Source organism: Natator depressus, chromosome 2, assembly GCF_965152275.1.
Source record: "Natator depressus isolate rNatDep1 chromosome 2, rNatDep2.hap1, whole genome shotgun sequence".
Classification (NCBI taxonomy): domain Eukaryota; kingdom Metazoa; phylum Chordata; order Testudines; family Cheloniidae; genus Natator; species Natator depressus.
Window position 1 is genome coordinate 238270991 of NC_134235.1, and position 72089 is coordinate 238343079.

The following is a 72089-nucleotide window of genomic DNA, read 5'->3' on the forward strand; positions in this document are numbered from 1 at the left end:
TACTGTAATAATTTGGTATTGAAGCACTAGTGGGAAGCACAGACAGGGAGAGGGATAGACACACTGACAGAGACATGATGATTAGATCAGTGAATGGGAGACATAGAAGATTGAACAAACATATTCACACTGGCCTTTATGGTATAAAGTGAACCCGTGTAGCCCACGATACTTGATTGGGGGTAGCTTTCCGCCAAGAATATTGCATAATAGGAGAGCGAGAGAACCTCCAAACATCTACTACCCCAACGTCTGCATGAGACAATACAGTTCCCTGGTTAACTGAGGGTGTGGCTCCTCATGGTTCCTGTCTAAAACATAATCAATAGTGCAATTAAAATCCTCTCCCAGGACAATAATAGTATCAGGGTCACAGCCAAGCATAGCATGGGCAAGCGTCTGCAGAAAGGAGACACTATTTTGCCCCAGAGTAGGGGTATGCATAGTACAAAGATTAAAACAAATACATGTTTCCACCTGGAGGACCCATTCCTGAAAACTCTTCACAGAGAGGATCTGTGCCCCTGCAACCTGCAAAAAGAGAACAGCTCCCCCAGCAGTGATATTGGAGCCATGGCTCGAGAAAGCTTCCCCTTCCCATTCTTTCAACTAGTTCCCCTGATTGTCAGTGTCTGAGTGATTGTCTTGCAAAAGGATAACATCAGCCGATTTTTTTCTGAGAAATTCAGAGTTGTGCCCTTTTATGTCCATCCTGGCATCCATTAATATTTAGAAACACAAAATTGAGCAGCACCATAGAGACTAGGAGGAGAGAGTCAAGCAGTGGAGAGAAACAATGGAAACTGGAAATACTTTGAAGAAGATGAGCCATGGGGAGGCCTGTGTATCTTGAACAATCCCTGCATGCTTCCTCACCTTGCGCAACAACTGTTTGAAATGGAAATGTTTCCTACAATCAACCGAGGTCTCTCTCAACAGGAGGGCAGCTGGGTGAACAAAGTGCAGTAAATCAGGGAAATAGGCTTCAACCTCAACTGCCCGCTTCCCTTTAGTGCTATTCAAAAAGTCACTAATCTCCTTCACACGGTACCAAACCTTCCTATATAGCTGACTGGCTTGGACATCAGGAACCAGTGAGGAGTTAGGAAAATCACTGTCATCCTCTTCATCTCCCTCAAATTCCACCAGCTCAGAAAAACATTGAGCCACCAATGCAACGTTCTTAGCATTCACAAAGGAGAGATTCAGTGGGAGCAGCTGTTATATCTATTTTCACAAGAGGGATAGGCAGTGCAGCCCCAGGCTGGAAGGGCCCAGCATCATCACTGCAGCATGCAGGATTGTGGGCTTGAGGACTCGTCGTGCCAGGGGAAGACATTGCCCCACTACAGAAATGGAGCTACTATACAACTCAATGCTATCCTCCTGCTGGGCACATAGCTCCCTCCTCAGCCACTGCCAGTGGCTCAGAGCCTCCAAAGTCTTAGCCCATTTAGAACCAGTCCCACACAAATCAGTCTCATTGATCTGTTCTTCACCCCCACCTCTAGAACTTGTCTTTGCTGATTCTGCAGGGAGGTACTCCTCAATCCCCAGGGCTAGTGTCTGTCCAGATTTAAGTGATGGGATCACAACAGTGTTCTTCTGAGGGGCCTGCTCCCTGGACAATGGTGAGGGGGGGAATCTGGCAGAGCGGATGCAGGCTCTCTCTGCTGCTGGTGCCTTGATGTCCCAGCTGCCTCCCCACTATCGTGGGGTCCCACATTCTTACCAGGGACCTCTGAGATAGCAATGCATGGGCAGGAACCCCTCAAGTGACCAGGGTCACCACACAAGAAACATTTAATATTTTCAGAGGTATAACCTGCCCCGTCTATGTGGTGCTTTAACACCAGGTACAAGGGCTGCTCAGGATTATGCCACACAAACCTGGCACTGGAATGACATAACTACCTTCTCCATTTATGGGAGAGATCAGACACGAGCGTCTCATGGTGAAGGCTAGGGAGAAGATGGAAAAAAACCTCCTTTAATCAAACAGCTACAGGAGTAAACACGGGGAAAAACTGAACAAAAGACTCCTTGACCCAGAGTCCCTTCTGTACCAAACAATTCACAAACTGCTCCTGGGTCATAGAATCATAGAATATTAGGATTGGAAGGGACCTCAGGAGGTCATCTAGTCCAACCCCCTGCTGAAAGCAGGACCAATCTCCAACTAAATCATCCCAGCCAGGGCTTTGTCAAGCCTGACATTAAAAACTTAAAAGGAAGGAGATTCCCCCACCTCCCCAGGTAATGCATTCCAGTGCTTCACCACCCTCCCAGTGAAAAAGTTTTTCTAATATCCAACCTAAACCTCCCCCACTGCAACTTGAGACCATTACTCCTCCTTCTGTCATCTGCTACCACTTGGAACAGCCTAGATCCATCCTCTTTGGAACCCCCTTTCAGGTAGTTGAAAGCAGCTATCAAATCCCCCCCCCCACACATTCTTCTCTTCCACAGACTAAACAATCCCAGTTCCCTCAGCCTCTCCTCAGAAGTCATGTGTTCCAGTCCTCTAATCATTTTTGTTGCTCTCCGCTGGAGGCTTTCCAATTTTTTCACATCCTTCTTGTAGTATGGGGCCCAAAACTGGACACAGTACTCCAGATGAGGCCTCACCAATGTCGAATAGAGGGGAACGGTCACATCCCTCGATCTGCTGGCAATGCCCCTACTTATACAGCCCAAAATGCCATTGGCCTTCTTGGCAACAAGGGCACACTGTTGACTCATATCTAGCTTCTCGTCCACTGTAACCTCTAGGTCCTTTTCTGCAGAACTGCTGCCTAGCCATTCGGTCCCTAGTCTGTAGCAGTGCATGGGATTCTTCCGTCCTAAGTGCAGAACTCTGCACTTGTCCTTGTTGAACCTCATCAGATTTCTTTTGGCCCAATCCTCTAATTTGTCTAAGTCCCTCTGTATCCTATCCCTACCCTCCAGCGTATCTACCTCTCCTCCCAGTTTAGGGTCATCTCTCCCAGTTTAGTGTCATCTGCAAACTTGCTGAGGGTGCAATCCATACCATCCTCCAGATCATTAGTGAAGATATTGAACAAAACCGGCCCAAGGACCGACCCTTGGGGCACTCCACTTGATACTGGCTGCCAACCAGACATGGAGCCATTGATCACTATCCGCTGAGCCCGACAATCAGGAAAATCACTTTAGAATTATGCTTTTGAGAGGCAGATTTTATATTAGCACAGCCAATAGTATTATCTACACTCATCAACACATCTTCCAGAGTGCAGGAGACAGAAGGCACACGCCGAAGCCCAGGTTTGTGGGTTGAACCACTAAATCTATCAGAAGTGGACCCTAGGGAGAAATTCCCCCCAGCCCTTCCATGTAAAAGGGGAGGGACCAAAAATACCCCTAACACAATGAAACAGCAAATAACAAAACAAAAACAGACTAACAGAAACCCCGTTAGTGCACATAGCACATGCCAAACACTCTCAGAAACTCCCACAATCAAGAGAAAGAGTCTGGCTAGGTGAGGAGACTTCCACTTGAAATGTGGTGCCACTAACGTGTAGTCATGTTGCTGAATGCTCTACTGGAAGATACTGAAATGCTACAGTGATGAGTACAGAATAAGAATCTGAATAGAATAGAAAGCATTATGAAAAGTGAGAGATATAACAGAAGTCTCTGGGGAATCTAGTTAAACCACAGAGGCATCCAGGGAACTGGTCTAAGGCTCAGGATGGCCATGAGGAAGTCTCAATCCAGATAGCACAGTAAGCATTGGCTGGATTCCAGCCTATAGGAGAAAGACTGAATCACTGGGAAGCCCAGTCCAGAGACTTAGATGGATGAAGACCAAAATAAGAGACACCTGCTCAGTAGAAATAAAGTCTAAATATTTTAGAATCTCTATGTGGGACTGACATCTCCTATCAGAGTGTGGATCCCCTCTGAGAGGTAAGTGGGCCTAGGGGACAAGAACCAGTCTGCACCCAAAGGATAACTGTAATTAGCTATTAATTATTAACATTGTTAATTGTGTTAAATCCCAATGTTATTTACTGTTGCCCTTTGCATCAAATTACTCTATATCCTTGCTAATCCATGTCCTATTTTACCTTTTCCAGGTGGAGATCAAAAGTCCTTTTCACTTTATGATCCCACTCTCTGGGTGTCATTTTAGAGCAACCCACCAAGCATCCAGAGCTGAGATGCTCTAACAGTTGACGCGCTCACAGCACTTGCCTTCAGACTTTGTGATTTGTTTACCTTAGCTACCAACACTACCAAATTTCCAGGTAATGCTGCTCCCCTGGGCTCAGGTTCAAGCCAATATGTGACAAGAGGGGGATCGGTTACAACAACCCGTGGCTTTATTGCTTTTCTACACACGTTCCATTAGACCTATCATTAGTTAACTTTTTTTTGTTGTTGTACGGGAAGTAGGACTTTTCCACTGCTCATCTCCAAATTGTGACTCTGTAGTTCCTGCACTTTTGAACTGACAAAGCAGTTCCATGAAAAACACTGCTGGTTCATAAATCAAAGTTAGGCTGAAGTCATTACATATTCCATGACCATATTCCATGCACAAAAAATTCCAAGGAAATACTGATTTTACAAAATGTGAAAAGGGAAACTTCACTAATGGAAGTATTATTTCTTTACAATCAATTATTCAGTTACATCTGGCTACTGTAAATTGATATTCCAGCCTTTAGATGAACATAGTTAATTCTTATTTTCTAAAACAAAACTCAGGGAACACATAACCTGTCTCAGGTCTTAGATATAGCTCTGGGAATAAACCAATATCTCAACACTGCTCTGAAATAGCTTTGAGCTAGAAAAGCTTTTCAGGTACTAATATGCAAAATAAACATGCAAAATCTAGAATTCCCACAGATTGCAGCTGGTAATTATTTCTCTGTACAGTTTACATGTAATGTTTGGGGCAAGCCCACATAGATCTTTATGTTCCAGATGTGATATGGATAATGTTTGAGTATTGTAAACTCCCTGGAATTTCTTATGCCTTCTCATTTTGAAGTGCTCCTGTTTGCAACATTTCCAGTGCTCATCCCAAAATCATTGATTGAGTGATAATCTGACATTTGCAAGTATTAAATAGATTTGTAGGCAGTAGTTTGAAGGTAATGAATGAACTGCATTTACTGGGCTTGTTGGTACTGTGTCAGTGAGGCAATCCCACAAAATTAAATACTACACAGGATTAAGATACCTAGTTACAATTTAAAATGTTCTTTTTTTCTGTATTTTCTGTGCCTAATAGTTATCAAGGAGCTGGCAAGTAGATGATACTATTTTAGAACTGCATTGTTAATTGAGACTAGAGCTGATCAACTTTTTTTCCCCCCGCAAAACGAAAACTTCTCAGTTTTCAGCAACCTTCGCCTCCCCTCCATCCCCCCCGACCCCCTCTGCCCCCACCAAAAAAGATGGAAATCAATAAATGTTTGGTATTCAGGTTTTTGGTTTTCGGATAAAAAAAATGAAAAAGGAAAGCAGGCACTTTATACACACAAACAAAATAATTTTGTTAATTTTCCATCAATTATTTTTAACTGAAAGCTTTCCACAGCACTAATTGCGGCCTTTTCACATTTTTTTTAAAGTAACAGTAATGGGTAATATATATGCACCTTGACAATTGAGCATTGTCTCAATAGCTGAGATTTTAGGCCTTAGTTTGTGTAATGAAATTTAAGTACTCAATTCTATTGCAATTGAAGTCAATAGGAGATTAGCCATTAACTTCAGCAGGAGCAGAATTGAACCCTAGAGATGACAGACTAGATAAACTGAAGTTGTTGTAAAGGGGTTAATAGGTACTGCATGTGCTCACAATGGGTGCAGCACAGTGTTTATGTTTTGGTTCAGTTGACAGGAGATGGATAGTTTTACCAGATCTATTTTCTTTAACAGATATTCACTTGAGTAACTGTGCATCTAACCCCATTTTGATAATGCTGTTGAATGTTGGCCATTGTCTATGTTTTGCTGTTTTTCTTTTGTTTTGTTTTTTACTGTGGGCAACTGCTATTTCTACAAATGTCAGAAAGTGTCATGTTTTCCCAAAGACACGAGCAACATTGTCAGCTCAAGGGCAGGCATATTGTGAAGGACATTTTAATGCTTTATTGATTTAGAAGCAAACAAAAGAGGAATATGCATATAATTCTTTGCCCTAGTCTCACAAACTGTATCTTCAAGAAAAAAGAACGAGGAGTCCTTGTGGCACCTTAGAGACTAACAAATATATTTGAGCATAAGCTTTCGTGAGTTTTAGCCCACGAAAGCTTATGCTCAAACAAATTTGTTAGTCTCTAAGGTGCCACAAGGACTCCTCGTTCTTTTTGCTGATACAGACGAACATGGCTACCACTCTGAAACCTGTATTTTCAAGGGAAACCTTTCTAGAAAATGACCAGTAAAGCAACTCACCTATTAAATTAATTAGAAAATCAAATTCCTTGTTTACTGACTTCAGATATAATGACTGTTGAAATATCCTCCGATATATTATTGTTGTTGCTTATATGGTAGCACCTAGAGACCCCAGCTGAGATCAGGGCCGCCTTGTGCTAGGCACCATACACATTGTGAGAAACAGCCCCTGGTCTAAAGAACTTACACTCTGTGGGTGGGATTTCCAAAGCCGCTAGGGGTACATCTACACAGGATAAAAAAACCAACCTGTGGCTGGCTAGGGTCAGCTATTGGAGGCTCATGGGGATCAGGCTGAAAAATTGCTGTGTAGATATTTGGAGGGTCCCAGAGCATGGCCTCCAGCCCAAGCTCGAACTGCAATTTTTCAGCCCAGTGGCTGAGGCCCATGAGCCCGAGTCAGCTGACCTGGGCCCGCCCATGCCTGTGTAGACATATCTGCACTGTATGTCTACCTTGCATTTAACAACCTGGGGCTGGCCAGTGTCAGTTGTCTTGGGCTCGTGGGTCTCAGACAAGGGGGCATTTAACTGTGGCGTAGACATTTGGGCTTGGGCTGCAGACAGGCTCAGGGATCCTCCCACCTCACAGGGTCCTAGAGCCCAGACTCCAGCCTGAGCCCGAAGGTCTACACTGTAATTAAACAGCCCCTTAGCCTGAGCCCTATGAGCCTGAATCAGCTGGCATGGGGAAGCCATGGGTCTTTAATTGCAGTGTAGACATACCCTCAGTGACTTCAGAGCACAAGTCTCATTGAAAGTCAATGAGGAAACAGAGGGGTGAGGTAACTTACCCAAGGTCACAGAGGAGGTTAGTGGCAGAGAGGTCAGTGGCAGAGCTAGGAACAGAAACTCAGGTCTCCTAAGACTCAGTCCAGTGTCCTATTCATAGGACCATCCAGAATATTTCTCAGTAAGTCACCTGAACCTGATGGGATTCTGACATTCAAATTGTATCAACGGTTTATCCACATTAGCATACAGAGCAATAATCATAATACCTAGTTTTATATATAGAACTTTCATCAGTAAATCTCAAAAAACTTTTCAAAGGAGGTCAGTATCATTATCCTTATTTTACATATTGGGAAACTGAGGCACAGAGAGTTTAAGTGACTTGAGCAAGGTCATCCAGCATTGGTAGAGGCAGGAATAGAAAGTGAGTCTCCTGAATCCTAGTCCAGTGTTTTATACACTAGGCCACACTGCCTTTCAGAGTACAATCATCTAAAATAATACAGTGATATATATATATATATAGTGTACATATTGTCTTTTTTTTTAAAATACAAACCCCTTCCTGAGATCCTGGAACTCTCTTTTACTCTCACTCGTACTCCGCTCCAATGTGTTGAGAAGGTCTTGACAGTGTTTTTTTCTCATTCATGTGTTATCATTACCACTGTCAAGAGATTTTGGATAATAAATGTAGTGCTTTACCAACTAAAAACATTTTTTTTCACCAACACAGACTCGTCAATAAAACCCCATGGCATGTTAACTTTCCATCACTCACATGTGGCACACTGACATTTACAATGCAGAGAGAGGTAACACGGTGTGAAACACATCATAAATCATTTAAAGAGAGTTAAAAAGAAACTTAAACCAAAACCCTCCAGGAAAAGTGAAAAAAAAAAGTTAGATAAGTGAAACGGGCACCAAAAATTATTTTATACAAGAATGAAATAGTGACCTTTTCACCTATCATCATTCACATCAGTTTTCTTTCTCAGCCTCCGGAGTCTAGAACAATTCAGTCACTGTGTAGTATACTGCATGGTTGAGGAATGAACCTTTTATTGTTATTATTATCCAGTGCATGATACCCTAGAGAGGAATGACAAAAAACAAGTAAAAACAGAGAGAAAAAGAAAGCAATAATCATTGCTGATATTGTACAATAAAAGCAAGCTGCAAAATGTAATATTCTTAGAGACAGTCTTCAATTGAAAGTTCACGAGGCAGGCAATTGTTCTTCATTGGAAACTTTTACATTTTGAAACATGTTTTACAATCTTGTCACTCATTCAATTAAAAAGAGGCATTGTGGAAGCATGGAAAAGTAGCAGGGGAAAGGGGCACACTTCATCAAATCATGAAACTAGGAATGTACAAACAGTCCTCTTCACAAAGGCATAGTACAGAAGGTTGGACATTTATATGATCAACTCTAAACCATGACATTTGAGATCTATTTCTACTTTTAATTAAATGAAGCAATGGACAGTGATACAGGCAACACGCAGGAATCAGAAGTTGGAGGTCTGAATCTGAAAAATAAAATGGGTTAAGGAAAAGAAGACAAAACTAGAACATATTAATTTCAATTACATGCTACTATTCATGATTATTAATTGTAGTACAGTAGAGCATTGAGCATAGGCGCCAACTCTGTGGGTGCTCCGGGGCTGGAGCACCCATGGGAAAAAATGGTGGGTACTGAGCACCCACCGACAGCCCCTCTCCCCAGTGCCTCTTGCTCGCTGGCGGACCCGCCGATCAGCGCCTCCCCCTCCCTCCCAGTGCCTCCCATCCACCTCGATCAGCTGTTCAGAGGTGTGCAGGAGGCGCTGGGGGGAGGGGGCAGAGCAAGGACGGGGTGCCCTCGAGGGAAGGGGCTGAACGGGATGGTAAGAGGTGAGGCAGGGTGGGGCAGGGGTTGTGCCTTGGGGGAAGGGGTGGAGTCGGGGGCAGGCCTGGGGCAGAGCTGGGGGTGGAGCATGCCCCTGCCCATTAGAATGTCAGCGCTTCTGGCATAGAGTCCCCAACCCAGATTGAAGCCCCATTCTGCTAGGCACTTTAGAAACATACAGTGAGAGACTGTTCCGGTCTCAAAAAGCGTACAGTCTAAATAGACAAGACAAAGTATGGGAGGCAAAACGGAGGAATATAGAGTAAAACAACTTTCCCAAGGACACCTCAGGTTAGTGATAGAGCAAGGATTAGAACACAGGCTCCTTGACTCTGGTTAAGAATGGTAATCTGCTTTTATATAATAGCCTTGATCACACCGGATCCCAAATAGATGAACAAACTGCATTTCACCCATCACTGAAATGTTATTAATGGGTTGAAATGTAACAGCTGTTTACACATAGTAAGAACGTACTACAGTTTCTGGCAGGAAGTAAAGACCTGCTTAACATTGCAAAAGGGTATTTTAGGTAGACAGAATGGCATTAGTAAGTTGGAATTTGGAAGGGACTTCATGGGTAGCTATTGACATTAGTGAAAATATAAACAAATAAAATAGGATCATGAGATGGGATAGTCAAAACCTTGTTTTGTGGCTCTTCTGTTTGAGAATGAAATGAAGCCATAGTCATAAGTAACAAACACATTGCCTCAAATTTCTGCTTCCCCTAATCACTTTTGTTGCTTTTCCCTGAATTCTTTCAAATTCATCAATAACTTGCTAGCAATGAGGTTCCCAACCTGAATGCCACATTCCAAGTGCAGTCCTTCCAGAGACTTTGAGAGAAGGACATTGCTTTTGATCAACATTTAAAAAATTCTGAATGCTTGACAAAATTTTTCATGAAAAAATTGAAATTAGTTGAAGAAAATAGTTGGGGAGATGGGTTGACCAGCTCTAGAAATTCTTCCAGTTTTTGCTCCATGACATTGTGTCTTTTTATACCTAGCTGTAGATTGCATTGCCCTCTATTGCTGGCATAATGCTTTGCAAACTCGTGCACAATTTGTTGTCCTGCATCACCCACAGATGATTTTTGAATGACTATTGTTCAGGTTTCTCCCTTGCACTGATTGTATTTTGGATTCCAACTGCCATCCTCTAGAATTATCAGCTTACATTTGTGCAGCTTGAATCTGATTAATTATTCTGTTACAATGACACCCTCAGCAGCAAGATGCCCCATAATTCTAAGCAAGGGCATTGGTTCAGAAACTGACTTCTATGGAAAAGTGCCACCCACTGGATTACCAATTTGAATATTTTTCTGTTTACATAATGTTTTTCTTTCCATATTGCTCCATCCAATTATTGAGTTTCAATATAGGGTTTAATTTCAATTTCCCTTCATTTAGATTCCTTGTAAAATGAAGTCTCTGATCTCAGTACAACATTTGGGAAAGTGTTGAAAATAATCTCTATATTAATAATTTTAGGTTCATAAATGTTTTGGAAACAGATGTCAAATTCTGGAAGAAACCACGGTACAAACACATTGTATATGGAAAACAAAATAATAAATGTCGATTTTTAAAATAATATTCAGGTTCACTGCTTTTATTGCCTGTCTATACTTCTCAGTATAAAATGCAGTGCCTGACCCTGTACTTTTTATTTACTCAGGCAAAACTCTAATTAAAATCAGTAATGTCTTCTCCTGATGTTGCGCCAGAATGAACTTGGATCAGGTTAATAATTACCCATTAGATCATACACACATCGGACAAGCAGTTGAATAAAAGAATGTAAACGGTTGGGGAAAGGGGTAATAAAAATATCAACAAAGACAGACAGCAACCATGAATTGTCAATGTGAGAATTAACAGCAGCTTCTGCAGAAACCTTTTAAAAAAGGAGGACTTGTGGCACCTTAGAGACTAAAAAGAAAAAAGAAAAGGAGTACTTGTGGCACCTTAGAGACTAACCAGTTTATTTGAGCATGAGCTTTCGTGAGCTACAGCTCACTTCATCAGATGCATAGCATATCGTGGAAACTGCAGAAGACATTATATACACACAGAGACCATGAAACAAAACTTCCTCCCACCCCACTGTCCTGTTGGTAACAGCTTATCTAAAGTGATCATCAAGGAGGGCCATTTCCAGCACAAATCCAGGTTTTCTCACCCTTCCCCCTCTCCCCCCAGACACACATACAAACTCACTCTCCTGCTGGTAATAGCATCGGATGCGCCGGTGAAGTGAGCTGTAGCTCATGAAAGCTTATGCTCAAATGAATTTGTTAGTCTCTAAGGTGCCACAAGTCCTCCTTTTCTTTTTGCGGATACAGACTAACACTGCTGCTACTCTAAAAGAAACCTTTTAGTTTCCAAGTTAAGGTTCATTCTTCAGCCTTAACCAAACAGGACTGTAAGGACCGAAATATTTACAGATATAGTCAACCATGAGTATTGCTATGAATCCTATTAAAAGGCTATTCTGCTGTGACATTTTGCCAAATGTTTGGTGCCCGCTTCACTCTCAGCCACGATGGTATATCCACGAAGACAGTGAATCAATACAAATGCTAAATCTGGCAATAATAATAATGAGAGAGACAAGGTTTGTAGGTAATATCTTTTACTGGATGAACTTCTGTTGATGAAAGACACAAGCTTCCAAGCTACACAAAGCTCTTTGAAGAAGAGCTCGACAGCCTCTCTCTTTCACCAATAGAAGTTGGTCCAATAAAAGATATTACCTCCCCCACTTGTCTCTCATATCCTGGGATCAACACTGCTATAACACTGTAAACAATAATAATGATGATGATTATTCTTGAAGTTCATATGGCCTCTTACACAGCACTTTAATTTCTGGATTCAAAGCAGTTTAGCACAACTGGAAAGATACAGAAACTCTTTTCACTCTTCCTTTGCCTCATAAATCAAAGAACACTATAAAATTACAGCACTAATAAAAATACTAATAATGCACTGTGAATCTCTTTAACTAATTATCCCATTTCCTGCCTTCCTATTAAGCTGCACTCTGAGTTCTGAGAGAAAATGCGTTTGCATTGTATGGTAAGAGGCAAGTTTAAATGCATTACATGATAGCTGGTGTATTAATGTCACTTGTGCTCAGTAACAAGTATTTCCTATCTCACAATTTCATGGACAGCTAAGACAATGGGCTGAATAATGCTATGGGAAAAGGCTACTGTATACTGTGGTACTGAATTAAAGCACATTGATATATGTTTCTGTGGTGAGCTTGACCCATATCACATCCATATTAGGCAAATGTGGTCTGGGCTTATTATTAGAGAAAGGCACAAGCTCCAAACCAAGGATCCCAACATCTCTGACCTTTGAGAAGGTCAGATCTGATTGCAGAAATAGGTCTGAAGGGCTTTTTTTTTTTTTTTTTTCCTGGATTCAAAAATGGAAAGAATGTTACAAGTAAAGATGGACAAATTGGTTCAGAAAAAATAAAGCCCTTCCTACCATCAAATCCTCACCAGCTTCTCAAAATAACCCAGGCCGATTTTCTTTTAAGGGTATTTTTTCCACTTCTAGTTTTTAGCCAAAATACCATCTCCCAAGTATAGCTGGCTATATTATTCAAAGCAAATAAAGATTCATTACAAGCATAATCTCTTATTTTTATTCCGGAATAATTTACGGATCAATTCTAATTTCTGGAATGTATTTGTTATTTGTTCTTCAAATTGACTATTCACTGTTGTTGTGCTTAGTCACCTAAGTAACATAGATATGTTTCTTTTCCCTGATTGGTTTACTGCATTTCTGTTCCTGAACCAAATGACTTTAATACACTTGTGGTTATGTAACTTTTTGAGTAGTGAGTCTGGAAGAACAAATACTTTTGTTCACTTATAAGAACTTGTTCATATGAATGATTAAAATAGCAAATAACAAATGAAAACAAACACAGATGAATCTAAGCAGTGGTTCAGAATCTGACTGAATGTTTGTAAACACTATTTTGCAATATTTAGCCAACTTATCTCAGAAAAAAGTCCATGTCCCTTCAAGGTTTTTGTGCAGTTTTCCAAACCTGCGGGGTGAAATCCTGGCTCCACTGAAGTCACTGACAGTGTTAACACTGGCTTCAGTGGAACCAGGATTTCATATCAAGAGTTCTGGTTAATTTGGATCACTTATCTGAACAAAACCCATATTTGGGTTCCTCATTACTTATCTCAGGAACCTGATTATCTTTAGTTCCAATAGTTTAGCTAAGATTCTTCCAGTTAAGATGTGAAATTACTTTTGGTCTAAAGACACACATTGTAATTTCAGTTGATAGTAGCTATACATGTGAACGGACAATAGAATATACTTATTGTCATGTCATAATGACTAAGAAAATTCCCTGCCATCATTACATACTTTTAGCATGTTATTAGCTAAGGACTCAATTCAGCAAGGTGCCGAACACTCTGTCAGCAATCCAGTAATGAGTTTAGCATACATGGAAGTAGATGAGCAGTCCCACTGAAGTCAAATGAGACTATTCCCACGCTTAAATTAGGCATGTGCTTAAGCTCTTTGTTGGATAGAGATCAGAGTGCTTAAAGCCTTGCAGCATTGAGTTCTTTTTCATTCTAAATCTAAAGACCAGATTCTGTTCACATTTACACTAGAACAACTGGGAACAAAATTTGACCAGAGATTTGAGAAACCTCTTTACTAACATATTAGTTTAGCTTTCTTTGGACCCAATCTGACAGTTCTCAATATTACAAAATTCCCTTTGAAGTCAATGTGAGTTTTGCCTGAATGAAGCCTGCAGTGTTAGGCTTTAAATAAATAAATAAGATTTTTCTGTGTGGACTGTGTTGTGTGACTTTGCTATGGTGTCCTCTGGTTGCTCTGGAGACTTTACTCTCCATAGCCAATCAGCTATGGGGAGCAGTGCTTTTAGATGCGTAATGAGAACGCACGTATATGCCTGAGAGAGAGAGTGAGAAACTCAGAGTGCATGGAAGAAAGAGCTACAGTACTTTGAGTTTCTGTAGTTGAGAACAGAGAGTCCTGGAGAAAGAAAGATTTGAAATCTCAGCGTAAACAAAACCAACATTTTACAAGCGGGCTTGTGACAGGCATACCTGTGGTGCTGAGATCACAGTTTTACTCTGGTAATACTGCAGGTTGAGTCAAGGAAGTTTTATTTTGGGACCTGAGCCTGAATTCGCAGAGCAAAGAACTTGCTTTCCCTAAATACTTGTCTGTTTCTTAATTAACTTGGTGAAAAACATCTTAATTTTGTGGATTCCAAGAATGATTGCTCATTGTGATGTTGTTAGTGTTAGTAGGTTTTGGTTTTGTTTAGTATTTTGGACCAGATCTCAACAAGTAATTTGAGAATGCCTATTTTTGAGAAGGAGTGTGTGTTTTCCTTTATTTATGAGATTTTTTTTCCCCTTAAACTTTTTTAGGATTTAAGTGATAGATGCTTTACAGACAGTCTTGCAAGTAAAACCATGAACTGTTTTGTCAATAGAACAGGCACGGAGGAAGCAACAACCTTGTAAGCCTCTCCACTTTTAGGCCTAGTCTATACCTAAATATTAGATTGACATACCTACATAGGTCAGAGCTGTGAAAAAATTCATGCCTCACTGTAACCCACACGCTGGTGCAGCTAGTTCGATGGAAGAATCATTCCTTCGACTTAGCTACTGCTTCTTGAGAGGTGGATTACCTACATTGATAGAAACTTAAAAACCTTCTGTCGAGGTAGGAAGAATCCACACTACAACACTAAGGCTAAGATTTTGTCAGGGATATTTATAGTAAAAGTCATGGGCAGGTCATGGGCAATAATGAAAAATCTATGGAAGCCCCGTGACCTGTCCCTGACTTTTACTAAAAATATCCATGATAAAATGAGGAGCCTGAGCAGCTGCGGGTGGGCTGGGAGCTCCAGGGTCCCCCTCTGCTGGCGGCTCCAAACTCTGGGGGGTTTCTCCTGCTGCCATGGAGGCTGGGAGCTCTGGGGGTCCCTCCTGCCTCCTGCAGTGGGGGGACCTATGGGAGTACGCCCTGACACACACGGTGGCCGGGAGCTGCAGGAGGTCCACCTGTCGCCGACAGCAGGGAACCTTGCAGTTCTCAGCCCAGGCTGGCTGAAGCCATGGAGGTCTTGGGAAGTCACAGATTCCATGACTTATGTAACCATGGCAACTAAATCGCAGCCTTATACATCACTACAGCATCACAGAGGCAATGCTTTCCCCTATAACTACTGTACACTACATGGTAGTGTAGACATACCCTCAGCTCTGACTATTAGCAGTGAGATGATCGTGCACTCTTCATGGATTACCCTACAGTTCTTATGGATATAATTCCCTCTGAAATCAGCGGGAATTCCATACTTGTAAAGGTTTCAATCAATGAGAGATTCATCTGCATTAGTTACTACAGATTTGGGCTCTTACTGTACAGTTAATTATTACTGGAGCTACTGTATAAAATTTCATAGACTCAGTTGAATTATGTGTAGTTATTAATGTGAATAGTTTTATTAAAGATTCATTGGATTTGTCTTCTTTAGTGTCTTAGTATATTACCCACAGAAAAGCATAATTTGAATATAACAAGGGACTGCTAAATTTTATGAGAAATTATAAAATTATTCCCCAGTGGAAGATTATTATTTCCATCTCAGCTGTGTGTGACACTCTGAAAGTGTGCACTCTACCATTATTATATGAAAATCCTCCACAGCTAAATCTTCTGTTTGAAGATCTTTCATGTTGTGCACTGTTTCATCTGTGCTTCTGATTCTGATGACTCACCAGAATACCACATGTTGATCTTATTAATGATCTAACCCAGCCAAAACCACTTCCTTATGCTCTCTTAAAACACTCCCCTCCACCTCATTATATAAGCAAAGAGAAGAAGCATATACTGTGCTTTGCTCAGTAATATGATACTAAAGAATTTTGCAATAGCAAAGTCTTCCCCGATAAAAAATCTCTGTGATTTTTGTATAGTACGAATGTTGAAAGTCTTTTAACAGTTTTCTAAAACCTGGTTTTAGTATTGCCAAAAATGGCAAAAGGGAGCTAAAAACTGCAAGGTCACACCCAGACATTTGGGATTAATTTAACATAAATGTGAATCAAAATACTCAGGGCTAAAGTCTGGTGTACCCTTGCTGACTTGGAAACAGAAATGTGGCAACTCAGAGGAGTGTCTCGAAACCATTCTGCTTCTTCATGAAAAGAATGCTCAGGGTGGACCTAGAGTCACTGTGTGGTTGGCAGCTGCCTTCCCTGCTGCAGCAAATCATTTTAATATGTGCTCCCTTCCACCGCCTTCTTTCGAATAGCATTAGGCATGAAGGGGCAACAGAGGTATAGTCTTGACCTCAGTGTGTCCACTCAAGGGGCACAGTATTACTGAATGGGAGCAAAGTTGGCAGGATCTGGCTCTTTTAGCTAAGAAACACCCCAGAAGTATGATCACAGGAAAATAGTGTATTCATTATGATTTAGGATGGAATTTTCAAAAAGCACCTCAGTGAATCAGAGCACAAGCCCAACTGAAGTCAATGGGATTTGTGTTCCTAAGTTAGGTGCTTTTTGAAATATTGTCCATAGCCTTTAATTACATGATCACATACTATTTTTTTCTACAGAAACTCATTCAGTGCATAGGGTGGACGGTGCTCAGGAAATTAGCTAGCTGTTCATTATTTCTTTTTATCTTTATCTTGCAATCTCTGCTGCTATCCCTAATTTACTGTACACCATCCAAACCCACTTGAAAAAAACGGATGTGATCTTGTGCTTAAAGAAGATATCAGACTTTTAGCATTTCCTGGCTTTTGAATGCTTGATTTTGCTGCCTTAAACTTCCTGTAACATAGACATTTATATATGAATGTATATGCATGTCCAAACATATTGTAAATACAGTACCTGTTACCAATTTTGATAGGAACTAAGGGGTGTGTGTGTGTATGTGTACAGTGCTAAAGTCTGAAGCTGTGTCTCAGCTATTATCTGAGAATAAACTTAAAGCTTGGTACAGCAGAAAAACTATTGCAAACATGGTCTGTTGTACAAGAGTGGAAACTGAGGTACACCACCTCATGAATTTCATAAATGACCAGTGAGTGGAGTAATTCACTAGCCTGACTATAGAACAAAATAAGGACAGCCTGGAGGTAATTCTTCTGTTTTTCCTGCAATTAGCAAGGAAATTTGTAAAAGAAAGTGGTATTATTATTAAGAAATAGTCTATCCGCACCATGGGGGTGGAAATTGTTTCTTTTGTTTTTCAGACACTCTACAAGCAAGCTGGTGCCAGCGGGAAAAATAACCCAGAATACCATGGATCTATGTTTTGTGTTTGTCTGTGATGTTTGTCTTGTTGCTAGCATTGTTGTGTTTTAATGAACAGAAAACCTCATGACATGGGTGGGGGATGGCTTCAAAACGCTGACCTTGGGGGGGAAGATGTGTATGGGAATGCAAAATGCTCAACTAGGAGGCCAGCACCTGTGTAATAGCTACCATGGTACCTGGAATGGAACTGCAACTAAGGTGGTCCCCACAAGCCCTGTGGAAATAATGAGAAGGGGAGGAGCTCACTGGGAATCAATGGAGAGGTGTGTAAAATAGTGTAAATCAATAGAAAATGTTTGGATGTCCTATGACTATAGAGGAGCAGGATCAATGGCCTATGCAAGGGGTGGACAATTGGGTGTACTGTGTATAAGGTGTTTTGCTGGGAATGTACATATTACTGGGGGCAAAATTACACGAGCCCATAACCAAACTGCACACATTTACATGCTGCTATCTGGACTTTGGTGCACAAATGGATCTGTGAATCTTATTGCTGTGAATAATCAAACCAGGGCATACTGCCTGATTCCATACCAAGTGGTCAAGCCGGTTTGGACAATATCCCATTTCTCTGTGAACATTCAATGGACTTATGATATGGAGAAAAGCATGCAAAACTTGCAGGAGCAGCTTGTTGCAACTGCCAGCAACTGGACACATAAGATCGTGACCCCCGTCGAAGGAGGAGAGGCAGTGTTTTGGGGGTGTCTCGGATGTTGGATCATACTGCAGTGGTCAGGACTTGGTGTTGCTGTGGATTTTGTATTGTTAACTGTACTTGTGTTAGGTTGCATAGGGAGATAACCTATAAGTAATGTAATAAGCCCTCCAAACCCTGCAGTGTACTAGACAACCCAGACCCAACCTTCTCGGGCCCACTATAATGGGAAGTCTTGAACACTAATTGGAATAGGTGTGGTATGCACGTATGCGAGAAGGTGCAGGGCACTATACTACACAAGGGGCAGTGGGACAAATGGAATATCGATATCTTCCACCTTGATGCCTGGCCCTATCAAGAAATGTGTGGCCATATGTCCTATGCTTTCCCAGGGATACCTGGGCAGGAGGATTCCAAAAGAAAAAGAAAAAAAAGGGGTGGAGTGCTAGGATATAGATATTCAGGTCTGTCTGTAAAGGCCTATACTCTAAGAATTTAGGTGTATTCTTATCACTTGGCTAGTTATAGAGGTATAAAAGAAAGAATCAAAATCACTGTCTGCCAGTGTAAGGGCCTTCTCTTACTGTGACAGTCTGAGGCCCTGTTCTTAGGCCAATGCCTTTGGCTAAGCAACAGAGGCAGCCATAAGCGGGGAAGTGACCGGTCACGTCCTCACATTCCAAACTAGTCACATTGAAATAAGGTGCTATTGGGCTGTTAGGAATACAGTCCTGTCCTGATAGTGCCTATCACCTCCGGAGAAAGGGAAGTGCCTAGAAAATGTAAAAGGAAACTTAGTTTGATAGCATTCTGTCTGGCAAGAACTCATTTATCAATACTGGGATGTGAAATCCTCACTTCTGTATTGTCTTGTCATTATAGTTCCCACTTTGCTGTTGTTTGTCTGTATAATCTCTGTCTGGTTCTGTGATTGTTCCTGTCTGCTGTATAATTAATTTTGCTAGGTGTAAACTAATTAAGGTGGTGGGATATAATTGGTTACATAATCATGTTACACTATGTTAGGATTGGTTAGTTAAATTTCAGGAAAATGATTGGTTAAGGTATAGCTAAGCAGAACTCAAGTTTGTCCTGCAGACAATCAGGAAGTGAGTGGGTGGGTGTGTGGGTGGGTGTGGAGACGGGAGATGGAAACAGGGAATGGGGGTAAGGAAATTGGAGTCTTGTTTTGCTAAAACGGGAAATGGGAACAGGGAATGGGGGTAAGGAAATTGGAATCATGTTTGGCTAAGGGCAGGAATGGGAACAGGGACACAGGTGTAAGGCTCTGTGGTGTCAGAGCTGGGAAGGGGGACACTAAGGAAGGAAACTGGAATCATGCTTGCTAGAAGTTCACCCCAATAAACATCGAATTGTTTGCACCTTTGGACTTCGGGTATTGTTGCTCTCTGTTCATGCGAGAAGGACCACGGAAGTGGGAGAGTGAAGGAATAAGCTCTCTAACAGTCTGAGCACCTGTAAATTGGTGATTTGTACTATCTGTAATTATAATTCATTATAAATAAACATCAGATTTTTTTTCTGAAGATCTTTTAGGTCCAATTGTCGAAAAGCCTGCACTTTAGAGTAAATTGTGTTATACAAGTACTGATGGATTCTAAAGTGCTCTTTGTTGCAGAGACAGTATTTTCAATATTGCTGCTGAAGTATTCTAATGTAATCAGGAGACTCATTGTGGTTAAATTCTCAATTTGTTAGAACAGTATGCAAATCTTGTCATTTTCACAGCATGTTCCATTTCGTATTAGATTTCATACAGCTCCCTTTTATGAATGGGTGGTTTGTTTCACACAGGTTTTGTTTACACGAGTGATCCCTTTTCATCTTTTCAATGAGGCAGTTAATATGAGATATCCAAAATGTACTAGAGAGTTAGAAACTATGGTATGTCCTTTCAATACCCTATGACACTCTATTATTTGCAAAGCATATGCTTTCATTTTAGAATTCTCTGTTCAAGGATTTGGACACCTTTAATTTCCCCATGAATATTAGGTTATGATAATATTCAGAATGGATCATTTTTTCAGTCTCTAAAATTCTAGGGAGTATGAGTATTATGAGCTCATCTGGCATAAGATGATTTTTGAAAGTGATGTTGAAGTTGCAAGTAACCAGAAACCATTGTTTTGGAGACGAGGACAATTAGAAGAGAGGTGAATCAATGTTGGCACTACACGTGCATAGAACATGTCCTCTTAATGTAGTCACACAAGAACATGTTAGTAGGCCAAACATCCAGCTTCCTTTTACTGTTCAAGTGTGTTGTGATGGATTGCAGTGACTATCTGGGACTTTCTTTATATGAACAGTTCATCATTATCCAACTTCAGCCAATTCAGACTTTCAGTTAAATGTGGTTATATTGTATACTATATTTAACTAAAAAAAAAAAACAGATATTTGATATGAGGGAGCCCAATACTGCTCATCTTAAAGATCCCAATTAAGCTCCTTAAGCATGTGCGTAATCTTAATTAATTAATCAAGGTTAGACATTTGACAAGTACTGTAATAGAAATAAACTGAGATCCTGCCTGCCAGTGGACCTCTGCTGCAGGATCAAGGCCTTAAAGTAGAACTTAAGTAGTAGGAGAATTAAGGCTGGGGGGAAAAAAGTGCAGTTTTCAAAAGTGCCTAAGATTCCTGGTCACTTTAGAAAATCCCACCCCAAATGCCCTGTGTTTGGTAATTAAAGAAAAAAACATGTTTATTTGTTTTAAATTCATCTGGTAGTCTAGTGAACAACTCAAAGATTTTATCTAATGAAAGTTGCCCTAAATAATTTATTCTGGAATGCTCCCAAATGCTATTTCTGGTATGCCAGATCAGGTCCATTAGGAAGTGAAATGTGACCATCTCACAATGTATTCTGCTTTGCTGATGAGAGAACACTTTATGAAGAGCTTGTTGAATATAAAATAGGCTTTTCTTTTCTTTGTTAAGATCTCAAGAAAAAGCCTTATACTCTTCTATATACAAAATCAAGTGGCTGTGTGGGCTTTTTTATAAGCCGTTTTTCTCAGATGTTTCACTTCTACAGAGGGGAGGTTTGGTAAGTCACATACTCTGGGTGTCCAATAGTACTTCTTGTTCCTTCTGTGTCCCCAAATTCTACTCCCCCTTGTCCCATTCTTTTTGTTTGGGGTTGGGACCCCAGCCAGCTGTGATTCATAACCTCAGAAAAATAGTCCTGCTTATAGTGACCATTCTAGGAAGAGTCTTGTTGGGAGGGGCTTCCATACCTGCCACACATACATTTCTCTGTAAACCCATCTAAGCCTACATACACCTATTATATTTGCTACATACAAAAACGATTCTCCCTATTTTTATTATCTAGTGGCTCTTATTATCTAAATTGAACTTACTTTTTTATGCCAAATGTCCATGCTGTGTTGCTTGCTTTTAAAATTCTGTGCACCTCCTTTTTTAGATCTTGTCATGGGCTATAATTCATTTACTCAGAGAGCTCCATTTTTTATTTATTCCTGATCCAACCCAAATTACCTTCCTTTTTACCATACCTTTTTTTTAATACTAACATCGATTGACTTGGCCAAAGGCCTCAGAGGATCATTTATTCTCTTCACTTAGGCAAGGTTAATGGGAAAAAAAACCACAATGTCAAACACATATTCATGGTCATTCAGTTGTTACTTTATCATTGCATTCATCTTCAAATTTACCATTTGACAATTTCAGTGTTTAGAGCCCAGAGAGTAGGTCCTGTAGAACACAGGTAAAACTATGTCTTAAACTTTGAACCTCTCAGTGGGCTAGGCCGCAGCTACCTTAGAGACTCTTTCTTTGCACACCACCAAAATAATATAGTCAACCAGGGTGTTGAAGATAATTAAGCCCAGGACAAAGGTATTGGGAAACAGGGTAATGAGTTCTTGAAGCAGGTCCCCCAGCCTCAGATTTCTCTATGGAAGAAGATCAGGATGAGTTTGTATTTTGCCTCTGTGAGAGGACGGTTTAGAAGTCACATCATTACAAAGATTTTTTCCTCATCAGAAACAGCAACAAAATGGATGTCAAGTTTTCTTTTTCCTCTAGATATTTCCCTCTGAAGAATACCTATGGATCATTATGTTACTGAGGGAGTAGCAGAGGAGTTGGATCTATTATAAAGACAGGGAAATGCTTTAATTCATACAATTGGTATCTAAATAAAAAAACATTATGTCTGCATGAGAGACAGATTAGGTTGAAGAACTGGGTAGCAAGATTCATGATCCAGTATGACATCTGTAGTTTCAGAGACAAAAATTAACCCTGAACAACTCTGTCATTTTTTCTTTTGAAAAGGCATCATGGGATAAAGGTTGGGTGAGCATCTGATATAATGTCCAATCCAGATTCTTTGCAGGGCCCACCTGCTGTTCAAGCTACGTCCCAAACAGAAGTCTGTAAGGCTCAGTGGTTCCCAAACTTGTTCCGCTGCTTGTGCAGGGAAAGCCCCTGGCGGGTCGGGCCGGTTTGTTTACCTGCCGCATCCGCAGGTTCAGCCGATCGTGGCTCCCAGTGGCTGTGGTTCGCTGCTCCAGGCCAGTGGGAGCTGCTGGAAGCTCCCTCGGCCCGCCCTGCTTCCAGCAGCTCCCATTGTCAAAATTGGCAAAAGGCTTTTCTGATCTAAGTTTAGTAATAGATAGACATGTCAGTACAGCCTATTTTTATAGAACAATATAGTATATATTAAAATGACATTTCATTTTAATTCTTCAGTGATCCACCACAGTCACATTATGCAAAATATTAGCATTTCCTGATACAGATGTGACAAACACACCCTCCTGTACCTTGCCTCTTAAAATTTCAGTAGCAAGCTGTGCCACCACTAAGCAGCCCTTGTTTATGTAATGAGCAAAACATAAGTAAAAGAAGAGAATAAACTTTGAATAATTGAAAACTAATTATTATTAGGTCTAGGTGAAGCAAGGGGTTAACACACTAACTTTTCTATTCTGAAGTGAGAAGTGGGTTCAGTGTCTGAATTAGGTCACAAATGCAATGTTTTGAATTGTGTCAAGCTAGTTCATACTGGACACTGAACTATAATCCATAACAATTACCAGGGCCAGATTTACACCTTACGTGCCCCTAGGCACAGCATCTTCAGTGCCCACTGCCCCCCCCCCACACTTACATCTTCAGTGCCCACCTCCCCAACCCCCCCCACACTTACAGCTCACCTTCGTGTTTTCCATACAAAATGAAAATTTTAACCCACTTTTAACTTTTAGGCACTCCTAGAATGCTGGGGCCCCTAGGCACATGCCTACTGTGCCTAAATGGAAATCCAACCCTGACAATTACACAATTTCTCACTAGCTTCTCTGTGTCACTTAGGCTTTTGACAGAAGGGTAAGTAGATTTATTTTTCTATTCTGGTTGCTAGTTATGAAGTATTTTACTTAGTGTTTTCTTTTCTCCAGTATTACATTTTATATTGTTGTATTAAATTAACAAAATATAGCGAGAGGCACATTTTTCAAATTATAGAAATTAATAAAATAGAAAAATTATAAAATGAAAAATCCCTGCTTATGGCAGCAAGAATAGAGACATCGTTCTGTTATTTCTATAACTATTTGCTGAAAGAGTCACCTGAAACTAAACAAAATAACCCCATCAATCCTTCCCCTAAACTAGTCTGAAAGTTTGTTTTATAGTTTGTTTTATGGACTGTGTTATACAGGAGGTCAAACTAGATGATTACAGTGGTCCCTTCTGGCCCTATAATCTATTAATTTATGCGCTGCTTTAATAGATACTATGTATCTAAGGTGCTAGGTAGGTAATTATATTTGATTTCTCATATGGTTGCTTCCATCATCCCGTCAATATCACTACCACTGTACCTGGACTGAGCTTTAGCTAGTTCTCAATAGCTCTCATTCAAGCTCCAATCTTGGCCAGACACTAGTAAAGTTGATTGGCCACACAATCTGAGTCTGATAAAATGGAGATAGTAGGCAAATCTACTCCAGAAAGCCTCCCATCAACAGGTGGTCAGAACATTTTTGACAAATGAAATTTCAGAAATATGCCGTTTCACTGAAGTCAAACTTTTGGAGAGACATATTGGTTTTGATTAAATTTTCTTCAGGAGGTGGCTTAGTTTGGTCCAGGGCTCTCGTCACTTCTGGAGATAGAGAGAAAATAAACTCAAAATTCTGTGTTTTTGATCTGAAAACTGATGTTTTGACACAACTCCATTTCACAAGAACGTTTCAAAGGTTTTGGTTTTTTTACAAGGTGGAATGAAAAGGAATTTCAAAACCCTGCTGCAAAATCTTTCAGTCAGCTCTATTCCCACCACTGTAGCTCCATGGGTGTTACAGTAGGAGTGCTAACATAGGCAGGGCATCAGCGCTGCTTTCAGAGCTAGGCACCTGGCCAGCAGCAGCTGCTCTCCAGCCACCCAGCTCTATACTGTGACCTGCTCCTACAATAGCCTTGCAACCCCCTTTTGGTTAGAACCCCCAGTATGAGAAACACTGTGAACTTTTACCCTATACTGTAGGGTATTTTTATAGTATAGGGTAAAAGTACGCAAAAGACCAGACTTCATGGTGGAGACCAGATTTCATGGTCCATGAGGCATTTTTCAGGGCCTGAATTTGGTAGGGTCCTAGTCATACTCCATGCAACGTTAGAAGACGTGATGGTTAGAAGACATGATGTGCTGTCTACCCTAGTACTACTGCCTGTGGAGATGTACCAATGGTAAACACAGCCACAGAGATGGACAGTTTTCCAGAAAGATTTTTTGGAAGTAGTGTGAGTTTCTGAGAGCAGAGGTGGAACCCAGTTTAGTAAAAAAAACCCACTTTTTACCGGTTGTTATACGGAAACAAAAAAGCTTATCTGTCTTGCTCACAGTCGCATATCAAGAGAGCGGCTGAGACATAACTAAAACACAAGAGATTTTCTTTTGAGGTCCCTACCTTAACTACTCTCTCTTTTTAAAATAATTTGTATCCTGATGAACAGGAAGGACAAGCAAGAAGGCTTTTACTGTGTGTCTCTCAATGAGAATGATTAGATAAATTGTTGACTAGCACATAGATAATGACTGAAAAATGCTGCTGGGCTGACAAGAGTAAATACATCAAATCACTTTGGATGGTAATAAATAGGAAATGAGCAAAAACATCTGTATCTAATTACCCCATGAAAGTAAGAGTAATACTGGGCAATCTCTTTTATTCAGCTGAAAACTAATAACTAGTAGCTATTAAAGTTGTGAGGATTCACCCTTTCCCAATAACCTGTCACATTCTGGCATATATCTTGCAGTCTGGCGGCAAGACATTTGTAGCAAATGAGGAAATGGCAGAGTTAATGCCCCTTAACATGGAATTCAATTGTAACTGATGCAGAGTGTGAAATATCCATTAAAGCTGAATTGAGACCATTGGTCTCTTGGACGGAATACAATTTCGATAGACTTTTATGTCAACGGCAATATGAATTTTTGACACAACTTTCCTATCTCTGAACATGTCACCACTTAAAATGTTAATGGGAGATTATTTTAACAGGTGTTATTCTACCATAAAAATAAACCCAAAGAACTTAAACAAAAGATAAACTAAAATGATATGAAAGAAAATACCAAAGATGTTTTTAGTTAATAATTCCAATGAGTTAATTCAGGCAATTTGTCTAAGAGTAGTGGGTTGTATGATAGCCTCTGCATAATTAATATTAAGGCAATGTTCCCATTATTTTACACCTCACCCTATAACTTCACCAGAACTAATCTGAAGCATCTGAAATTTCAAATCTTTTATCTTTCAACAGGGTAACTTTTTTTCTGGTAAGCTTGAGACAGATTGAACACGGTATTTAAAAGATACCAGTCACAGCATGGCCTGATTGCATTTCTTGAACATTTTCCTGTTTGTTTCTTTGTTGGCTTATCATTAGCCTAATACAAGATCCACTGAATTCAGTGACAAGACTTCAATTGACTTCAGGCCCTGAAACTCTAAAATGTGTTGGCTCAGAAACTTGTGTTCCAGTATGTGTCTGTTGGTGAGGATTTATGCCTATGGCTATTTTGGTAGTGCTGGTCAAACATCTTAAAATTTCTAAATTTAATAATGTTTTTCATGAACATTTTTGAATTTTTCACAAAAATGTTTCATCTTTTTTGACCATTTCCCAAGTTTTGCAGATGAGGAGGGGAGAATTTAGTGGAGTTATTAAAAGCAATTTAAGTGTATATTATGAGTTCTGTGGAGTTCTCAGTTTGGCATGCCTAATTTGAAGAAGCTCAGGAAGTTAACACCATCTGGATGCAACCTTCTCAAAGCATCCATTTTGCTCTGATTGAAAGCACTGGCAAAACTCTTGTGCCACACTGTGCATGTAGCCACCCTTTACTAGTGAGGACTCTAAACATAATTGAGAATGTTCCAGTTGGGAAGATCCTCTCGGCTGCTATCCAGCCTTAGAGACCACTACTCCCATGATGCCTTGGGGAAAGAGTGAGAGACTTCCTCGTCCAGGAAGTGCAGGGAGAGTGGGCAGTGGGCTCCATATTTGGAGAGGTGTGAGATTGCTTGTGTGGAGCTCCATCCATACCAGGAGCTGCTGCTAGGAAGCCAGAAGCTGCTGCTGAGAGCCTGCTGGGGCTTTGATTGAGCAGAGAGCTTCAGAGGTGGTTGGTGGCTTCACTGGAGCTGGGGAGAGACTATTGCTGTGCCTAGAGCTGACTGAGTTGGGCCTGCAGTGAAGGAATTATGAGTAACCCCCATTCTTCTTTGGGAAAGTACTTGCAAGGCACAGCAGAGAGACTGAGTCTGAGGAGATGCAGAGTGATCTTCCTGTCGAACCAGGACCCAGAGCTGCTGATATTTGGTGGGGCCAGCTCCAATCGTCAGAGGGGTTGTGCAGCTTGTTGCCTTGGCTGGACTGGTACACAGAACCAACAGAGTGCTGTCTCCGGTTGCAGATCTTCAAGCGCGCCCATGCAAGCAAGTGTCTAGTACCCTGAAATCCAGAGAAGTGTATACTTTAGGGTGGGGTAAACGGTGGCAGTATAAATGCCAGTTAGATAAATTTCATTTATTACTGTATACTCTATTTGTTAATTGATTTTATATAACTGCCCCCTGTGGATTTAAATTAGTAGTAACATTTAATCCTAGTTGGTTATACCCTGTTTCTTTAAGTTGTTAAGTAAAGGTGTGTAACTCTAATTTAAGTATATTGGGTGTATATTATTTATAATTGGTATTTCTGAGTTAGACCCATGCCACAGATTATTATTAATTATTAATTATTATTATTATTATTATAGGTTTATTCCTGGAGGTTCCAAAGGCAATGCCATTGAGTGTGTACAGGGGCCAGCCAGGTGGAGGCACAGCCAATTTTAAATTCCTTTAGGAGTAAAGGGACTGCAGTAGAGGGGTGGAGAGAGGATTCCCACCTATCCAACATCACCACTTGGATACCCAGGATCTCCTTTAATGTCAACATCAGGTGCCCAGGCATGAGGTGAGTGTTGCCTGCTCCCGAGTAACCCAGGGAGAAAATTGGGCGGGGGGGAGGGGAAGGGAGGGGTTGGTTTACATGCACATTACTTAAGGGCACTTATTAAAGTGCCTCTCAGTGCTCTAGAACATTTTGTGAAGTCTGCTGCTTTGGAATGAGCGCATGCACCTTCAGAATTCAGGAGACCAGAACAGCTGGCTCACATGGAACTTTCTTCTGGAGGAACTATTCCATTATATTAACAGCTCTTCATGGTACATAGAATTAGGATGAAGTATTCTGATGCACAAATACAGAATGGGGGGAAATGTGCTTGGCAGCAGCACTGCTGAGAAGGATCTGGGAGTTGTGGTGAATTACAGCCTCAACATGAGTCAGCAATGTGATGCTGTTCCCCAAAAAAAAAAAAAAAAAAGCAAATGCAATTTTAGGTTGCATTAACAGAGGCATAGCATGCTAGTCATGGGAGGTGATAGTATCACTCTACTTGACAGTGGTTAGGCCTCAGCTGGAGTACTATGTCCAATTTTGGTCACCAATGCATAGAAAGGATGTAGAGGAACTGGAAAGGACACAGAGGCGAGTGACAAAGATGATCGAAGGGATGGAATGCAAGCCATACAAGCAAAGGCTGAAAAGAACTGAGTACATTTAGTTTGGAAAAGAGGAGATTAAGGGGAGATATAATAGCAATCTTCAGATACTTGAAAGGCTGCCACAGAAATGATAGAGAAAAGTTATTGTCTTTTGCAACAGAAGGCAGGACAAGAGGCAATGGGTTCAAACTATAGCATAGAAGATTTAGATTAAATCTCAGGAAAAACTTCCTAACTGTAAGAACACTGGGTCAATGGAACAGACTGCCTCGGAGGTTGTGGGAGCTTCTTCTCCGGAGGTTTTCAAAAGGAAGCTGGATAGATCTGTCTTGGATGGTTTAGACACAATAAGTTCTTCATCTTGGCAGGGGATTATACTGGATGACCCTTCTAACCCTGTGATTCTATGTTTTCATTGTCCTGCTCTGAATGGCAAAATGCCCCAGTGGTAGTGTGAATACACTACCTTTATTCCTGCCTTATGAAAATATGCCTGATGAACAACTTTCACAATCACCATTATTGTGGAGACTTGGTGAGCACCCTGCAGAGCAGCGTGGGATCCAAAGCCCACCCATGGATCATGGAATAGGCCTCCATGGAAAGGTGATCTATGTGCCACAGAGGAGGGGAGTTCTGTCTGAGGTACCTCTCCAGCTTTCTTATTGGGGGCATCATGGGCTGGACCAACCTTAAGACATAGGCCATAGTGCTGAGGTGTTCAGTCAGGTCATGGCCCAAGCACTTTTCTGCCCACCACAGCCCAGCTCAGGGCAAGGTGGAGCAGGGTGTTGTGGGAGGAGAGACCCACCGGCACATTGTGGCAAAAACCAACAGGCTAGTTGCACCTAGGGTGCAACTGGAGATTCATAGTGGTGGGTTCTCCTTGCACCACTGGCAGGATCATGTTCTTATAAAGCACCTCTCACTACAATATCTAAGCAACAGGGAATAATGAAACATTATTGATTGTAAGTAGGTTTATATTTTCTCCTTTTCTTTCTGTTCCTCCTTCAGGCCTAGCTAATGCTAATTAGTGTTTTTATCCATGAGTACTCTCATTGACTTCAGTGAAACTAGTCATGGAGGAAGGTGCTACTGAATGTAAATAAAGGTGGTCCATTGTTATTACTACTGCTAGTATTGGACTGGTATTTATATAGCGCTTTCCATCTCAGAGGGTCACCTAGTACCTTATAGATTGTATTCATGGAGATCACTTCATCCACCACTAAAATTCATCGATCTCTGAAGTGCAGAAAAAGTTGCTAGTCTATACGGGCAACATAAAAAAACCAGGATCTATCCGTCTATCTATCTATCTATCTAATTTAAAAAAAGAACAGGAGTAGTTGTGGCACCTTAGAGACTGACAAATTTATTAGAGCATAAGTTTTCGTGGGCTACAGCCCACTTCATCGGATGCATAGAATGGAACATATAGTAAGAAGATATATATATATATATATATATATATGGAAGTTAGAAGTTTCCATAAAAACTTCTGTGTATATATATATATATCTTCTGTTAGTCTCTAAGGTGCTACAAGTACTCCTGTTCTTTTTGCGGATGCAGACTAACACGGCTGCTACTCTGAAACCTAATTTAAAAGGAACCTATCACACAAGCATTTAAAAAGGTGTTAAATGGTGTTTTCTCAGACCATTCTTTTAGGTTACAGCAGAGTGGGAGTGTACATTGTTTATATTGTTATCCTGTATTTATTTCTTCTGGACTCCACAGTGTACTAGAAGCTTTCCAAACAAAGGAAAAGGCATTATCCCTGCTCAAAAGAGCTCACAGGATGACGAGAGAAAAGTAAACAGAGTGAGTAAAGGAAAGGGAAGGAGCAAGTTAACAGTTAAGGTCTGGATTCTGCAAACAAATAATGCCTGACTTTATTACTCCTGTGTGTAGAGTTAAGATGTGTGTAAGTGCTTGCAGGATTGGCACCTCCATTAATAAGTTTCTTTTAGGCATCGAAACATAGATTTTTCTTCCAGTCTTAACTTGAATGTAGTGAGGGTAGTTAGTGGCCTGAAGGGTGGTGGGTTAGATTCTCTAATTCATTATGATCCCTTTGTCAGAGGGGAAACTCCCTGCTAGTGCAAATGTGCCAGATCCAAATCATGTGCCCTCTCCGAAGCCAGCCCAACATATGGGACACAACAGGGGAGGGAGGAGAAAATTAAGGGTAGGGATTGGATGAGGCAGAACAGAACTCTGCTCCAACAATCCTTTACTAGCATTGGGGACATTAAAGATCTAGTGGAGCAGCCTGGTAGCTACACTGACTTGTATCAAGAGAGAGCTACTGTATATATCTGAGTCATTTTCCATTTTAATCTGAAGGCTAAAGCTGCCACTAGTACAGATATCTCACTGGCAATAAAATATGCATACTTGTCATTTATCCGTTTTATCCCACATCATTCATATTTAAAGTAAGACACTTGCCTTTTTAAGACTCTTTTTAAAAAAAATTCTCCTCAGTGACACCCACACAATCCTTCTTCCTCTTTATTTATCTGACTCTTTACTGTTATGATCACCACAAACATGGAATATGTTAGCAACTGCAAATGCATTAGAAGGCTTTTGCTGTTGTATCTCTGAGTTGGGAAGCAGATTTGTAATGGATCTCAGCCTGCATTCCCCAAACTGACCGTGAAGTTAGCTTCCTATATGGTCATGAGGGACAATCCTAAAATAAACAGCAATCTCTGAACATGTTTGAAAATTTAGCAACTAGGTTGACAATAGCTGCTCACTGGGAATGCTAATTTATCTCCTCAAGCATTGTTGTCTTCCTGCTCATCCCTTTGTAAAAATGTGAAGGGCAGTGTCATGGGGGCTGGCTCCTGAGGGGGTCAGGAACCCAGGCTACCTGTGACAGGCTCCACTAATGAGAATGTGCCAACCCAGATCCACCCATGGGTACTAAATTGTCTCAGTAGTTTGGCTGCAGTTAATTCTGAAAGGCGCACCTGGGCTGTACAAAGAGTTATGAAGGTTCAAATAGGGGAGGAGAGCACAGAGCGGTAGCTCTTAAGGACAGGGCTTCTCAGGGGAGCTGGTGAGGGAGCTCACCAGGAACGGAAACTTTAGACAGAATGCTTTGCTGGAATCCAAGCCAAGAGGGAGATTGCGGCTGAGATGCATTGATGGTGTGTTGGCTGCTTTTCAAGAAAGCACAGATGCTCTCAACACCTTTTTAGACTTCTTAAAAACTAAAACATCCCTCTACTAAATTTGCAAAGGAAATTGACACAGAATGCTTCATGCCTTTTCCAAGCAGTGCACTCACATGTGCTATGGAGGACAAGTTCCTAAACTTTTCTAATGATGGAAATCTTGTACTTAGGGATCAGTATCATCACTCTGAGTCTAGCCATTATCCTAATCAGTGTAATTCATACCCTGACTGACAGAAGCAAAAACATGATCCAGACAAACATGAATTAAGAAACTTTCCTTCCAGCATCAGTTGCCAGGTATTCTGAATAAATAAAATTGTTGACAGAAGCAAAACTCTTGTTTCATCTTGCTCCATATTAACTGAGTGGAGACTTATTTCTTGTGTTGCTTTGTCTGCGCGTATGTATACATCTGTGTATGTGAGAGTGTGAATGAATGTGTAACTCAAGTTTTGAAGGATGGCAGGATTAACATTTCTTTTCATCTTCTAATATTCCCCAGCTAGATCAAATGACTGTAATTCAAGAATGTGAAGGTTTGGGATAACTGAAACAGTTTAAAAAAAATCATATAAAAATCTACCTACTGTTTAAAGAGAGAGAGAAAAAGAAGACTGTATTAAGAAACAATCATAGAATCATAGAATATCAGGGTTGGAAGGGACCTCAGGAGGTCATCTAGTCCAACCCCCTGCTCAAAGCAGGACCAATCCCCAATTTTTGGCCCAGATGCCTAAATGGCCCCCTCAAGGGCTGAACTCACAACCCTGGGTTTAGCAGGCCAATGCTTGAACCACTAAACTAGCCCTCCACATAAGTCATCTATCTTTTTTTTTTAAAGCACATTTGGTGACCACCAAATGAAGAAAATTGTGATCAGGAAGATGTTTAAAGCACGTTTACAAATAATGTCATTGTTACAGAGTTTGGGGATGCAATTCAGCCCAGTGAGGGGTTGTCACCACTTGCTCTGCAACCCTGGATCCCTACAATGCTTTGCTCCTGTAGCTCCCAGACTGGGATACTCACAATCAGCCTACAAACATGCAGGTCTCTGTGCTAGAAAATCCTGGTTCAGCAGCTTTGACCTCAGCAGCCTATCTACAACCTCACATCCTCCCTCTGGCTTCCACCAACCTGAGTTACAGACAGCAAGGTGAACCCAACACATTCCTAATCCTGAATTTTCCAGAAACTATATGCTCTGTAATGTCCATCCCTATCTTGGACAGTTCAGAGAAATAATGTGGTTTGTTTGTTCCTCTAAAGACACAAAAGCACAACACATCGTATTAACTAAACTGGGATGACTACACCCTTTTATTTAAACACAGCACCGAGTTGGTTTATAGTACACATAAAACAAAGTTATTAACAATCGGTAAAGCTACAATTCTGTCATGGAAGTCACAGACTTTCCCTGACTTTTACTAAAAATACCCATGACAGAATCTTCACCTTAACAATAGGACATAGGTTAAGTGATGCCAAGTAAAAGGAACAAAGTTAGACGGGGTTACAAGCAACAACAACAAACAAAACAAAACAAAAAAAATAAAAACAAAAAAAGAGAGAAAAAATGCATCTACAGTCTCACAATCAGCAAGTCTAAAACTTAGTCTAGCAAGATACAACCTTTATTCAATACGATTTCTCTTACCAATCTTCCATGTTCCCAGCCATAGCTGACTTTCCCTTAGTCAGGCCCTTACATAGAAGTACAAGAGACTAGTTTCCCTTGTCTTCTTGGGGGAAAATCTTTGCCTAAGCAGATTTCTCACCTACATTCAGTTTCCAGAGACTTCAGTTGCTCCTTAGCTGAAGGACTCATCTTTCTCAGATTGAAAGAGCTCTGTTCCCTATTGTCTGTCCAGTGAGGGATGCCAAATATGGCTTCTGTCTTTGCTTCTATCTTCCAAAGTTCATTGACTTTGTTTCAAGAGGCGGGATGCCTCTTGTTGTTCTTCCCTTCCTGTGGGTTTCCCATCCCTCTGGACATCACTGGGGCTTCCATTGTTTTGATTCCATCATGCTTAATTTACATAGAAGACAGATATATAGCTGCCTTCTCTCCTGTCTGGGAGGGAACCTGTTTCTCCCTTTGTTTAGTTGTAGACTGGAAGCATAATATCATTAGGCATCCATATTTCTGCATATAGTGTTAATACAGACATTGCACAATGATATTAATCATCAGTGTGCCATTAGCTTTTAGAAAAGACCCTTTTCTATACACTTTTATAATGCAAAAGTATTGTATATAATCAGTTGATTCAATTGCTAATCACCTGAGGTTCAGACCCCCTGTCTTTATAGACCAGCAAACCTTTGAAATGGATTCTTCTGAGGGTAACTCCTCAAAGTAAAGTTTATTCAAGCTGTCAGGAAGACAACATGAAATCTGATGTGAAGGAAGCTCCATTGTCTTTCTTTCCCCACTTGTTAGCTTAATAGCTTTGTCTACTTGGTATGTAAAAATAGATTTTTGTTGTCTGCCTGAAGATCAGGCTGGTTAGAGAATCAAATACACAATCCTGTGTCTGGTTAGAGAATCAAATACACATTCCTTTCTCTAAAGCAGACCTTGTTACCAACTTCCCCTGACATGCCTGGTTTAAACTCACGTTAGTCATAATTTGAGCATATATCTATAACTCTTAATAGCCACCACGGACATATATTATGCAAGAACATTAGTGATCAGTGAGTTATTCATTTTCAAATGATACCTCACAAGATATATTTTGTGCAAAGATTATTACAATAGTGTGTAAGATGTGAATAAAGGAGTGCTTAGTGTCACAGTCATGTTATCATTTATTGGTATATTTTTTTAAACTATCCATGGGAAAACTAGGCTAGATGAAATAAAAACTGACCTGAAATTCTCCCAAAACTCAAACTGAACCCAAATCAATTATTTCTCATTTTTGCTGTAAGTGGAGATGTACCAAAATACAGAAAGAAAGGCTATTCTTGCATCAAAAATGAACAAGTACTTAAAATTTTCCAGATAAAGTAACCTTAGGTGAGGTTTCCAGCTGGAGCTGTGAGAAATATTAATCAAAGTAAAAATATTCTTTGCTGTGTCTACAGATTTTCAAGAAGTCCAGGCTCTGCCTAATATGAAGCAAGATATTGAACCTGGGTTTCCCAATGGCAGGTGAAAGGCCTAATCAAAGAGTTATTGACAATACTGAGTTTGTGGATGTGTGCATTCTCTCTTTCTCTCCGTCATATTCTGTATTTGTTTTTCGTTTGCTACTTGATGTTTCTTTGTGTTAGGGCTGTTGTTGGTTCCCTCTTCCCTTTTCCTTACGGGCGGGGCGGGATATGAGGGATTTTCTCCATAGGGTACAGTTCAAATGGGTTTAGTGGTTTGACCCACAAGCATAGGGTTCAGTGTGTGATTGCTGGTGGAGGGTGTGTTGCTGAGTGTAGGTAAGCTTATTGGAGGTGCTAATATAAAATCTGCCTTCCAAATATCCAAATCTAAAGTGATTTTCCTAGCCCAGGAGCAGTTTGTGAATTTTTTGGTACAGGATGGACTCTGGGTCAAGGAGTCTTTTGTTCAAATTTTTCCTTGTTTACTTCTGCCATTAAAGTGTTTTTTTACAATGCCCCCCGCCACCCACCTTCATCATGAGACGCTAGTATCTGATCTCTCCCATAAATGGAGAAGGTAGTTATGTCATTCAAGTGCCGGGTTTATGTGGTTCTGCATAATCCTGAACAGCCCTTGAACCCGGTGTTAAAGCACCACATAGATGGGGCAGGTTATACAGTGTTTGCTACCTCTGAAAATATTAAATGTTTCTTGTGTGGTGATCCTGGTCACTTGAGGGGCTCCTGCCCATGCACTGCTGGCTCAGGAGTCCCTGGTAAGAGTGTGGGACCCCATGATAGTGGGGAGGCAGCTGGGACATCAAGGCACCAGCAGCAGAAAGAGCCTACATCCACTCTGCCAGATTCTATCTCCCCTCCATATGTGGTCTGCCATTTTCCAGGGAGCAGTCCCCTCAGATGAACACTGTTATGACCCCATAATTTGTGCCAGGAGAGACATGAGTCCTGGAGGTTGAGGAGCACTTCCCTGCAGAGGAAGCAAAGACAAGTTCTAGAGATGGGGTTGAAGAACAGACTGACAAGACTGATTTATGTGGGACTGTTTCTAAATGGGCTAAGACTTTGGATACCTCTGAGCTGCTGGAAATGGCTGAGGAGGGAGCTGGGCATCCTAAGGAGGGGGATAGCATTGTGTTGGGTGGGAGCTCCATATCTGTAGAGCAGAACTGTTTTTCCCAGCATCTTGAGTCTTTAAGCCCCCAATTCTGCATACTGCAGTGATGAAGCTGGGTCCCAGCCTGGGGCTGCACTGCCTATCCCTCTTGGGAAAATAGATATAACAGCTGCTCCCACTGAATTTCATTCCTTCATGAATGAAGAGAATGTTACAGAGGCAGTTCAATGTTCTTCTCAGCTGGTGGAGTCTGAAGGAGATGAAGAGGATGATGATGATCTCCCTGACTCCTCACTGGTTCCTGATATCCCAGCCAGTCAGCTATATAGGAATGGTTGGTGCCGTGTGAAGATTAGTGACTTTTTGAATAGCACCTAAAGGAAGCGGGCAGTTGCGGTTGAAGCCTATTTCCCTGATTTACAGCACTTTGATCACCCAGCTGCCCTCGTCTTGAGAGACCTCGGTTGATTGTAGGAAACATTTCCATTTCAAACAGTTGTTGAGCAAGGTGAGGAAGCATGCAGGGATAGTTCAAGATACACAGGCCTCCCCATGGCTCATCTTCTTCAAAGTATTTCCAGTTTCTATTGTTCCTCTCCACTGCTTGGCTCTCTCCTCCTAGTCTCTATGCTCAATTTTGTGTCTCTAAATATTCTAAAGGGATGCCAGGATGGTCATAGAAGGGCACAACTCTGAATTTCTCAGAGAAAAAACAGGCTGATGTTATCCTTTTGCAAGAGACCCCCTCAGACCCTAATAACCAGGGGAACTGGTTGAAGGAATGGGAAGGGGAAGCTCCCTCGAGCCATGGCTCCAATATCACTGCTGGGGGAGGTGTTCTCTTTTTGCAGGGTGCAGGGACACAGATCCTCTCTGTGAAGAAGATTGTGCTGGGTCGGCTCCTCTTGGCGGAAACATGTATTGACACTGTTAGTTTTAATCTTTTTAGTATGTTTGCCCCTACTTTGGGACAAGATTGTGTCTCCTTTCTACAGACAGTTGCCCGTGCTACACCCATGGTACTATTTTTGTAATGGGAGGGGATTTCAATTGAACTGCAGATTATGTTCTAGGTGTTGGGGGTCTTTTTTTAGATCTGAACAAAAATATATGTTAAGGAGTTGGGAAAGGGCTGAGGAGAAGGTGTAAAGCCTCCTGCAGAAATGGCATTGGCTCTTTCTTGAACTCTGTTTTTGGGGATAGATTTTGATTGCCAACAAACTTGTGGCTTTGAAGTTGTGTCACCGGCTAGTCAGTCTGGACCCTCCCCCAGGCCTTTTGGGCCAGATGCAGTATCATATTAACCATTTTTTGAATAATGACTACTGTTTGTGCCCTGCTTTGCTGCTCCTGCCTTTAGAAGAAAGGAATTAGAGAATCATTGGTTGAGACAGCTGCTGGTGGCCTTTCTCCTCCAGTCTACTCAGAGGTTGCTGTACTCCCCACTAGCCTGGAAGTCTCTTGCCTTCTCTCTCCTCTCTCATGCTGTGGGGAGGTGCTTTGATGCTCACCTATTTTTGTTGGCACCTGGTTAATTACAGAGTCTAGATTTGTCTCCATTCTATAATGGCCTTTTTAACTCCCGGTGACTTCTCTGAATTGCGCAACTGGAGAGGCATGTTCCAGTTTTGGAAGAGCCGTTGTTTTTTGATGCACTTTGTTCCAACTGAAGCTCTCTCCTCCAGGAGCCTGTTTTCTGCCTTTACCCTTGCTGAGTTGACCAAGCGGTCTTACCTGATTGTTCCTAGTTAATCAAGCTGGAAGTCAGTGACAGCTCTTGGTGTTCAGACCAGAATCTGTTCTGTATGTTTTTTGGATAAGATCCTCTCTGAATTCCAGGTGGTGCTTGCGCAGAGGGCTGCTCGGTATTTGCAGAATGCTTTGAATGGTTTGTTCTTCCTTGGGGGAGTCCTGTGTTCTCCTCACTAGCTGTCCCCCCCTTCTGTGGATGAGATCCCTGTGCAACCTGGTAGATTGTTGTCCTGGAAGGATTTGGTGAATGTTCATTTTGGATCCATGACCAAGAAGCAGCTCTCTGATCTCCTTGATACAGCCTGGAGGATGCCTCTGTCCCTGGGTGACTCTGTGTCACTGGAGAACGTTGTACAACCCTGCTCTTCCTAAGGGTTACAGTGACTTGCAGTGGATAGCAAACAATCATTTTGTGCACCATATTACCTATGAGGCGTCTGTGCAGTGCCCCTTTTGTTAGGTGTCAGACACGATGTTTCATTTTTTCCTGCATCGCCCTTGTTTTATTCCTCTTTTTGTTTTTTGGCAGCAGCTTTTCAACAATTTCAAACTATTTTTCTCCAAGCCCCTGTTTGGTTTTGGAGTGAGATACAGTGCTCTTGCTGGGCTGGTTTCCTGCCTGGCTAACTTTTTGCTGAGTCAGGCAAAACTAGCCATTTTGAAATCTCACCAGAACAGAATGGCCGGGGTAGAGCGGGGTGATGTGCTTGGGCTGTTCCACACGCTGGTTGTGGCCTGACTGCAGATTGATTACACCTTTTATAAATTGACTTGTAACCTGAACACTTTTCATTTGACTTGGTGTGTTAACAATATTTTGAGTGAACTTGGTGATGGTAATGCTTTAGAGATCCAGGTTTAATGTTTATTTAAGACTTGTTTTGCTTTATTTTATTCATGTCTTTTTGTGTATATATGGAATTTTTATATGCTTTTAACAGTTTTTAATATGTGAATAAAGTTGTTTTTCATGTCAGCTCTCTCTCTTTTCCTTCTTCTTCTTCTTCTTTTTTTTTTTTTTTTGGTGGTTATTTTGACCAGGAACAAAACTAAATGTTGAAACCTTATGTTTTTTTTTTTGCAAAAACAAATGTGTTTTTTTCCTGTTGTCCCTAAACTGATTGCCCTGCCAGGTAAGGACCTGTAGCAGTGAGCTGATTGGCTGAATCTGCTCCACTATATCGGATACTTGTAGGACTTCTGATCGTTCAAAAATATAGGCTATATCCAGAGGATTTAAGCTTGTCCTCAGGCCCATCTTCCTACCATTAAAAAAGTTAATTCTAGGGCATTCTGAGATTTTTTCCCCCTGTTCATATCAGCAAATTTGCATATGGTGTGTAGTTGATCCATCTGGTGTGGTAGGAATTTTATTTCATCCTTGATCTGTGCCTTACTTAACAAAATATATACAAGTCTTACTTTGTGCTGGAATCACTTTGTTTCGAAGCTGTAGAGCAGTGGTGGGCAACTGTGCCCACGGGCCGCATGCAGCCCAAGAGGGTAATCTGATTGCAGGCCGTGAGACATTTTGCTGACACTTCCCGCGGCTCCCATTGGCCGGGAATGACGAACCATGGCCACTGGGAGCTGTTGGGGGCTGTGCCTGCGGACAGTCAAAGTCAGCAAAATGTCTCTCAGCCCGCAATCAGATTACCCTCTGATGGGGCGCATGTAGCCCGCTGGCCAGAGGTTGCCCACCACTGCTGTAGAGCATTCTCCAGTGTCAGAATGGGCATATGTGCTTCCCTCCAGATTGGAAATGCACACTTTCTGCCACCATCTTTAATAGCCGACACTCTCAGAAAGCTTTAAAAATCCAAAACCTATTTTTTTCCATCTAAATCTAAGCAATGTGAATTCAGGGTTTACATTGAAACTGGGGGTTGATGGGAGCCCAGATGATGTCGTAATTTCCCCTTTTGTTTAATTTGTTTTACTATTATTTTCCATCATTTTTTTGGAACACGTCATTACATTTGATTTGGTTCCTTGTATACTTACTGTTCTGTTATTCAGAATTAACAGCTGCAGTATGTGCCGGTTAAGGGCTGCTGGCTCTTTAACACAGAATTAGCTCTAAAAAGCAACACTCTACGTGTCCACTGGGTGGTTCCTGGCTTGTGCATGCTGGCTGGGTTACTTACAAGAGGGCCAATAACTAGGCAGGATCAGAATTATTGCTGTGCTTTGGATGGGGCAGAATATAGAAATAAGAGGAGCAAAAGTTGAGACTCAGAGGCAGCCTGAACAATAATGATGTAAATTGTAGACAATTCTTGTGGTTGCCAGTTCAATCAATGGCAGCTGTGCACAGAAGAAGCCCAACTCCTCAAGGGTGTGTGTAGCTAAAGAAAACTTGGCAGAATGGTTTATCTCAAGTAATCTCCCTCTCTCCTTCTCTCTCCCTCCTCCCTCCGGTTTTTATTTATTTCCTGGCAAGCATCAGTACCCCTGGGAAAACATTCCTTATGGGTAATAAAAATAAGATTACTTTCATGTAGCCTTTGATTGCAAGTGTTTTTTCCAGCTTTGAAAGAGCCCTGCTTCCACACCCTTTACAAACAGAAGTCTGTTGTTGTAAAGCACTTTGGCTTAACTCACGGATGTGTAATAAATATATTTAGTCTTGTATTTTGTTAAAGGAAATGGATGAATGAGCAGATTTTTAAGAGAATAAAATTTCTGAGATTCCAGTAAAATCTATGCACTATTAAAGGTACAATAAGTAGGGGGTGTCATGATATTATTCAGTCTGCCATGTTGCTCTTTGGCATCTGGAGGAATATATGAACTCAAGACACTATGTACAAGTTTTGTGGTTGTTTTTGTTTTACTAATAGGACATTCCAGACAGCGTACAGTAGGCTTACTCTTGGAATGGTTTATGTTTCTAGTGTTTTGTCTTTTATATTAATAGGAGTATTTTGAATTAATATGGTTTTTCATGGCATTTATCAACACTTCAGATTATCTAGTTGGTATTATAGAACAGTGGCTTGGATTACAACAAATTATAGAATGCATGACTGGTTTCATGTAGCCCAGCTTTAATGAGCAGAACAGAGCCTTTGCCTCCTAGAATGAAATATAGTCATGTCACAAGTTTATTACTGATGCATCATATAACATGGCAATAATACTACTGATTGCCACATGTTTATATAACATCTTTCCATGAGTTATGTGAAATAATGTAAGACCTTACAACAGGACTGTGATTAAGTAGACTCTCTTGGTCTAACTGAAAAAGTTGGTTTGACTTCTGGTGTTCTGCCTAGTTTAGGTGATGACATTCTTTAGAGAAAAAAATATTAATAATTTTTATTGTGCTGCAACTGTGTATAACATCCACAAGTGTGAATTTCCAAATCCATAAATATGAATCTATAAGTATACAAATATTTTATTTCATGTATGCCATCTACTATAACTGCGGGTATCCTCATTATCTGTAGACAAGTCTCATTCTAAGCTCTGGGCCTCATAATGTGTCTGGAAGTGGACTTCATAGGTTAATTACATGTTGTCTGAAACATATTCTTTTTAAAAGACAACAAATTTTATTTTATTCTTATATTATCAGAGGGTAAAATGTTACTTCGGATGTGCTTTCTTCAGATTATCCATTATGTCTCCACTTATTTGTCTCCAGTTTAAGCTAAATAATCATAGAATCATAGAAACATAGAATATTAGGGTTGGAAGAGACCTCAGAAGGTCATCTAGTCCAACCCCCTGCTCAAAGCAGGACCAACATCAACTAAATCATCCTAGCCAGGGCTTTGTCAAGCCGGGCCTTAAGAACCTCTAAGAATGGAGATTCCACCACCTCCCTAGGTAACCCATTCCAGTGCTTCACCACCCTTCCTGCCCACTGCAACTTGAGACCATTGCTTCTTTTTCTGTCATCTGCCACCACTGAGAACAGCCTAGCTCCATCCTCTTTGGAACCCCACTTCAGGTAGGTGAAGGCTGCTATCAAATCCCCCCTCACTCTTCTCTTCTGCAGACTAAATAACCCCAGTTCCTTCAGTCTCTCCTCGTAGGTCACGTGCCCCAATTCCCTAATCATTTTCATTGCCCTCCACTGGACTCTCTCCAATTTGTCCACATCCTTTCTGTAGTGGGGGGACCAAAACTGGACACAGTACTCCAGGTGCGGCCTCACCAGTGCCGAATAGAGGGGAATAATCACTTCCCTCGATCTGCTGGGAATGCTTCTGTTAGTACAGCCCAATATGCCTTTGGCCTTCTTTGCAACAAGGGCACATTGCTGACTCATATCCAGCTTCTCATCCACTGTAATCTCCAGGTCCTTTTCTGCAGAACTGCTGCTTAGCCAGTCGGTCCCTAGCCTGTAGCGGCGAACTTGCTGAGGGTGCAATTCTTCCCATCATCCAGATCATTAATAAAGATGTTGAATAAAACCGGCCCCAGGACCGACCCCGGGGCACTCCGCTTGATATAGGCTGCCAACTAGACATCGAGCCATTAATCACTACCCATTTAGCCCAACAATCTAGCCAGCTTTTTATCCACCTTATAGTCCATTCATCCAATCCATACTTCTTTAACTTGCTGGCAAGAATACTGTGGAAGACCGTATCAAAAGCTTTGCTAAAGTCAAGATATATCACATCCACCACTTTCCCCATATCCATAGAGCCAGTTATCTCATCCTTGAAGGTAATCAGGTTGGTCAGGCCCAGTCTTCTAACTTTCAATTCCTCCCTGCATTATCTCTGAATTCCTCTCTCTTGTTAAACTGGTAAGTGATAATATTAGTTTGGAAAAAATGTGGTCATTAAAATGTGTTCTTGGATTAGGGTTATATTTGCTATTTGTCAGATGGGTTTTAAATCCCTGAAAATACAAGCTTAATTGTAAATGATCCTCTGAATCAAGGATTAACTCCCTTCTCTATCTGTAGAGCACTCAGCACTATGGTTCCCTGACCCTGATTAGTGCCTTTGGGCACTTGCATAATATTAATAATTACTAATAATAAATGGAAAACTTGGGTGAGGTAATATCTTTTATTGGATCAACAGAAGATTCACCTTGTCTCGCTAATATCCTGGGACTAACGTGGGCTAAATAACACTGCATACAACAATGGAAACCTTGATAATTTTTTAATGATTCTGTGCAGTCACTTAAATTAAATATAAGACTCTTTGGATCTGATTTTAGTTGGAAAAGTAGAGTAGATTTACAGGGTTTCAGTGGCTACAGAACTGGGCAGATTGGTTTTATGTGTTGTTATTAAATAAAAGTCTCCACAATTTAAGAGAAAATTATTCAGAATATTTTGTATAGTTAATTTCAGCTAAGAAACAGCACCTGACAATGAGTTTGAGTTTAGGAGTACAGTTTAAAGGAAAAAAGAAAAGGAGTACTTGTGGCACCTTAGAGACTAATTTGAGCATAAGCTTTCGTGAGCTACAGCTCACTTCATCAGATGCATTCAGTGGAAAATACAGTGAGGAGATTTATATACACACAGAACATGAAAAAATTGGTGTTATCATACACACTCTAAGGAGAATGATCACTTAAGATGAGCTATTACCAGTAGGAGAGTGCGGGGGGGAGAAAACCTTTTGTAGTGATAATCAAGGTGGGCCATTTCCAGCAGTTAACAAGAATGTCTGAGGAACAGTGGGGGGTGGGAGGGAATAAACATGGGGAAATAGTTTTACTTTGTGTAATGACCCATCCACTCCCAGTCTCTATTCAAGCCTAAGTTAATTGTATCCAGTTTGCAAATTAATTCCAATTCAGCAGTCTCTCATTGGAGTCTGTTTTTGAAGTCTTTTTGTTCTAATATTGCGACTTTTAGGTCTGTAATCGAGTGACCAGAGAGACTGAAGTGTTCTCCGATTGGTTTTTGAATGTTATAATTCTTGACATCTGATTTGTGTCCATTTATTCTTTTACGTAGACACTGTCCAGTTTGACCAATGTACATGGCAGAGGGGCATTGCTGGCACATGATGGCATATATCACATTGGTAGATGTGTAGGTGAACGAGCCTCTGATAGTGTGGGTGATGTGATTAGGCCCTATGATGATGTCCCCTGAATAGATATGTGGGCACAGTTGGCAACGGGCTTTGTTGCAAGGATAGTTCCTGGGTTAGTGGTTCTGTTGTGTGGTGTGTGGTTGCTGGTGAGTATTTGCTTCAGGCTGGGGGGCTGTCTGTAGGCAAACAGCTCATCTTAAGTGATCACTCTCCTTACAGTGTGTATGATAACACCCATTTTTTCATGTTCTGTGTGTATATAAATCTCCTCACTGTATTTTCCACTGAATGCATCCGATGAAGTAGGCTGTAGCTCACGAAAGCTTATGCTCAAATAAATTGGTTAGTCTCTAAGGTGCCACAAATACTCCTTTTCTTTTTGCAAATACAGACTAACACGGCTGCTACTCTGAAACCAATTTAAAGGAAGAAGCATTAGAGGCTGCCCAATTTTTTGTGTGGGGAGAGCTTTTTCAAGATACCTCTATAAATCATCCAACAGCCCGTAAATACTAAATTAGCTTGGTACTGGAATATAAAGGTGATAAATGATTATAAAATAGAAGACAGTGAAGCGCACATCCAGTGATTACACAGTAACACATGTTATAATTAAAAATACTAACAATGAACAATCCATTCCAATGGGATTTTTTCCTAACAAGCTTGTCTCAGTGGACATTAAAAGTTCACTTCAGAGTTTGACCAGTTCCTCTGTATCCATCACAGGGCATTCAACCACTTTTGTTCCCAGAATATAGCATGAGTTATGAAAGCTGAAAAGAGCTTCAGGTTAGGTGCAAATAGCTTTGATTCTGGAAGACATGCCTGAGACCTGCTTAAATGGCCAAAATTTATCTGAAAGCTAATTTCATTTTAAAACACTACTTTGCAGCATAACTTGGGTTTGAAAGAATTTAATTCAGTATCCCCAACTGGGCTAGCAATTCAGCTATCCTGATGGTAATGGTGGCTATCATTTTGAGCAACAGAATAGTTGATTGATAGGAACTGTAGGAAAATTAGCTAGCTTACCAAAGTTGTTCAGAGTAGTTCAGGAGACTTGTGCAGCCTGAATGCTCTTTACCATAATGGCTACCTTTCTTCCCCAAAGACCTTTTATTCTGACATACAGATTATCCTCTGATTAGATTTTTAAAATCCTTCAGAAAGGGTAAAATCAAATACCCTTTGCACAGTTACATCAAGATTCTTTTTTACCACTGATTTTCAGAAATTTGGCCATTTCCAATATGTGATACCATGAACAGTTCTTACTTCTTAATTGCGTATCAGTGTTTTAAATTAGGCATGCAGTTATTATATGAAAATCAAGTGCCTTTATTCCATTAAATAAAGGGGAAGTATTTGCCCCTCTTGTTTTCCACAGTATTTTATTTATTTTGTAATAAGAATTCATGTAAATAAGACCCAGGACTTTAACTATTTACAAGACTGAATTATCTGTCACTGTATTTTATTTAAGTAGTTTATTTCAGTTAAAAAGGAAATGGCAGTTCTTGATATTTAGTTCAATGGGAGCAGAATTGATTTTTATTGTTATCTATACTAGTGACTTATTTCTGGTGCTCATTAAACTTTTAAGCACATTTTTTCCACTTTTGCTTCAATATTTCAAGCAGCACTTCAGCTTGTGCAGTCAGATTTGGAAAGTGCACAGACTGAGCAGCGGTGTGGGAGGACTAATACAGCTGGAAATCATTCCCCTGAACTGATCCTGGTATTTCAGTTGGCTTCATAATTAAATGTAGAACTGAGACCCTCACAGCAAGGCAAACTGTGAAAGGAGGAAGATATCCTCAGAATTAGCATGAGGTAAGTGGGATTGTTCTATAAACGGTGGGCCAGATCCTGGAGTCCAGTCAAACTGGGCACAGCACAGGACGGGAGCAGAAGCAAAGATGGCCTAAAGCTCACCTTTGCACTCTGCTGATCCTAGAGGTGCTTTGTGCAAGGCAAGTCACCGGGCATAAACTGGAACAACCCACTTCTGTTGTACTGCCCACAAAGAATCTACTTGACATATCCATATATATATATATATTTGTGTGTGGGTGTTATGTATCTGCACCAAGGGGCAAGTATGCTCTCTCCTGTGTTTATATATCCACCTATGTCAATAAATGCATAAAAATAAAGTTCAGATCCACAAAGGATCTCAGGCATTGCAATGTTGAGTGCCTAACTTTTAGGCACCTAGAAAATCACAGGAACAATGCTGCGATGCCCAAAGCCGAGTTAGGTGCCGAGGCTCCCATACAATGAGTGGGGAGAGATAGGTGTCTTAGAATAGCATCCACAAAAGCCAGCATGCTAGGCAGGGAGCCTCCTAAGCTACACAGTGGGAGATGCCAATGACAGGGGAATGTGCTAAGCCCTACCTTCTCTCTGAGATAGGCACCTAGGTCCAGGTTGCAGGGAGGCACATATATGACTGCTTAGCGATCCATGAAAAGGAACCACTTCCTGGAGTCAGGTGGCTTCGACATCTAAGTAGTTTCTTGTAGCAATCAGTTAAGTGCTGGCCTCTCCCGGGCACCCAGGGAACTTTTACCCTGAAAACGTAGGTGCCGAGTGAGTCTAGGTGCACACAGTGTTCAGTGGGAGTTTTGTGCATCACATTGAAGCCAAAACTAGGACTTAGATGCTCAAACCTGAGGCTTAATGCCTAAATCTCGGGTTTAGGAGCCTAAGTATCTTTGTGGATCTGGACAAAACCCATGCTATATAAAGCACCCTGGGGCTGAGGGACACATCTGGTAAAATAATTCTCTTGACAAAACTCCTGCTAACTCTCTCTCTCTCTCTTTCTCTTATCGCCCAAAGTCAGGTTTTTATAATTGTAGAGAGAGAGCCTAAACAGACCACTCCTCCCCAATTAGGCCCAACAACACCTGTAAAACTAGACCTAGCTCCTCCATCTATGGGTTTTTTTTAATGTAATTCATAAGTTGTTACTCTTTTACAGAGGAAATGTATTTAATTATAAATTGAGGAAATAAACCCTGTTCTTGGTCAGATTGTTTTGGGTGTAATTCCTTGCATTCGCACTGTTTGTGTCACTGCCATTTCTAGCGCAGCACAAGATGTGGCAGCGTTTCATGTGAGACCTGGCACAATTTGCAGACTTTGCATCAAGCTCGAGCTTGAACTCTGACTGCAAGAAGCACCACAGTTCTAACATGTTCACATTGTTCTGTGTTTAAAGCCAAGCTATGAAAGCCTTTTTTTGGCCCATAAAAGTTTCTTTGTCCTCAGGATCTTTCCACTTGATATCATATTATTGTTCTGTATATTTAATTAGTGCATCAGGAAACAATGTGGAGGATATTTGTGCCAAAAAAAAAAAAAGACAGAAAAGAAATGTTGTACAGAGATTCAAACTGGAGCAATCTGGTATAAACAACACCTAACATTAATCATTTTAGTCTCTTCAGTTCTTTGAAGATTTTTTAGCATATAGATGGGGCTGCGCTACAAATTTGCTTCTGTCTTTGGATTTCAAAACCTCCAAATATTGGAGTGTGTGGTGTTATTGTGGCTGTTTGAATACAGATTTTTGTTTCACTTTATTATGGAGTTAGTGGCTAGCACTAAAATTCAAAATCCTATCCAGGGTTAATTTATAAACACTTGCAAAGTTAATAAGTGCTCTAACATCGGGTGTTGATTCAGGACCATCCTTCATTTACTATTTGGCGTTTGGGACCGTGTTGTATCCTTCGTGACAACAAAAAATTTGGAAGGGATGTTCAATCTTGTACTTCAGGGCTTAAGCCAATATCTAACTATTAGAGATCAGGATGAGATCTAATGTGGTGGGGAGCAGGGGGAGGAAGCAGATTATCCCACATCTGCCAAACCTCTACATAAAAGGTGTGAATGAATTGAAAAGTTGAAACCTCTCATCAGCCAAGAAGCTTGACTTCAGGTGCAGAAGGGATGCAGTGCTGACCCCAGCTTTCCTGCAGATTATGAGGTGGATTCTTATCCCCAACAGCATAGATTTCCCTGTACAATATTGTTTGAAATACCTTTGAGGATCTGGGTTATGTCACTTGGACCTAAGTTCCATCTTCCAAAGACTTTAAGTCCTATTAACTTTCAGTGGAATTTAGGAACCTAAGTGACTTAAGCACTTTTGAAAATGTTACCACAAATAAATAAAATGTAGTTATTATTTATTATTATTGATTGTTTACTAAGGAGTCTTCTTAAAAGCAATAGTGATTTAAGCATGGCACCACATTCACTGAAAGTTGTACACTAAGTTTCCGTAAATGCATGCATATCTCTATCGATCTTTCTCCTGTAGGCATATTGTATAGTGCTCTATTTTACATAGTAATGAAGTGTTGTTGCATTGTCCAAGATGTATTCTCTCCTGATTCTTTCTATTGAGTCTTACATTTTAACACAACCTTCCGTCAGTTAAAGCATACAAAAGAACAGAAGAATGGCCACACCGGACCACAACAATGGTCCACCTAGCCCAGTATCCTGTCTTCTGACAGCAGCCAATGCCAGGTGCTTCAGAGGGAATGAAAAGAACAGGCAATCATGGAGTGATCCATCCCCTATTGTCCACTCCCAGCTTCTGGCAGACATGCCTGTGCAATACTAAAGGAAAAACTTCCCAATCAGTAGATTTGTGAACTTTAATCAAAGGTAAATGAAAGGTGATATTCATATAATTTAATTATAGTCCACAGGACTTCACAAAGATCTATGTGGATAAATGTCACAGAGATACACATGGTCAAAAAACTGTCCGTTAAAGAATGTCATACATACAAGCTGGAAAACTACTATTATTGCTACTTCAGTTAAGGCTATTATCTGATAGCAAATGTAAAAATCATGTTACTACTATATATTGTTCCTTTCTTGCTGAAGAAAACAAAGCTTAAAGCTTCATTTTGGAATCATTTCATCCACCACTGAAATGTAGCTTCTGCTAAAATGGAATATGGCAGCTTTTTTAATAGGGCACAAAAGGTTAAGATAGACAGTGGAAAAGAATACTATGTACCACAAACTGAAACTACTGGGAAAATTTAGGAAAGCAGAATGAGGGGAAAGAATTTGACCAGAACACTGAGTCCAACACTAATTTGACCAGGACATCGATTGAGAAAGTAAATTGTAGTCATTTACCTCATCTTACAAAAATCTTTAAAGAGCACTTGGCATAACTCTATGCTAAGAAACCCTAAAAAGTTTATATTTTTTAATGGGAGAACATAGGTAGCAGAGAACAAAATAGCTCTAACGGCAAAATCATCAACAACAAATGGTCATAAATAGCCCTTTAAGTACTCTTTCTGACACATTTCTTTTAGTGTCAAAGGAACATCAGGAAGAACAAATGGTTGTATTCCTGAATTTAGGTGCCATCTAGATCCACCTCCAACCCTGAATCATTCCATCTTGAAAATTATGTAATCCTTACGCAAAAGTTTTTCAGCTGATTCATAGTCTCAGAAGAAATATACAGTACTTTAATGTTTGATCTGCATTTTTGTAGGGAATAATGGAAACATTTGTATTTTTCTTCTTGATCTTGAAACTTCTTCATTTTAATAAATTACTCCTGGGGGAATTCTGAGGTACTGCGCGCATGCAGAATTCTTGTCCTCTGCCGAATTTTTTTTTTTCAGCAGAAAATACATATTGCCAGAGAGACACTGCAGTTATGCCTTTCACCCACCAGGGGCTGCTGTGCACCAGAACAGAGGGAAGCCACTCCCAGGCAAAAGTAGCCAGCCACAGAGAGGGGAGAGAGAGGAGAAGAGTCTGTGTTCCTCACAGCGTCCTGCCCATGGGCCAGATGAGGAAGCACAGGATATGGAGGGGGACAATATGAGGCAATTGGTTCTGATGAGTGATCACAGACTGGTGTTCAGAAGGGCTAAGGGGGGGACAGACTGGGGTGGGGCTGAATGGGACTGGGGGGGTGCAGGGCCATAGGCATAATGGGGTGCAGGGACATGTGGGGGTGAGGGAAGAAGATGGCTGAGTGGGAGTGCAGGGACATATGGGAAGGGGGAGGGGATGCAGAGACACATGGGGATGGGGAGGGGTAGCTGAGTGGGGGCATAGGGACACATGGGGACACAGGGTGGGATGTGCAGGGACACATAGGGATGCGGGAGGGGTGGCTGAGTGGGGGTACAGGGACACATGGGGACAGGGGTAGATGTGCCTGACTGAATAAGAGAGGCTAGGGGTCAGCGAAGGTCTGAGTGGGGGAGGCTCTCCCACTCCCTAACAATCCTCCCTGCAAAAATATTGTTCCATACTTCTCCCTCCTATAGCCAATAGCCCTCCAGGCTCATTCCTAGCAATTACTTTCCTCTTCATCAGCTCCTTCATTACCCTTGACTCTCCCAAGCCTTTGCAATGTTTCTGAGGGGTGCAGGAAATGTTTCTGTATTGTGGTTTAAATGAATTATTACTCAAAGTTCTGTATTAATATATCTAGTAAAAATCTATTTGTCAAAAACATTTCCTGAATCTTTTTTGTTTTCTATATTGTTACAGGCATACTTGCTGACAGGTATTTTCAAATAAATTACCAAAATAATTGAAACTGGCACGGTTATATTTTATTATTTTGGTAAAAAAAATGCAGAATCATGCAGAATTTTAAAATATTGTGTGCAGAATTTTTAATTTTTTGGTGTAGAATTCTCCCAGGAGTATAAAATGTACTAAAACTGGAAAGAAATAAACGCAGTAGTCTTGACTATAACTTGGCTTTTCTCCCAAACAGCCAGGATATATCCTTATTTGCAATATACAAAATTCTAAAAGTTCCTGGTGGATGTGCTTTGCTTTTACAGCTACCTCCTACTAGCTTGTGGCTTCTTTTTGGACAAATTGTGATACCTTTGAATTAAACTGCAATAACTTGTTTCCTTTCATTAATACAATATAGTTAAGATTTGCAAAGTCTCTGAAGGGATTTAGCAGCACACGTCCCCATGAAAACCAATGAGGCTTGTGCTCCTAAATGCCCTTGGCACTACTGAAAATCATTCCCATAATTATTAACATTATTGAGATGAGCCTAAGCCAGAAAATGTAACTCTGAGTTTGCATTCTTATTTCCTTCACCCACAAAGTTTGGGGTTGTTCAGATTTTCCTGTTCAGCCCATTATATTCAAAATCAGACCCTAGGTTAGGATTTTGGAGTTGAGATCCAGGTTTGAGTCTAGATTTCTTCCTTACACTAAATATAAAGTTTGTGGGGTTAGAAATTCAGGTTTGAGTTCAAGTTTCAGGGTATTAAGTCAGGCACATTCTATTAAATTTAGATAGGTTTAGATAAGTTTCAGACTATAGGATTTGTAACACAGCACAATGTGTATGTGTGTTTGTGTACATGCTATTCCCAGTGTACGGCCTGAGGTAGCTACTAAATTAGTAGTGCAATTACCCATTGGATAGCTAAGGAGAAACACCACATGGAATTCTCTGGTTTAAGCTATAAAATTGTAACTCATTTAGGGCTGATGAGAGAAAATAGCAGTACTATTTATATATAGCCCTTTCTAGTAGTCACCAGTATTCAGGATAGAAGCATAAAAGCCAAAGGAGTTTACATTTGGATTACAGCTGTAAAATTCAGAAAACCCAAACCCCAGAAAGATTGTTCTTGTTGACACACAAATATACTACTCCACCCGCTATAGAAGATCTTACACTTTGATGAGGATCCATCCTGGACTTTAGGTGGCACAAGCAGGCTGGCTGCATGGGGAAAGAAGCTGGCCCTTCCCATATTTTCAGAACAGACAGGGAGCAGTGTTCTTCTTAGCTACCTTTCCATTGTGTCTGCATTCTCCTGTGACTCGTGCTGGGGGTACACCAGAGACTCATCTGGGCTGACATCATGATAGGATGACTTTGGATCTCTGGCATCACCTTCCCTTTCCTCACATATTTAATGGCCTTCCCAACATATTCTTGAATCGTCTGCTGCCAAAGCAAACAGAACACAGTGAAACTTGAGCTCCATCACCTGCAACACTAGACAGACTAAACTGTTCTGCCTTTTGTTGCATCTGAATCCATTTCTAATCCGTACATTGTCTATTCAAGTTGTAAGCCCTTTACAGGAGGGACTTTTGTCTTTATATCAGTCTGCAAAATACCTATCACATAGTTAGCGCAACATAAACAATAACCACTATTTAATTGTTTTATTACTATTTAGCATATTTTATTCCAGTGGTCACCATAACAATATTTACAGACGTCATCCTGTGAGCCATTAGGCAAAAGGCACAATTTATAGTGACAGCTACCGTATTGTTATGGTTAATAGCAATGACGTTTTTGTCATGGCATTGCATTACAATACTAATTTCTTCTAATAATACCCTTTTTATCTGATGGATTCAGACAGGTTCCAGTGGGTTTAAATCCCCACACAAATCATTTATATCTGTGCATTCTTTTTTTACAGGCTGCTGGTGGCAGGAAAGCATGCAGCTGATAGATTCGTGAGAGAAAGAGAATATTGTTAAAAAACACTATTCAGGGGTTAGACTACATGTTTATCCCGTTGATCTTGACAGTGTAGGGAGAAGTAAAATAGTTATAAATCTATGCTGGGATAGTATTTGGGGGGGTGGAAGGGAGGGAAGTAAGGGAGGTATATTTATATATAATTAAACACTGTATCATAATAAATACACACAAGAGATCTGAATTAAGGTTTCACAGGCAACCTTACTTTTGGGATCTTCTAACATTTGAGTGCTTGACTTTACAACCTTAATAATGGTTTCTTAACTTAGTATATATAAAATCACAAAAAGCCCTATGTTAAAAGAACATTATTAAGGTTGCAAAGCCAAGCACTCAGACGTTAGGAGATCCCAGAAGTAAGGTTGCCTGGACAACCTTACTTTGGACCCCCTTGTGTGTATGTGTAATGATACAGTTTTTAATTACATGATCAGATTGTAATTTTTCCACTGGGTTCCTGCCTCATTCAGTGCACAAGACTGATGATGCTCACTTCATAAGCAGCTGTTCAATATTTTGTTTTCTCCTCATTGTTCAATGTGTGGCTTCATGCTTTATCTATTACACACTACTCAAAACCTGCTCAGCAGACAGAATTATGAATTTCCTCATGGGAGTTTTCCATGGTGTTCATTGCTATAGTATCTGAGTGTTTCACAAACATTAATAGATTTATTTTCTCAACACTCTTGTGAGATGAAGAAGTATTGTTATATTCATTTGACAGATGGGGAACGAAGGCACAGAGAAAATAAGGGCAAAAGTATTCATTAATTTTGGTGCCCAACTTGAGACACTTATGTCCCATTTTTAAAGAGAATTTAGCACTATAAAGCACTTCACATGTTCAAGGCACAGTTTCCATTGACAGTTGCATCTGTGAGTCCTCAGTACTTCTCAGATCAGACCCCAGGGTATTAAGTCAGGCACTCAGAAAATGAGGAACACACAATAAGTGACCATCTGTGAAAAGACCATTTAACTGTCTTAACCATGAGGCCGTCCTTTCTCTTCCTGCAGTCCCCTGCCTCCTTTGCTACACTACACATCTTCCAGCTTCTGCAAGAAAATGAAGCAGGGGTCCTACAGACAGCAGCCTTCACTACACAACCCTGATTCATCACCAGAGCAAGTCCAATCTGTGCACTGAATGAAATAAGGGTCCTGTGAGAAAAACTAGTATGTGATCATGTAATTAAAGACTGTTATAACTGACATGCACAGGAATTGTATAATATGCCTTTAAATAATTGGGAGCACTTTAGTGGACCTCCCTGTCTTCTATGGTAGTATCCATCAGTATTATTCTTACGTATACTGCATAAGTAGATAGAACTTGCATATGGGTACACAATAAATATGGTTACTGGAATCCAACAGTCTTTGTGTAGTTTTTCATATTCTTAATGTTGTGTAAAGAGCAAGGTCATACTGGTGACACTGGGATTCTAATCCAGGAGTGCAGTGGAATACAGAGGGACTTCAGAGGTCTAGAGAAAGTGAAACTCAAACTGCAGTCTGCAGCTCTGGGACTGTGAGTAACCTGCTCATTTGGGGGTTAAAAATATGTCTGGCTATTTGGGGCAAAAGGACTGATTTGATAGCTCAGTAGAGGACTGCGTCACCTATACTGAGAGACTGCTAATCATAATGATAAGAAAAAGGAGGCAGTTTTACTGAGAATAATAGGGGCTGAACACCATACTCTGTGGGGCTGCCTAAACCAGCAGAAACATTTGCTAAAACTGTGGGATTTCTAAAAAGTTACATTTCCCCAAAGCCACCAGTGTTTGCAGAGTGGTTATGATTTCATAGATGGAATAAAAAAGAAAATGAAACAATTCCTGAATATGTGACTGGATTAAGGAAATTAACCGAGCATTGCCAGGCTGGAAAGAGTTTAAATGTTGCAGTAAAGGACCCGATAATATGTGCAAAATGAAGCAACCCAAACACAGTTATTGACTGAGGCTGAATTGTCCCTAAAACACGCACTAGATATTGCAATTTCAAGGGAGACAAGTTATTAAAGATGCCTGAGAGTTACAACGGCACCATGAAATCTGTGCAACAAATAAACTGGGGGTAAAGCAGAAAGGACAGCATGGAGACCACTCAAAGGTTGTGTGCTTTTGGTTGTGGGAAACAATCTCACAGGGCTGATGGTTGTTGGTTCATGGCAAAACCCTAAGGAAACAGCAAGAAATTGAGGCACACAGACAACATGCAGATCAGTACAAAAAAACACAACCACCTAAGACAATACAAAGACACAAAGACAATACAATGGAACCCTGTTTATCCAATCTAATTGGGACTGGGCCAGATTGGATAATCAAAAATGTGGATAATCAGGGGAATGGGCAAAGAGCTTTCTATCTCCAGCTGTCAGCTCCAGGCAACGGGGCTTGCGGCAGTCAGCACTGGGGAGCGCGGCTCCGGCTGTCAGCTGGAGCCGCGCTGCCCAGTTCTGTTAATATGGAGAGCTGGATAATGGCGGCTCGGATAAATGGTGTTCTACTGTACTAGAGAATTCCACATTCATCAGCTTGCAGATGACAAGGAGTTCACAGAGAAGAGAATACTGTAGTATCTCTTCGACAGTTTAAAATACAATAACAATGTATTATTTGGATTCCTATACAAGTGGAAAAAGTAAGACTTAAATTGGAGCTTGATATGGGGTTTGCTGTGTCTGTAATTTCACAACAGGATTATCAGAGACCACTTAAAAGGATGAAGTTGCAGAAAATGTCAGTGCTTCTAAAAACATATAAAGGAGAAATCCTTGTTCACTGGGAATTATTATGATAGTGGTACCATACAACTGTAAACATCTTATACTAAACCTCTGTTTTGAGAAGCGGGGGGCCCATGCATTACTTGGTAGAGAATGGCTGAGAGATTCAATTGGATAGGTAATGCATAACATGTGTAAAGGCATACAACAATCCAGCCCCAAACAAAAATCAGCTGAATTTTTAGACAAGGCAGCTCACTGATGTCTTTCAGGATGTTATTAGAACCTGAAAACATCTGAAAGAAAAAAAAACTGTGCTTAAAAAGGGAGCAATACTTAAAGTTTGCAACGTTTGTCCAGTACCTTTTGCTATTCAGCCAAAGATAGAGAAATACCTTTAGTACTTACAGGACTCTGGATTTTTATCCAGAGTTAACTGGAATGAATGGAGCATCGCTATAGTGCCAATAATGAAAAAAAAATGGATCTGTTTGTATCTGTGGTAATTTCAGAGTTAGAGTTAACCCAGTATTACACACAGATCAGGATTCTTTGCTCCGAATACAGCTTATATTTGCATCATTAGATGGTGTTAAACATGTCTTCATGATCGACCTAGCCCAAGCCTATCTACATATGGAGATTGAAGATTGTGACAAGAAGTGCCTCACAATTAACACAGACAAGGGTTTGTCTATATAATAAGGTTCCAAGATTGTCACTCTGTCTGTGGGTCACTCTGAAGCCCAAAATTTCTGTTGAGTCAGTGTGAATCGATGGAAATAGCAACAAGCACAGTTGAGAGCTCCTTGGTTAGAATATCACCAGGTTCAATCATTACTGGGATTTGCAGTAACAATTATTAAGCTCTCAGCCTTATGAATTACACTCGTTTTGTGTTCAGCTACAATAAGGCATGTAGCTATGCCATGCTAAGAATCCTAGACTAGTGTGATATCAGAAGTAACTCAACCAAACATCTTCCTTACTCTGCAGCTAATCTGCAGGCAGCAATTTCATTGGTTGTATGAGGGAGACTGCACTCATGGTGGATTACTTGGCCCAACTTCCAAACGCCTGTGACAGCACAGGTTTTCAGCAATAATTTTCAATATAGCAGACTAGTGCTTGGAATAGTACCCACACCTGCTATTTGGCAGGGAGCCTTGCACCAGGGTATTACAATGCATTCCTGGTACTCAGTCTTACCTGAGTGATATGCTGATCATGGAAGCAACTGAGAAAAACTACCACAAGAATCTCCAAAAGTTATTTTTGAGACCAGCTGTCAAGGTTCCTTCCCCACTCTGAACTCTAGGGTACAGATGTGGGGACCTGCATGAAAAACCCCCTAAGCTTATTTTTACCAGCTTAGGTTAAAACTTCCCCAAGGTACAAACTATTTTACCTTTTGTCCCCGGATTTTATTGCTGCCACCACTAAGCATCTAACAAATATAACAGGGAAAGAGCGTGCTTGGACACGTCTTTCCCCCTAAAATCCCCCCAAGCCCTACACCTCCTTTCCTGGGGAAGGCTTGATAAAAATCCTCACCAATTTGTACAGGTGAACACAGACCCAAACCCTTGGATCTTAATAACAACGAAAAAGCAATCAGGTTCTTAAAAGAAGAATTTTAATTAAAGAAAAAGTAAAAGAATCACCTCTGTAAAATCAGGGTGGTAAATACCTTACAGGGTAATTAGATTCAAAACATAGAGAATCCCTCTAGGCTAAACCTTAAGTTACAAAAAGACACAAAAACAGAAATATACATTCCATTCAGCACAGCTTATTTTATCAGCCATTTAAACAAAACAGAATCTAACACATATCTAACTAGTTTCAGAGTAACAGCCGTGTTAGTCTGTATTCGCAAAAAGAAAAGGAGTACTTTTGGCACCTTAGAGACTAACCAATTTATTTGAGCATGAGCTTTCGTGAGCTACAGCTCACTTCATCGGATGCATACTGTGGAAATTGCAGAAGACATTATTATATACACAGACACCATGAACCAATACCTCCTCCCACCCCACTCTCCTGCTGGTAATAGCTTATCTAAAGTGATCATCAAGATGGGCCATTTCCAGCACAAATCCAGGTTTTCTCACCCTCCGCCCCCCCACAGACAAACTCACTCTCTTGCTGGTAATAGCCCATCCAAAGTGACCACTCTCTTCACAATGTGTATGATAATCAAGGTGGGCCATTTCCTGCAGAAATCCAGGTTCTCTCACCCCCTCACCCCCCTCCAAAAGCCACAAAGGCTTTAGTCCTTTACAGGAGTTCTGACCTGCATTCCTGCTCTGGTCCCTGCAAAAGCCACACAGGCAGAGAGAACCCTTTGCCGCCCCCCCCACCCCCCAGCTTTGAAAGTATTTTGTCTCCTCATTGGTCATTTTGATCAGGTGCCAGTGAGGTTATCTTTAGCTTCTTAACCCTTTACAGGTGAAAAGGTTTTTTCCTCTGGCCAGGAGGGATTTAAAGGTGGTTAGCCTTCCCTTTATATTTATGACACCAGCCATTCCCAGTTCCATTCTCCCCCTCAGTGGCTCTTTGTCTGATGCGTCTCCCTTCCCCCCATTTTCTCCCCACTGTTCCCACTCTCCTTGTCAACACAGTCCTAGTCTCCCCCTCGACTTTTGGGATCTCAGTCTACCTCCAAGCCATCGGCTCCTAATCCCTCCTCCCTGTTTCCCTTCCCAGTCCCAATACCCCTGGTGACAATCAGGGTCCAGACACCCCAGGGAAAGAACACGGGGTCTGAACCCAAAGAGTAGGCAATTGAATCAGCTGCATGTATACAATGTTACTGTGTATAAAAATATATTAAGTAAATTCTTTCTTGAAAGCTTGTAATGTCCTAAACTTGATGGTCATTATGAGGTATGTATAGGGATGGTGGTTATGAATTTATGTATTTGAGAATATATAAAACTGTATTCATAATTTGTGCTGCAAACATTCAGCTCCACCTGCAGTCAGGCAGGGAAAGGTAGCCTTCCCAACCAGAGGAGACTAGCTCCCAGCACTTAGCAGTGTACAGCCCAGGAAAAGACAAATGATGGGCCATTACAGTTAATGGGAAGACACTGACATCCAGCTATCAAGCTGAGAGAGAATTTCCCCTTCTCTGAATAACCATGAGTCACCATAGTCTGAGAAAAAGAAAAAAATACACCTGCAAACCTTTTTAAAAAAGCCTTCTGATGTGAAATCTATCCAGAAACTGAGGCACAGTCACTTGGTGGGTGGTATCCATGAAATGCTGGGGAACCCCGCTATGGCAGGGGTTATGGTGGGAAACTATTCAAAGGCAATAGATAATTTGTATTAGAAAAGGGAATTTATTTGATTTGGAAGTGTAAAGCCTGTGGTTGCATCTTTATGTTTATTTTCTCTGCAACTTGCATACGTTTTCTATTCCTTATGATTTTACCTTTCAGTCTGTGATTTTTCTAATAAATAAACCTTTTATTTATTTTTACCCCAGGCAGGTCTCTGTTGTGCAAACTGCGTGGAGTGTGTGAGCCAGAGTGAACTCATAACTGGGGGCTGATTTCATGCCTTCAACAACGCCTCATGTGTCTGGTAGTTAAGAACTTGGGGTGGGTGGATTTGGGGAGACTTGGAACTGGAAGGGCTGTTGGTATCACTCTGCAAGGAGTAACCAGGCTGGTTGAGAGCTTGTGACCCCCAAGGTTACAGGGCAGGTGGTGACAGAACTGCTTGCTGATCTGGGTGAGCTCCAAAGTTTCACACTGCTGTAGCTTCCATTCCCAGTCTCCCCTACTTAAGTTTCTTGTCTCAGTCTATTTCCGCATCTCCCCTTGTGTCCAGCCCTTGTCCCATCTGTATTCAAACCAGGAAGCTTCCTCCTCCACACTGCCTGGGTCCTGCTGGTGGGTGGCTGGGGTATTGAGATCACAGTAGAAAATTCTCATGTTCTCAGTTCTGGTGCCCAGTTCCAGTATGGCCCACAGAAGCCCAGAGCTGAAACTGCAGGGAAAGTCCAGCTCAGCCCTGGGTTGGAGCATGTTCAGTACACATGGAATCTTTGGTGAATTTACTTACATGGATCTAGGAAGTGTCTAGTGAGCATGTGCAAATTAATTTTTCAAAGACTTATAACTTGGCCAAATTTGGACAGATTTCACAGGATGGCAAAAGGCACAATTCCTGATGTAAAGTGACATTTTCCATTGGAAGCTTTAGCAGCCCTATATTTTCACGCCGGAATCTGAAATTTGGCATTTCCCCCTAGCTTCTGTCTTGGAAAGGGCTGAACTATTTTGGCAGAAATTTAAAAAAAATAAAAACAAAACAGCAACCCAAAACCAAAATCAAAAAAGTCATCATTAGGCAGAACCTGGCATGTAAAATTTCAGCACAAACACTTCAAGTTTGCTGAAGTTATAAGCAACTGAAAACAAGGTACTATAATGGGGAGTATTAGGCATTGTTACCAGCATCATATATAATATATATTTTCATCGATATTAATTGGAGTACATTAGAGAAGACATAATAAAGGTACAAATGCTAAAAATTTAACACACGTTCAAAAATCATGCGTCTGGACCAATAAATTATTATATTATTTTTTTAAAAATAACAACTGTTGGGCTCCTTTTAATTTGCCTTTTGGATTCCAACCCTTTACAGTCAAACTTTTCATGTTTTACTCCACAATGATGAGAGCTAGAAATGTACTTGTTGTTTTAAATGAAAACTCAGATTCTCTGGTAACAATGAGACCCCAGGACCTGGGGCTGTACAATAAACACCAAATATTGTGGGAATCAAGATAAAATCCCAAAAGTGTGCAAAACTGCCACCAATATAGCCAAGGACTAAAACACTGCACCACCTGCCAACCAAAAATCCATAACAATGGCTGTCTTTGCAGTTGCGTTTTGTCATACATTATCATCTCCCTTTCCTGTTACATTCTGGGACAGTGTGAGCCTTGTAAATTTCAGTGATTTGAAGGCACCAAAAAATCCAGAAGGCAGGAGGAGCTGAGTGATAGGTCTGTGCAAAACTAAACCAAGCCCTTAAATAAAGCCTACATACTGGCTGTTATCTGGGCCTCACCTCCTGAGAGGGCCTGAAATACAATAAGTAAGTGAAAAATAGTCTAACCAGGGAGAATAGAAACAAGAAGATACAGGATTCTATTCTGCTGATGGGAGCAGGGAATGACAGTTCATTTAGGAGGTGAAGGACCATGGAATTTGGTGGATGGAGCTGAAATTGGATGAATTCAGGCACTCTGCATTTAATCCATTTGACACTATTTTCCTATAATAAAACTGCTAACAGGGAGACAAACACAAATAATATAACGTTACTGAGCAAAATCACATGTTTTCTGATTGAATACCAGTAGCTGGTTTCCCAGTAGAAAGAGGTTGCGGTATAAGTATTGCACTCTGTGTGAACTGACAAGTAACAAAATTTGTGCTGACTCGACAATCCGATTTCTTTAGCTGATTTAACCGTGCCCCGTCTGTCTGGTACATTCATACTTTGACTGAAATATTAAAAGATCGAGGAATCAAAGCAATAATAATTACAGAAAGTTCAAAGTGTGTATTATTATATAGTACCTCTCATCAAAGCATGTTACTTACATTAATTAATTAATGTTTCACAACATATTTTCATCTTCGTGAGTAATATTTTATAGATGAATAAACTAAGGTACACAAAACAGTTGTATATAATGCAAAGTCACACTTTCAGTGAGCACCAGATGCCCAGTGGTTTATTTTCATTTCAAGACAACGCTGTAGACCATGGGGCCTTAACCAAAGTCCACTGAAGACAATGGAAAGATTCCCATTGACCACTGAACCTAGGATCAGGCCCCATACGAGAAGTCCAGTTTTCAAATGCTGACACTTCACAGTTCAAAAAAATTGTGCAAGTGTCTACAGTCGGTGCACATACAAAGTTCACTCCATTGATGACAGTACTCAGAGATATTCTAGATCTTCAAAATAAGGGTATCACTACCATTAGTAGTAGCTCTAGAAATGTAATGAACTTTTTAAAAGAACCCACTGCATGCTTACTCTACACACCCCTTGGAGAATCCAGATGTGGGGTGTCAAGGTTCCTTCGCCACTCTGAACTCTAGGGTACAGATGTGGGGACCTGCATGAAAACCCCCCTAAGCTTATTTTTACCAGCTTAGGTTAAAACTTCCCCAAGGTACAAACTATTTTACCTTTTGTCCCCGGATTTTCTTGCTGCCACCACTAAGCATCTAACAAATATATAACAGGGAAAGAGCCCGCTTGGAAACGTCTTTCCCCCCCAAATCCTCCCCAAACCCTACACCCCCTTTCCTGGGGAAGGCTTGATAAAAATCCTCACCAATTTGCATAGGTGAACACAGACCCAAACCCTTGGATCTTAAGAACAATGAAAAAGCAATCAGGTTCTTAAAAGAAGAATTTTAATTGAAGAAAACATAAAAGAATCACCTCTGTAAAATCAGGATGGTAAATACCTTACAGAGTAATCAGATTCAAAACATAGAAAATCCCTCCAGGCAAAATCTTAAGTTACAAAAAGACACAAAAACAGGAATATACATTCCATTCAGCTCAACTTATTTTATCAGCCATTTAAACAAAACAGAATCTAACACATATCTAACTAGATTGCTTATTAGCCCTTTACAGGAGTTCTGACCTGCATTCCTGCTCTGACATGGGGTTTTATAAATTCACAGATTTTACGACCAGTTGGAACCATTTGATCAGTGATAGTCAGACTGTGGCTCACGAGCTGCAAGTGGCTCTTTAATATGTCCCCTGCGGCTCTCTGCAGCACATGATATTAAAACACTGTGAGATTTAATTATTCACCAATCTAAGTTATTAACCAATTAACCAAGATTTTTATTTATATACACACACTAAATATTTCCCTCATACTGTTTAAATATGAATATACAGTACTATAATAAATGAAAAATGAATTCACACTACTGTGGTTCTTTGTGTAATGTTGATCGCTAATTTGGCTCCTGAACCACTGAGGTCTGAGTATCACTTCATTAGATCATTCAGTCTGATTTCCTGTATACCATAGGCCATAGAATTTCACTGGTTACTCCTGCATTGAGTCCATCCTTACGGGACTCACTCTTGCAAACTTGGGCTAGTTGTGAACTATCCATTCCCTTGAGGGCTTAAAATGCTGGAATATTTTTAGTAATTGCCAACAGAAGCATCAACACTTAAGGTTCCATCATTACAGTTTTCTGTACAGTTTGAGAGGTTTAATTTATATGAAAATGCATAGATAGAAACTTCTGATTGCAGAAATATTTTTGTATTCCATAATATATATATAGAGAGAATGTTACGATAGGCAGAATTATTCTGCATGCACCTAGCCATGAATAAAAGACCTTCCAAGTACAGCACAAGATGACACATTGATACAGTGCCAACTAGGTCCATCATATGGAAATATTGCTGTCTTTAGTGGCTGTTTCTCCACTGACTCATACGATAAACTGAGGCTTCAGAAATTTGAGGGTGTCTCAACTGCTCATTCACATAATATAATAGTCTTCAAGTGCTCTTTTGGATGCCATTATGCTCTATCATGTCAGTGATCCATGGATAATAGGGATGCCTTGTGCAAATAATTTGGGGGTATTCTAATGGCTTGTAAGGATCTCACACAATTCTAGTAACAATGTATTTTTTAATTTCTCTTTTGAGAACAAGAAAATAATTTTTAAATGCCTTTAATGCAACCACTAAAGGAAAATACATTTTAAAGCTATTTTATATGTACTTAGAAGTGCATCCATAGCACCCTATTCTCAAACACCTCCACAACTAGCTCCCCATTTATTTCAGGATGCTGTTCAGAATGCCTTTGGATTGTTTTACCTTTGACAGTTTACTGAAGCTAATCACATTAGCTTTCTTTCTTTGCTACTGCCTCCACTCCCTCCACCCATCTACTTCTGCTTCACCTTTTCCCACAATATTGGCACTGATGGGATCCAGACCAGTCAATGGAGCCCAGACCTTTGGGGTCCAGACCAGTCAATGGGGATCAGACCTTTACTTGAGAGGGCTTTTTCCACTGGAATGCCTTCCCACTGGAGTAGCCTTCCTGTATCTCTGTCTGACTGGAACTTTGTCACCACAGAGGAAAGCTAACTCAGGCTCCACTACAGCTTATGTTGACATAACTTATGTCTCTCAGAGGTGTCAATAAACCACCCTGTGAGAGACATAAGTTACACTGACATAAGCACCGGTGTGCACAGAGCTATGTAGGCAGGAGTGTTTCTCTCGCTGACATAGTTTCTACCACTCACGAAGGTGGTTTTATTATGTCGACTGGAGAACTCTCTGCCATTGGCATAGAGTACCTTCACCAGACGCGCTGCAGTGCTTTACATATAGACAAGCCCTCAGTCAGCAGACTGACTCCATCTCATTTCTAGTCTCACCTTTCTCTTTTGCCCGTAGTCATGAATTTCTCTCTCCCTCTGCTGGAATGCACTAGTTTTCTGTGTAATGCTATGTACTCTGTTAAGGGCTTTTGGACACAGCCTCTATAAATTAAGGTGCACAAATAAAGTTGCACTGTTACCATATTCCACTTTTCATACACGGGTAGATCCTCCATTGACATCAATCGGAGTTTTGCACATCAGTGGGGTGGCGGGGGGGGGTGGAGTCTGTCTACAAATGTGTGAAGAGGAATCAAAAGACCTGTTGTGGATCAAAGAAGATAATTTAGCTCTTAATCATGAGCATTTGATTGTGCCTACATATTGTTTTATTACACCCACAGGTGCACATGCTCCATTTTATGTACATCTGATGGGGTGTCTAGTTAACTCCCCAGGCTGCACCTGGAGGAGAAGCTAGGGAGAAGGGATTGACCAAATGAGGCTCATCTGGACAGGAACAGGAGCTGAGAGCAGAATGGGGCTGCAGGCAAGTAGCCTTCAGTCACTCCCTGGGAGAAGGGAGGTGTGTTTGGGGCTATAGAGAGCAGCCTACAGTTACTCCCTGGGTGGAGGGAGTTTGGACTGGCAAACCTGTGGCAGCCAGAAAGGTAGACAAGGCCCAGGGGAAAAGCAACAAGGGATAGGACAGTGCAGACCTTGGCTGCTGATGAGAGGGCCCCTGAGCTGGAACCCAGAGTAGAGGGTGGGCTCGGATTCCCCTACCAGGCACTGATGAAGTGGCAGAGAGTGGACAGACTGGGACAGTTCATGGTGGAAGACTTGCTGGAGGACCATGTCATGAACAAGAAGCACCTGGAGTTGCAGAGATGGGTGGAGAGACCGCTAGAGGAAGGTGCAACGTCTGGAAAGAGCTCATCCCCAGAGCAGCCCCTAGCAGTGATTGGACCCGGTGACAATACACCAAGTCCATTTGGTGATTGTGGGAATTAGGGACCTGCTCCAGAGCTAACTAAAATCAACAGGAATATTTCCATTGACGTCAGTGGACTTTAGACTGGCTGTCATTTTGAAGAAAACATACCCTATAGCACAGACTGTGTGGAAAATGAGAGTTCTCTTACATCACATTATACTTGGGCATCATGAGGAGAGTTTAAATTTCTTTACCAGCTCTCTATTAATTTGTATGATAAAATTTAGACATGTCTAGTAACTGCTTTTATAAATCTCCCATCAGGATGCTGATTGTATGCACTGGTTGATTCCAGTCAGCAGATTATTAAATGATATTTTTATAAAGCTAGGGACAAGTTTTATAGCTTGAGGGCAATTTTCATTTCCAAATAGACAAGAAATTTATTTTTTAAATCATTGTATTTTTTTAATTGCACTTGAAAGACAATTGACAATGGGATGGAACCTGTTATCTCTACATTCCCATTTAAAATATAGCCTAGTTTAGTACTAATGGCCAGAAGTTGTTACCAGCTGAGCCTTCTTTGATAACTTGTGTTCAATTAGCAGTTTCAATTTAGTTTCCAATGGAGAGACTTCACATTACAAAACTATCCACATAAATAGCATTAATTGGCCCTCTTGCTGGGAGTATTCAGAGGAGTGTAATGGTGTGTCACTTTAAGTCCAGCGTGTAACCGGAGAATCTTTGTGCTGTCTGTAGTCAGTCCAGAGCAAGTGTAGGGTGAAAGAGCTTGACTGGCTGCTGCTGCTCTGAAAATAAAGTAGTGTTAAACTGACACCCATATGTGTGCCTAGATGCACCTTCTAATAGGCAGTATGGTACCAGGAATTAATAGGATACCAATATACAAATTAATATTAGAGAGTCTGTCACAACCTGGACCAATCCCATTCTCTGGATGGATCTCAGTCTGTTGTGACTGCCTCCCTTCTCTGGATCCCACATGCTTCTAAAACCCCAGGGTCTGAGTAGTGACTGTTCCTGGCTCTGGCTTTCCCAGGAAATCTCCCATGTGCAGACTGCATGTCTGACCCTCTTTTGGGGCAGTGGGACCCTGTCATCCATGCCCTTGCACCCTGGAACCAGTGCCTCAGCCCTCCTCCCCCCCAGTCCACCAGGCTGTGGGAGCTCTGACTTCCTACTTACACCATTCAGGGACAATGTGGCACTAAAGCTAGACACACAGGCCTAGCAAATTTCTTATACACCCACATACACACATACAAACACACACACACACACACACACACATGCACGTTATTCTTAGGAAGCACAAGACAATTATAGATCTGTGGAAAACAACAGACTCTGGAATGCAATTCCCCCCTGGTTTGATCTCACCAGCTCTGTGAGTGCTGTGTTTGGTCCAAGTCCTTAAGACAGGCATTTCTTCCAGCCTGCATGGTCTAATCTTCTGGCATTGGTCACCCTCCCTTGCTTAGAGAAGTACTTTTTAAAAAAAAACCAGATCTGTCCTCCATTTCCCAATGTGCAGCAAGTCCACGCTTCACCTCCTCCCCCATCAGCTTCTGTGTAGAGAATCATTCAGTCATCGGCCCTATGGGCAGAAAACCCATTGACTCATAGACTCATACGCTTTAAGGTCATAAGGTACCATAGTGATCATCTAGTCTGCCCTCCTGCACATTGCAGGCCACAGAATCTCACCCACCCTCTGTTCTAGTAGGGAAGCGTAATTATATATTGATGGCCCTTGATTGCTCTGTTGCAGATTCTCAGATATAGACTGTCCACTAGGTGTCAAGCCTTGCTACAAAATGGATGCACTGATCCACAATGAAGGCAACAATCACAAATGGCATTCACAAAACAAAATGGAATTTACAGTTTGACAGAGACACATAACCAAAGTGTCACAATAGCAATATAAAAATCTACAGTAGATCCCCATCATTCATTCATTCATTCATTCAATGAGGCTAACTTTATTCTTAAAGTTAAACACATGCATCAGGGATTTATATTGCAAGCTGCTCAGGGCCAAAACTGTGTCTTGCTATGTGGAGATACCATGCCTAGCACAGGGAACCCTAATCTCAACAGGGTTTTTTTTTTTTTCTTTCTTTATCTGTGCTCTTTTTATTTTGTCTTTACATTTATGGGACACAGTATTATTTGCTGAGAAGAAAGAGTCTGTTTCTGCTATGAACAAATATCCTGTTTTCTGAAAATAATCATCTGAAAAATGGTCTAACTGGTAGATAAAAAGAGCCTCCAGCCTTCTTCCTGATTACATATTCCTGCACTTTTATAAAACTTTACTGGAGACATCATATAAAATAATTTTATATAATAAGTTTGTGTTATATAATATATAAATTAAACTTGGTGTGTTACACAGTACATAAAATGATTATTACTGGGTTTTTTGTTTGTAGCAATGTTTAAAAATATAAGCTAAAATAAGAATTATTTTATCATCTGTATATCGAAATTTTAGTCATGGATCTGTTACTATTTAAGTTAATGGGCTAGTTGGACAACAAGAATTCTGTTTCTTGAAACTTGCTGAGGTTTTGAAATGTTTACATTCCACATCAGAACAAACCTGAGACTTTTTGAAAATGTGCATAAAGATTGAACAAGAAAGACCCTTCCCCTGGAGGAGCCACTAACCCAGTGGATAACAGAACTTGGGAAATAGGAGCCTACATTCAAATCCCTGCTCTGAAGCAGGCAGAGCTGGCTCCTGCGTGTAGGACAAGTGCTGCAACCGCCAGGCTACTGAGGTGGGTGGCTGCAAAGGTCTCACTCACTCTGGTTTTGATCAGAAATTCCATCCTTGAGCTGAGCTATTTTCATCAAAACTGATATAGTTCCTCAAAATGTTTTGGTTTTGACAAATGGGCATTTTCTGATCGAAAACTGTTCCATTAAAAAATTCCAAACCATCTGACCCATATGTTTTGTTTAAAAAAACACCTCGTATAAACATGTTTCTCAACATGAATACAGTGCAACAAAATTGCAACACTTAGCCAAATGGTGAAACTACTGGATATCACGGGTCCTCTGCTTATATTTACTATAAGGCAATTGTAATGTTTGAATACACTAGAGGGGACTTCATCAATCCTGTCTACATCAAAATATCTCTGAGTAACATTTTGATCATGAACAGATTGCAAGTGTGAGCGACAGAAGTTACAGAAGTCTTATTCCCCCATCCCCTCCCCCCGAGATCAGATCCTCAACTGGTAAAAAATCTCTGTGGTTGCACTGACTGCAATGGAATATGGCTGTTTATACTAGCTGAGGATCTGGCCCAATAGCTATACAATCTTGTCTCAGCAAAACCAGTGTTGCCTCACATGTATAAAAATACGGATGCTCACAAATTCTTTTTATCCCAGACTTTGAACGTTTACTTTATAAACAAAATGAAAACAACAGTATGCAAAATAATCTTTTGATTGGTTCATGAATATATACTCCTGTCACTCTCAGGCTGACGAAAAAGGAGTCAAATCTGTGTTCAAGTGAAGGAGTAAATGGATTTTCAAATCTCAGCTAACTCAAGATCACTGTTTCTCACCAAAATATAGTTAATCCTGTACTGGAGCTGTATTTGCCTTAACAGGCTGACATAAATATACTGGGCTGGCTGTATAGCATTTTAGATGATGCCTTAGAAGGAAACTGGAACCAACAAAAAGAAAAGGAGTACTAGTGGCACCTTAGAGACTAACCAATTTATTTGAGCATAAGCTTTTGTGCCGAAAGCTCATGCTCAAATAAATTGGTTAGTCTCTAAGGTGCCACTAGTACTCCTTTTCTTTTTGCGAATACAGACTAACACGGCTGCTACTCTGAAACCTGGAACCAACAGTTTGTCAAAAATGTTATTGTCTGATGAAGTGGGAATGGGAGTTTCAATGCTGCTTTTTTTCTAGTTTAAATGACTGCTAGTAAAACACTGGCTGCTGCTGATTTTTTCCCCCCTTTAAATTTAATACCACCATTGCTTTAGTGGCCATTAATAATGCCATTGCTTCAGTGGCCATCAATCCTTTTGAGACGCTGACTCCACACTGAACTCCTTGGGGATAATCCCGACTGTCAGATGTAAATTACAACAATTAACATCACTCTGTGTTAAAGTGGAGATCATGCTGATGGTGTGTTAATTCCAAGAGGGAGTTGGACCTGGATTGTTGCAGAGGTGGTAAATGCCATAGCTATTAAGTTTCTTGTTTGTCTTAAGCCCGGGGTCACTGTGTACACATAATATGTTAGACAACTTCAGCTTTTATTGGGAAGGCATCCTGAATGTTATTAGTTTTTTTCCCCCCAAGAATATTGGCCTGTGGGACTAAGAACAACTTTGTACGTTCCCTTTTATTTTATTTTTACTATAAGTTATGTTATACTCCTCCCATGAAAGTAGTACAGAAGAACCTCAGAGTTATGAACACCAGACATATGAATTGAGCAGTCAACCATACACCTCATTTGGAACTGCAAGTACAAAGTCAGACAGCAGCAGAGACAAGAAAAGAAAGAAAGAAAAAGAAAAAGAAAAAGAAAAAGAAAATACTGTACAATACTGTGTTAAACGTAAACTACTAAAAATAAAGGGAAAGTTTAAAAAAAAATGACGAAGTAAGGAAACTGTTTCTGTGCTTGTTTCATTTAAATTAAGATGGTTAAAGCAGCCTTTTCTTCTGCATAGTAAAGTTTCAAACTGTGTTAAGTCAATATTCAGTCATAAACTTTTGAAAGAACAACCATAACGTTTTGTTCAGAGTTATGAACATTTCAGAGTTACAAAGAACCTCCATTCCTGAGGTGTTTGTAACTTTGAGATTCTACTGTAATAATAATAAAGCTCTAAATAGAGAATATTGTTATCAAGGACCATGCTATATGGAATCACAGTCTCTCTAAAACAGAAGGTTCTTACCATGGTTGGCACATGAACTGCCAGCTAGGGGAGGCTAGGCCACAGTCCCGCCCCTTCCACCTGAGGCCCCATCCCTTTTGTGTCCCCCGCCTGAGCCCAGAGCCCCCACCCATCTCATCTGCCAGTCCCAACCCTAGCCCTAGAGTGCCCCCTGCCTCCACCCCCAGAGCGAAGGGAAGCCGGGCGGCACGGCCGCAGCCACCCCGGCCCCAGAACTCTGGGAGGACAGGCAGTGCAGCTGCAGGCCCCGCTCCCCAGCTCCAGAACCCTGGAAGGGTGGGTGGTGCGGCCCGAGCCGGTGCCACCCCACACGGAGATTAGAGCGGCGTACTGAGCAGAAGCAAGGGGGAGCCTGTAGGCGGGACCAGGCCTACCTGTTTTGGGAGGCACAGCCTCAGCCTATGATACCCACTGCCCCTGGTGCTAATTAAAGAAAACAACTACAACTACAGACAGGTTTCCACACAGCTTGGGTTCCAGCTTTGTCTCACCCTAAATACCAGAGACCACACCCTCTCTGAAACTCTAAAGACATCTAGTGGCTGAATAATGTAACAGTAAGAACATATAATTACAAGAAGATTTTTCTCTTTTATTATCCATTTCATAGAATATCAGGGTTGGACGGGATCTCAAAGCAGGACCAATCCACAATTTTTGCCCCAGACTGCTAAATGACCCCAGATCTTTGTGTGGCACCCTCAAGGATTGAACTCACAACCCTGGGTTTAGCAAGCCAATGCTCAAACCACTGAGCTATCCCTCCTTTGTACCTGTAGGTTTCCAGTAGCTCAGGGACCCAGAAACTCTGCGTAAAGATTGAAGGTTTGTTTCTGAAGTCAGATCTCTCTATAGTACAAAAATTTGATTGTGCCCCAGGTATTTTAGTTGAAAATAATTTTTGACACTCAGGTTTTTAAACTTTATTTTTGTTAATAATTTTATATGTATAATGTTACCATTGTGACTATCAAACACAATTGATAATGAAGTTACAAGAACAGAGATACAATGAAAACTGCAATAGATATAAACAGACATACAATAAAAGCTGCAACACATAGTCTGCAATCCAGGAAAATAAATCAGAACTCACCTGGCACACAAAAAAATACATGATATGATGAAATAGCTATGTTGGAGAGTCCCCAGAAAGGGGAAACTTTCAATATCTATGGGAAAGTCAATAATATGGCTTTTCTGTTAAATCTAAAACTGTATTAATGCCATAAAATAAAATTTCTGTAAATCCGGTAGTACATCACCCTATACAGAGGAGCCAAAACATAAACAAATGAAAAGTTAGATCTGCCTCCATTAGGCGCTTCTAACCCATTGTATCGCTATAACCTGAGACATACTGTTCCTCATCAGGTGTGCACATAACTAAGGGGGACATAACAGACCCTTCAGTCAAATGCCTGACTAATGGCCTTACCCTGATGTATAGACTCTATTGATAGAGCCAAAGTTATCACTAACGCTCATAAGTACCTCAAAGGGCTACAAAAATAGCCACATAATTATTGTTAATGGATAAAACCATAAAATAACCTGGGGTCCCCATGACTGAAAAGTGTGAATGAACAGTATCTGATTGCAACTATACCTTAGAGCTTGCTTTTCTAGGTACAAAATGCATGGGATGTGGGAGCCTCTTTGAACATGGATTTCAATTAAATATTCATTGTGCTAATAGAGACAAACAAAATTACTCAGTAGCCTAGTGGTTAAGGTATGCAGTTAGGCTGGTGACTCAAGTTCTCCAGCGTCACCAGGAGAAATTGAGATCACCACCAGCACCCATAATAACTTGTAGCTGGGTGTTTAGGGCCTTCCACAAAGAATGAGCAGACATGGGTTTAACTCACTGTTCCAGGTTGTGAGTTTGAACCTTGGTGTCCTACATCCCATGTGAGTGCCCTCTCCATTGTGCTAAAAGCTATAAGGCAGGGGCCGCCTCCTCTGGCCATTCTGTTAATCTAGCCCTTTAAAAATTATCAGAAACAAAACATTTTGGGTTGAACAACATGGTTTGTTCAACACCAAACTGACTTCTTGGTGCCCTTTTTTGATTTCCTGAGTATTCCAAAGAAATTCAGATTTGGTTTGACCCAAATTGAATGTTTTATTAAGTTTTTCAGAACTGCCAGCAAAACAGTTATTCGCTCAGTTCTGCTGCTGAGCTCTTCTGAAAAACTGTCCACTTCATTTAGGTACCTCACTGGGAGCTGAGCCCTGAGTCTCAAGTCCAGTCACTTTAGAAATGATCCAGTACAACCTAGGAACTCTGCTGAGATACAGTTTTCATCTCTTTGGACATGAGCTGTCTAACTAGCATTCTCCTTTTAAATTTTTGTTATACATCTGCAAAGTGGACAATGGAGCAATTGATTATTCCTCCTCTCTGATCTCTCTCCAAAATGGATCTTTTCCCAGGAATAAGGCAGACTGCTTCTAAAATATAGATGGGGATGGTAACCCAAAATGCTGTGAAATTTCAAACATCCAATTCTCATGTATGTTCTCCAGCTCTTCTTTGGGTAGTTTACCTTACATCTTATAATCCTGATGTCCAGATCTTCAAGCAGTTCTCCATTCCTGTAGATGGTGTTCCTTTCCTATAAGAGTTCTTAAAGTGTTTACATTTGGTATTATATATTGCAAGCTTCTACAGATACCTCCTGCAATCCACATGTGGTCTCAAATTCTCTGGTCTCGTCCAAGGTGCTGAGATTTTCTTCATGCTTGTCACAGTGTTTGGTGGTTCTTATGAACAGCATCAGTGCACCACTTAAAAATGTTAATAGCATTCAGAAGATGGCCACATACTCTCCTGACTTGATACCTGATCATGAGTGGTTTAGCACTCTCAGCTCTAAATGACTTCAATGGGAACTGAAGGAGATTACAGCTCAGTACTTCTCT